Source organism: Haemaphysalis longicornis, unplaced genomic scaffold (genome assembly GCF_048455015.1).
Source record: "Haemaphysalis longicornis isolate Haplotype H1 unplaced genomic scaffold, Haemaphysalis longicornis Haplotype H1 scaffold_8, whole genome shotgun sequence".
NCBI lineage: Eukaryota > Metazoa > Arthropoda > Arachnida > Ixodida > Ixodidae > Haemaphysalis > Haemaphysalis longicornis.
Window position 1 is genome coordinate 185,956,428 of NW_027526445.1, and position 60,948 is coordinate 186,017,375.

Sequence of the window (60,948 nt, forward strand, 5' to 3'; positions counted from 1 at the left end):
TCAGCCATCTGGCATCCATCACAAACATATCTAATCCTTCAGATTGAATCCATTGAAAACCGCTCCGCACGTTTTATCACCTTGCAGTATTCTAACCATATGAATGTCACCACGCTCAAGCTATCCTTCTCCCTCCCGACTCTCCATTCACGTTACGCCATCGCCCGCATATGCCTCATCCACAAATTATTTTACTGGCCACAATCTAGGCATGCTTTACTGAGGCCACCTTACATAATTTAATTCCGTTTAAATCACTGTCATCCAATAGCCCCCATTACCGGCAGTACGTCAGCATTTAGCTCATCTTTTTTTCCTAACGCTGTAACACTACGAAACGCATTGCCCGACAACAGATTGATTGATTGTAGGGTTTAACGCGCCGACGCAACGCTGGCGATGAGGCGCGCCGTAGTGGAGGGCTCCGGATTAATTTTGACCACCTGGGGATCTTTAACGTGCGCCGAAATCTCGAACACACGGGCGTTTTTGCTTTTCGCCTCCATCAGAAAAGCGGCCGCCGCGGCCGGGAATCGAACCCGCGACCTCGTGCTCAGCAGCGCAACGCCTTAGCCACTGAGCCACCGCGGCGGATTGCCCGACGACATCGCCTCATGCACTGACACTAAACGTTTTAGAGACAAAATAGAAAAAACATTCTCACTCAAGATTAAAGATACCCTGTAACAGTTTTTTCAAACGTTTTTGAAATATTGCCGAGTGTAGTCACCCAACACACCCAGTAGGTATATTATGGGGTTGCGAAATACCTCAGCCAAGAATTACTGCTCTATGCCCATCAGATAACTAGGAAACTCGCTCAAAACATTTTTCCCTTCCCGGTCGTGACGTTCGTGGACGGCCCGAATTACGTCACTAAGGCCATGTAGCAGCTCTTGGCCGGTTTTTCTTCGGTTGCAGCAATGAACGCTTTTCGATAGCAACTTTAAAAAAATACCACAAAAACAAAGCAGGAACGGAAGGCGTATCTGGTGCGACGAGCAAATCACGCACTGCCACTCCGTGCTGGCGATAACTATAGCTTTCGCACTGCTTCCAGACGCGAACGAAAGAGTGGAAGCGTTTATCAGGGTTCCTTTAGCCTTCAATTTCTACTGCTGTAAAATACTTTGTGCAAGATGTGTTGTTCAACTTCTCCGGGTGTGCTGCTTCGACCTATTGTTACCTCTGTAAAATTATGTAACACTTATTTTGCGATGTTCCGGCCTTAGTCAATGTCTAGAATTTGGGTCTTGGTGCTTTTGTGCTTTTGCACGTTTTTTTTTTTGTTTTGTTTTCAGTAATATCTACGTTTCATTCGTGTTTTTGTAAACAGTGTTTCATGACCCCCCTTATGTAATGCCTTCGGGCCTTTAAGGGTATAATAAATGAAATGTAACGAAATAAAACGTAAGTGGCGCTATTCCAGGACCTTTACCTACCAGCCCGCCGAACAGCAGTCTTAAGGCCGACCTCAATGCAGCGAAATGCAGGCGAAAAGGCGGCGAACGTCGCCCGGCGGCGGCCGCTCTGCCGCCGGCGTCGAAAATACGGCTGTTCGCCGGCGATCAACACGAGCTAGATGTCGAACGCGCGGCGGCGAACGCGACCGGAAGCGGCAAACTGCATTTTGAGGCCGCAGCCAATCACAGCCTTGTACTTCCTGTCCTGTCTTCCATCGGCGGCGTTCGCCGCATCACGTTGCATGGAGGTAGGGGTGGACGAAAACTGAGCGGCGCGTCAAACCGCAGCGTCCTCCACGCCAAGTTCGCCGAGAAACTTCGCTGCATGGAGGTCGGCCTTTATTCGGCACCCGCTGCGGTGGCTCAGTGGCTAAGGCGTTGCGCTGCTGAGCACGAGGTCGCGGGTTCGATTCCCGGCAGTGGCGGCCGCTTTTCTGATGGAGGCGAAAAGCAAAAACGCCCGTGTGTACGATATTTCGGCGCACGTTAAAGATCCCCAGGTAGTCGAAATTAATCCGGAGCCCTCCAATACGGCGCGCCGCATCGCCTGCGTTGCGTCGGCGCGTTAAAACCCTACAATCAATCAATCAATCAATCAGTCTTATTGGGCTCCCTTCGAACCCTGGGGCCACCGGCGCACACATAATTTCATATATCCGATGCTCATATCCGATACCCGTCACGGTGGCTCAGTGGCTAAGGCGTTGGGCTGCTGTGCCCAAGGACGCCGGTTCGATCCCAGCCGCGGTGGCTGCTTTCCCGATGGACGCGAAAAGCGAAAACGCCGCGCGCGTGTGTCAATATTTCAGCGCACGCTATTAAAGACCCGCACTTGGGCAAAAGCAATCCGAATTAATCCTGGGGAGCCCTCGACTACGTCGCGCATCGTAGCCCATGCGTAGCTTCAGCACGTTAACCCCCCCCCTCCCCCCCCCCCCACACACACACACACACGCGCGCGCACAAACATTTCTAGCTCCGGATCAGCATCCCTGTAAAACTGCGGATAGTCATTACACTTGGGCAGAAAGAAATTATTATAGAAATTATGTTTTTTCTCCCTCTCTGTGGTCATATCATTTATTTCGGGATAGTTTCGGTTAAACAGAAGTCACAGCGATTTTTTTGTGACCCTACTCCCTCAGAACACGGCCATTCACTGACGGCAGGTGGAAAGTCTGTAAAGTTTACAACTTTACTCTGAGCGAATTATGAGTAGTAAATGAAGCTAAGCGTAATTATCGCGTCATCCTAGCGGCCAATTTCATTGTGATTTTTTCGAAGATATTTATTTCAGGATTGAGAGCTACAAATATCGGTTTAAGATACGAAGCTCCGGAGAAAGGTGGAGAGAATAGACTTCATTGAGTTTTCCAACAGGGATGCTTATAGTCGTAGGCCGTGAGCCCTTCGGCTGTGCAGCTGGACGGTCCAGAGTGGATCCTCCGGGATTGATTGATTGATTGATTGATTGATTGATTGATTGATTGATTGATTGATTGATTGATTGATTGATTGATTGATTGATTGATTGATTGATTGATTGATTGATTGATTGATTGATTGATTGATTGATTGTGATGTCTAACGCGCCGACATTAGCCGATGAGGCGCACCGTTTTGGAGAACTTCGGGTTAATTTGGACCACCTGGGGATTTTTAACATGCGCCGAAATCTCGAAAACACGGGCGTTTTTGCTTTTCGCCTTCACCAGGAAATCGCGGCCGCCGCGGACGGGAATCGAACTCCACCTGGGCGGGAGCTGGGCAGCATGGTCTCCCACTGCTCACTGCTAGCAATTGTGCGGTCACTCATGACCGGCTGCGGACATTGCCGTAACATGTGCAACACACCTGCGCGCTCCCGACACCTACGACACTCGGGTGAGTTGTAACTCCGAAAAAAAAAAACTTTTTTTATGGCATCACTGTTTAAACATCACCGTGGTGGCTCAGTGGCTAAGGCATTACGCTGCTGAGCCCGAGGTCGGGGGTTCGATTCCCGGCCGCGGCGGCCGCTTTTCTGATGGAGGCGAAAAGCAAAAACGCCCTTGTGTCCGAGATTTCGGCGCACGTTAAAGATCCCCAGGTGGTCAAAATTAATCAGGAGCCCTTCACTACGGCGCGCCTCATCACCTGCGTTGCGTCGGCGAGTTAAACCCCACAATCAATCAATCAGCATCACTGTCTTGAGTGATTCAATTCTGTGACAAAAAGAGTACGCGGAAGACAAACTCAGATAAAGTTTGAAAGTGTTTATGACTCCCGGACAGCACCAAACAACCCACCAAGCAATCAACCTCACGACACCGAGAGTTCGTCGTTTGTGCACGCGGAGTGTAAGGCCTGGTTCAGACTCAGTGTCGCAACTGCTGCAATATCTTTAAATAATGACGTCATTTGACGTCTCAGCCGGCGTACCTGCGTGACACGCCGTTTTGTTACGTCCCTAGCGCACGATATGGCTGTTCTGAACATAGCCTAAGGAGAACGGCGTCGCGTCTTGAACGTAATTCTTTGGCTTGAGCCCTCCTTCGCACAGAATAGCCCCTTCGACAAAACTATATCGGTCTCTGTTTCCCACCGATCCCATCAATCTTCGCTGCTGACATTTCAAGAAATATAAAAGTGTGAGCCAGCGGGAAACCCTTTCGACCAGCACAGTACAGAAACACTAAATGCTAAATAAGTGTTTTCTGTTCTCTGAAAGATTGCACCTGTCGTAGCTCAATTTACTTGAGTTCAACAAGAAAAATAAAAATGTTAAAAGGTACAATAAAACCCGGACGCGAAGAGAAATCGAACAAGACAGACGAGGCGCCACCACCAAATTAAACTTGTTAATGAAAATTTGCCTATATGTGTTATTCACACATGACGTCACCCATTGCGCTCTGATCCGCTCGTCTTGTGTGTCCAGCATTCGTCCTTGTTTTTTTGTTGCGCTGTCATATTAGGAGGAATAGATGGTTTGCATCGGCAAGCCATTTCCCTTTCAGCAAGATATACTGGATTCCTGAAAAGCGGACCGGAACGCAATGGGTGACGTCATGTGTGAATAACATACGTAGGCAGTTTTTTTCATTAAAAATTTCACTTGGTAGTGGCGCCTCGTCTGTCTTGTTCGGTTTCTCTTCGTATCCGGGTTTTATTGCGACTTTAAACCGGTTCAGTCATGCCGTACCAACTGGCCCACATCAAGCTGCTGCTAGCCAATGACAAACTCTGTTTAAAATGAAGTGGTTACAAGCCGGAATTTCTCGGTCATGTTTTGATCACAGTATTTTCGGGCCGTAAACTAGAGCCTGACAGGATTTGCTGACGAGGGCCAAATGACCGCCGAATAAGCACATATCTATGACGCTTTTAAGCTGTCGCCGCTTTCGATAAATAGCTGGTAAGACTTGCGCAGTTGGTTGCAGTTGTAATCAATAACGTTGACAGCCGGCCTCAACGCGTTTGCGATCGCGCTAATAATCTCCTGAGTTTTTCCGCTGGCTGTGGCGTATAGAAAGAAATATAGCCTTAAAGTTTACCCGCATTAATATTTTGAGTGCGCTTGTCCACCAAGGTGAATTTTCGGTTTGACCGAAATAGAGACTGAAACAAGGCCGACTACGGCATACGGACACGTGTTTGGTGTACCTTTAGAAGCTCAAAACTGTTTTATTTTGTGGCGCTTTTTGCCCGTAGTCGGCTTGGCACCATCAAAAAAAGACAACCCACATCATCACCATCAAGATTGATTTATTTTTAAAAGCTTTACCTCAAGGAACGTTTACAGGCACCTTCACTCATCCCGTGCCCTTACTTCACTGTTTTTCTTTTTTCAGAAAGGCGCTGAAGGAAGCTTTAGTAATCCATTTTACCATTTACCATTCGTGACGTCACAAATAATACTAACGGACAAATGTATGAGGTGGCGATACCTGCTTCCGCTGGGGCTCTTTTTTTTATTTTCCACGTCTTAACACAGCTGCCCTCAGGGCTAGTGATGTATTTATATTCTCACCGTAATATGCCATCGTAGGCTAACTTCTTTTCGCACTCAAGTGTTGCTTTAGCTTCCTCTCATTTAGTGTGTTCCCTTTTTCACACAACCGCGGCTATATTTGTCCAGATACACTCTTTGTGACACTCGCCAGACCCAAAACAAAGTTGACGCCAGTAGAAGCGCTTAGAATTCCTTTACATGGGTAAGAATTCTACATTCCTGGAATTCTCGTCTCAATCCTCGTCATGACAATGTACTCGATGCAAAATATAATGAATAATTCATCTTAGTGGGGATCACCACAGCTGGCACTGCCGCCTGAATGCGAAACGAAGCGTCTAACTGGTGTTGCAACGTTGTCATCCTACCGCTGACAACCCATTGCTGCATACGGGAAGGCGTACCCGAGCCGAGCTCCGTCGCCTCCGACATGCGTGTGGTAGCGCGGTGAAGCGAGCGGCCAGCCAATGTTGCAGTCTCGAAGAAGACCAGCAGCCGAAGGCAAACTTAACTCGTTTACTTCATGGCGAGAGATGGGCCGAAGCCAGACGAGCAATGCCGGGCGGGCGAGGTTACAGTACAGGACTCGAGCAGAGTGATAGCATTGATTCACTGCTCTAACAGGAATGAACTACAGCGTTTGGGGGAGGGGGGGGGGTCTTATTTATGCCCAAAGCGCTAACGGTCTAACAAGTGTTCCCTCTAGATTGTGCACACGACACGAACGGCACAGACACACACAGCACTCTTTCCAGAGTTCGTGAGCGGTGGGTAGTAGCGGCGCACGCTGAGACCGAGAGAGGGGATCCCCGCAGCGGCTTCCGCGCCCTTCGGACAAGTTGAAGCATGCTGCGTCGGCCGCCACCGAAGTTTGATCCCGCCGATAGCGAGGCGCCACCAAATCAGACATGTAGCAGCTTGTTTTAATCCGTCGGCTGCAAGCTTGAGTCACCGACAGGGAGGCCTGCTCGAAAGGCGCACGTGTGGAGGCTTCGCCACACAGCCGAGGAGTGTTGCACAAAGCCCAACGGCGGGCTGATTCGTAACACTGGGTTCTTAATCGTAAATCACTGCTGTACGAACTCATTGTAAGTTCTTTTTGAAGTAGCAGTTCTAACCGTTTAACCAATCAGCTGCGTTATTACAATTTGTGGCGCACCTTTAGTGCAGCGTAAAGGGATTGTGTTGACACTGTTCTGGGTCCTAGTTCTATGCGCTCGCTGCGCATACATTCAACACCTTCAACCTTAAAAAAACATCCGACTTCCGCAAAGATGTCGTGTAACAGTCGCAGGTAAAATAAGCGTCGCGTGGTGGCCGTACTTTGGTGTGGCTTGAGATATAACCGACTGTGTAGCTCAGGCTAAAGAGAACATGGGAACTTCGGGGGCTCCCAAGTAGCTTGATTGCTCACATGGGGCCGGAGGGTGCTCGAAAACAAATTAAAAAAAATAAAGCAAACAAGTGACATCAGCAGGCACCCAAAATTAAAGGGAAAACACTCGATGAACCGCTTAATAAATGTAGCTCACATAAAAATGAAAATTTGGTAGAGTTGGTGGAAAGCAGCGCTGAACAAGTCTCCAATTTACAAAAAAAACGCCTGCAGGTGCCGTCAAAAGTAATTGGAACATGGTCTTGTAAATTTGCAGGAATTTCGTCTTCCGGAAACTGCCTGGCTGCATTGGTGTACGTTTAAAGGAGTCTTCCCTGATATAAAAAGTTTCCTTTAAACCGGTAATGGCTGCCTTAAAGCCAGTGAGACAAACATTTTGGGATATTCCCAAATTCTTGTTCGAATTGCTTATGGCGGCACCTGCACTATTCTAAAGCACCATCTATCTTCCGTTCGGCATTTTTAGGTCGCCGTTTTTTCTTTCTAATATGCATATCTTCAACAAGCGCGCCCCACGTTCCCTTTTAACGCGAGTGTTGTAGCCATTGAGAAGTGTCATGGAAGTTTTGAAAGACCAAATAGGTGGTTCACGGAGCTTGTGCGAAAGCCTCAGAGCATCATTCCGACGTCGCAGTGGCATCCTCGTCGAGCACGGCCGGAGCAGCCGGGCGCCGCCGCCGCGTCCCTCGGATCGGCCGGCGCTCCTCCCCCGCGCGGCCTGGGCGCGGCCGCGTTCCCGGCGCTTCCCGCATCGGCGGCGAAGGGGAGAGCGGCGTCCCCACCGCCGGGATGCGGTCTCCCCTGGCGACGGCCAATGGGAGCGCGGCGCGCCTCCGTGGGCGTGGCGCTGGCCGCCGAAAGCCCGCTGTCTGGTGGCGCGCTTTTATAAGACTCGGTCGGGCGCATTGGGCGCGCTAACTTCGTTAGTCATTGCTCGTTAGTCAGGCCCCAGGGCTGCCGCAGCGCTGGACGGCCGCTTCCAGCTGTGGAGCAGCGCCATGGCGGCGGCTGCCGCCGCCGTGGCCGCCGAAGACCCGAGGCTCCAGGTCGGCGGCGATGAGCGCCTCGGCGGCGGCGTGCCGTCGTCGCACGGCGGCCAGCCCGACTGCGGCGACAAGAGGAAGCCGGCGGACATGGGATCGCCGCTGTACGGACTCCAGGAGCCCAGACACCGAGACGGACAGCTTCAGGCACAGGGTGAGTGTCGTCGCTTCTTTTTGGCTCGCGCGAGCGCCGCGGCGATCGATGGCCGTAGAGGCCTAATGTCATTAGGGCCCCCCATCAATGCCTTAACGAGCTCGCCGAGGGCGGGGTTCCCGCGCGCCGCCTTCGCACGAACGGCGGCGACGACGACGGTGAAATGAAAAAAAGGGAGAAAAAGGTGCGGGGAGGAAAAAAAATGGATGCCGTCGGATTTACGGCGGAGGAGATGTCCGTCCCTTCGATCGCCGCAAATATGGACGATCGTGGCAGGATATCGCCGAGTCCCCTGGATCGAAACTAGGACTGAAGCCTTTGATGAAACCTGGACCCAAAACCCCGAGTTTTCTACCGGACTGTTAAGCGAACCTTCCAGAAATCTTCGGCCAAGAACTTCGGACCAAGCCGTGGAGTGAAGATTGCGGTTAAACTTGGACTAAATCGTGCCTCGGAAGCACCGGACGGTGTGTTAGACCCAACCATGGGCCAATTCTTGGCTCAGTACAAAGCCGCGCAAGATGCGCGCATGAATGAGACGTTATCCGAGCTATACGAAGTGACGTGTGGTGACGCACCGACTCCGTGGATAGCTGGTTACGCAACATTCACACAGCACGGTTCCCGTCTTCCGTCACAGGCGTGCTTGGGGACTTGAAGATGTGTGCGCAATCAATTTTTGGGTTCAGACGTAGCTTAGTTGCGACGGTGAACTGATTGCCTTAAGGAAGGAACGGCTCACCTCTATCCCTTATACACCCTTCAGCTGCAGCAATTATGTGGTCGCTTCATTCAAGTATGTGCGATGTTCCCGTTGCAGTACTGATAATGTAGATTCCGGGAAGCTGTTGAAGATTAAGGACAAATGGATGTGAACGTGCGGAGCTAGATGTTGCAGTTGGGCGTTCGGTATGGCTTAAACTATCGCAAGTACCGCCTTCAACCGTTCGGTGCCGTGAAATCTTGATTTTGGCTCTGACACAAATGTGTGAAAGGTGTTCAAAATCCGTCTCTATAGAAGCGCGCGAAAGGCGCGCGAAATACACCACAATGGCATTAAAGTCACCGCATGTTGCTTGTTAGAAGACTTCACTTTATAGCAATGTGCGTTAAGACGGGGATGGTATTAGGAACAGAGAGAGAGGGGGAGAGAAGGAACTTTATTCGCCTAGAAGTAGCTCTCTCTCTGTGTCTGATCAGCCAGGAGATTTTGGTTTCTGGCGGCTTCTTTGGCCATCCGGACAAGGCGCAGCTACATTAGGTGATCGGAGCTGCGCAGAGTGTTTCCCACTGCATGCTCCATGTGTTTGGGGCTTTCATTGAAAATGTCCGAAGTTTCGGGGTGCGAAATAGCGCGTTGGTCGCACGAACCACAACTGAATATCGTGCAACTTTATCGCTCACGTATGACAACAGCCATGAGTTGGGAATCGAGTCAGGTCTTCTGCGAAAATCTGAAACCTGGTGAAACAAAAACACCGCTTTTCGTAAAACTTGCTCGATATTGTCGCAAATCGAGAAGGAAAACGATAATTTGAAATAGTGACGGGGTGCCGCAAGATTTGGTATAGATCTCCCTATTTGTGTCTTCCTGCTCCGATTGTCATGCATTACAAGCGGCGAAGCAGTGTTCACTACAGTGTTTGTATTTCAGCGCATGCTTAAATTCCCCGCTACAAAGGGGTCACCGGAAGAGACGACGCTTATGTTCTGAAATCATGCCGTAGAAGCTGTAGATTAGTTGAGTAACAATCATATGATTTTTGCACACTGTGTTTTTGGCGTCCTGTGTGCTGTGCAATAAATAATAGCCGAGTTTCCACTGATCCCGTTATGAGGCTGCCTGCTTCGGCAAGATACGAATAACCGCTTTCCAAATGTTGCAATATTACAGTGAAACTTCAGCGGCCTCAGAGAAAACTGTCCACCTTTTTCAAACTTGTCCGCGAGGAGAATTCGCCCATTTATGCGATGTCAGAAGGTGCATTAGATTGCAATATCGGGTTAGCAGATAATGTCGCATAGAGTTTGTCTCGCCCTGGCGGTGCAATCAGTGACGCTCCGGTACTCGGCACCAGAAAACCATACCATTCTCTGTCCTCTTCCCGCCAAGTGATCTCAATTATCTGCCTCAATAAAATAATGGAAAGCATGGCTCAGGTACGCCTTCAGTTGTGGTTAGAGCCACGTGATGAGCTTCCTTAGCAACTGTCTGTTTTTTTGTTTTTTTTTAAGTCATCGTGGTGCATTAATTTCGGTACTTGACCTTCGCTCATTTAGGGGACAGGAATCATTTGAGGAAACAATGGCAGGGGCAGTATTTATAAATATTCATTTCTTGGCGCTCTTTGACCACACCTGATCTTCCTCCATAAAGCACCAATCATCATTTTTCAGTTCCTCTCCGACGTCAATTTTTGATATCTCATTTCCTATAATGAACCTTGACAACCTGGCCCCTTACACCAGTCATCTTCATTTCCTTGTGTTTTACTTCACGTTTGTTCTTACTGAAATGCTTTTCTCTTAACTTTAATCTCATGGAATAGTGACTTCCTTTTGGCGCTCTTTGCACTGAGTAGGCCTTGCGCGATTAAAATGCGCACACATTGTCATCATCATCATTATGTAGGGTGGTTGACGAAGTCAATCACGTGCATCTTTTGTGTGAGCGTTCTCAAATTTCGAGAATCAATGGCCCAGTGATTCGTTGAGTTTTGTATTTCCTGAGTAACCGTAACGTTTTCATAATGATAACTGACGAACCGCGCACACTCATGTCGTTGGGCGTGGCGTTCCCCAAGGGAGCATGTTAAGCCCAATATTATTTTGTGCTTAGGCAAATGTGCCTTCTCTGATGCCGTCATCAGTAAGCATTTCTGTCCATGCAGGGGATATCTGCAGTTGGGTTTTTGATCAGGAGGGCGTCAACATACGCTCCAAGAAGACATTGATATAGCCGCATCTTTTTTGCCAGAAAACGACGTGTACTTATCAGCCGAATCATTTTCAGTTCTTAAATTTACACGTAAGCGGCTTGCGTCCTTCAGGCTTGAACTCTACGTCTTTGTACATTCAAAAGTTATCCACCGGTTTTTTGACATTCATTTGGACTTGACGCTTTCTTCGTGCGCACAGATATGAGAAAGTTAATCGCACAGTTAATTTGCTTTGGTGACCACGTGGGAATAAACGGGAAAGTCCGAACGGATATTTGTTAAAACTGCGTGTGCAATTCTTCTGAAGCCTGTTATTGCCCCAGTGCTTCATTTGCGACGCCAAACAAGCGTAGACGACGCACTTCGGTCGCACTAAGTCTTGGACTATGCGCCTGAGTTTGCTTCCGATTCAACTCTCGCCATCCTTGTAATAGCCGAAGTAAACGAGGCTACCATTCCGGTTTTAAGAATTGGGTTTTAAAGGAGCCATGAAGACAAAATACAAGTTGGGTTTATTAGAAAGACTGCTTAGTCCCGATAACAATGATAACCAATATCATCGCAAATCTTCCAACAAATAACGGAGATATTGAAGAAAACGTGTGAAGCAGTCGCGACCCCCTAGCCAATTTCCCGCAACTTTTTTATGACGTCACAGAACCTTGTTTGTGTGATTGGCGGCCGCCTAACTGACCTGTCGCGACGACACATGACTGGACGTCTGTGATGGGGCCTCTAGTTACATTTGACCGCATCACTTGAATGCTAGCGTGGAGTTAACGCACTGAAAATTATGTTTTATTGTTTGCCCGTATGACGTCATTCTTGCTCATACACGTCACTGTGGTGCAAAATTCGAAAGTTTTTAAATACTTCTTGCTTTTTTTGGTAAAAAAAAAACATCTTTTGTTGCTGTAATGGAGCTGAGTGAGATACTGAATCCTAGTTCTTTCAAATTAAACGAAGTTGTGTTTTCTCTTCATGGCTCCTTTAAGAATTCGGGGAACCTGCAATCACATCTTACGGCACGCTTTCAACTGAGCGTGTTCAGCTCCCGCTCCGTAACGAGTTACTTCGCAGGTTCCACAGGGTGTCTCTTCGTCCGAGCATAGACACATGTGATCGTTCTGGCGGATTGCTTTCTGCGACCAGACCTGGACTATCCTCTGTGGAAGTTGATCTCCCCTCCTGTGAGACTAGAAATTGCAGGCATAGACGATAGTCGTAAATACATCCACTAGAGGCTAAATGCTTGGTCCTCCCCACAATGCATCACCTTAACCACGACTTCGCATCATTTTTCACATATGAGTGTTCCGTAAGTCATATGTTCCACAGCGACCTTCCAATAATCCCCATAGCTAGTTCTTGCCTCACGTAACGTAATCTACATCAGTTCAAGTTCATCGCATTATGAAAGCGGTTAACTTCTTTGCATTGAAGGCATTTACAGTTAAACCTGGATGTAACGAAGGTGACAAAAGTTCGCAATTTTTCGTTACATCCAGGTTTTCGTTACATGCAGGTTTCGAATTAAGGCTCGCGGGAATGAAGCAGAAACGAAGCCGAAATGCGAGAAATCAGTGAAGGTAAACTCACCCTTCATGGATTTATTTCACCGCAAAAAAAACTGCGTGAGTTGTTCCTCCTATTTTGGCACGAGCTCAGGCACTACTACACGGCGCTCCAAAAAAGCAAGGTCACTTAACTCCGTATTAACAAACGTAACTTAAGTATCACTCAAGTCACAAGAACCAAACTTTTGCTGAAAGGGTGCCTCTTTGCGAACTTGATGCTGTTTACCGCCCTAAAGATTGTTGAGAGGGTGTGAGCTGGGATACTGTACCAGGCGGCAACATTCTGATTTCTCGCCAGCGGAGACGCCATTTAAAATCGGGCCCTTTTCTTGAAAAGACACAACTTTTCGGTTTCTAGCAGCAGTACTCATCACCGACGAACCGATACCACAGATAGAAGTTGAGACGAGCGAATACACGCCGACAGGATTGCCCAGCACCTCACAACTTAAGTCTGGAAGCGAAACCGCACTCACACGTGGAAACGCACAGTAGTTAGCGGTGCGGGTAAAAAAACAGTAGCGTGAAGGGTAGTTACTTTTTCTAGCTGGTGTGGTGTCACGCTACACAAGCAAAACCAGAAGTGACTGCTACGTTAGCCACCACCGTTCATTATCATCATCATCATCAGTATCGTCATGACGAATTTCGTGTTAAGGCGATTCCAGACGTTTTCATCGCTGCTGACTCCTTACGGTGGTGCTAGTATTCGCTAAATTAGCTCATTTCTCCAGCCGATTTTTGAGTAAAAGTGCAGAAAACAAGGACTGATCAGCTCGCCGACTTCGTTATATCAAGGTTAACCACCGCGCCGTTTCGTTACGTAGAGATCGCAAACACATGGGCTTCAATGGGGGTAGCAATGGGGAATTGAAAAACTTCGTTAAATCCAGGAATTCGCTACACAGAGGTTCGTTACATCCAGGTTTAACTGTATCTAACTTCAATTCAGCTCTTGAATCAATGCTTAAGTTTTGCTTTGGTGTGCTAGAGATATCCGTCACATACGAAATAGCACGAACCCTCACACTTTCTCTGCGTACTGACCACAAGATTTGTTTTCAGTGAATTTCCAGTCCCATCCGCATTGGTCGAACTAAAACAGCTGATGGGTTAGCAGTTAGTAATGGAAAATAAATTGACATTTGATTTTTAATTTCCCGCAAGAGAACTCCCTAGAGCGGCGCTTTTTCCCTTGATGAAAAACAAAGAAAAAATACGAGTTCCACTACTAAAGCCAAAGAGCATAAAACAAGCAACATTAGGACCTCCTGGTGAGCCGTAAATTGCATCGACACGCACAATATTGCCCAATTAAAGAATGAAACGCGAAATGAGATTCCAGTATGGCGCTTCGCAAGGACACCTCCACCGCACACTTCACTTCACTTCACTTTATTTCCTTAAAGACCCCACAAGGGGTGTTACATAAGGGGTGCGTTGTACAGAGATGTAACAAATGCCACAATTTTTTAACAAGACAGGTACATGGATACGCTTTGAACAAAATGCGGTGGAAACGTGATAGAAACGATAAAAACGATATAAGCACACTTCCTAGCTTGTGAGATGAATGATAATTACAACGTCAAACAAGGGGCAGAAATCCATCGAGGTGTTATATTTGGGGGTGCAGTACACAAAATATTGAGTAAAGAGGATAAAGAGGTGGAGGGGGAGGTCAGGCAAGAGCGAAAGAGGTAACAAGATGCGGTAGAGCTGTTCACAGACTACACTGACGTCTGGTTAAGCGGCGGAGGAAAATGAGACGCTGTTTCCCCTCCCTTGGCGGCTTGGCCTGCAGGACAAGGAGTTGTCTGGCTACCTATCACTCGAACTAACAGTGCACTTGCAGAGCTACGTAAGGATGGAAATTTTTTGACAAGTAGCGTACACAAACGCGGCACGAAAGAAAATGCGGACAGGCGCTCTTGTCCCTCTTTGTGTGCGCTACTTTTCAGCATGCATCAATTCCAACACCGGCTCGCAGTTATGCTGAAGGATGAAAAATGTCTGAAAAATCCTCTATCACAGGATATCTCTATCACAGGTATCTATCACAGGTGGTAGATTCCTCTATCGCAGGAATCGGTACAACAGGAAAGTGAAATGTGCAGCGAAATCTGCAGCGAAATGGGCATGATTTGCCGGTCGGTGGCTGTCTTGTGGGTGTGCTTGGCGAGCGATGTATTGCTGGCGCGTCGCTTTGGCAAAGGTGTAATGGCGTCACTTCCGTGACGGCCGGGATACACTGTGCTGCCCATCGCTACGAAGGGCACCCGAATCCTACAAACGAAACCGAAACCACCTTCCGACTGTCTGCCGCCATCTGGCGTGTTCCCCCCACTGGCACACAACACTGGGGCAAACCCTCGCTCTGCTTCGACTATGACCCGGGTGTGGCAGCCCTCAACAGAGACAATGAGCAAAGGTGTGGCAGCTGGTCGCACACCACTGGCTTTTTACGGCATGGACTGTTGATTTTAACCACCATGTGTATTCTTATTCAGTTTATCATAAAGTTTCGGTTTTAATCGTCAGTACTGTCGTCATCAATCAGGAAAGCAGGCGTTCTTGGCGTGAGTCGAGGGCTGCCTGTGAGGCCTGCATATACACTAATATTTCACTGACGTCACTTCGGTGACGTCAGTGAAATATTAGTGTATCCCGGCATAAAACACTTTCGTGTTAGAATATAAAACCCGAAAACGAACAACCCTGAGTATAACGTACTCTTTTGTACTTAAGGTTGCTTCCCTGCAAGAAGACCCTGTGTGCTGGGGTGCACCCTTTACAGGCCGCTTGCTTCGTTGTACTGGCGTCATTTCCATGATGGATATGACGTCAGCGAAATCTTCGTGTATACGGACATAAAACACTTTCGTGTTAAAAGACGCCATTTGAAAGAGTGTTTACGAAAGAGTCGAAAGCTTTATGACAGTAAACACGGGAGCGCGTGTCGCTCAATACATGCAGAGCGGTCTATCGATGGGATGGCGAACTGTCGTAGTTCGTACATTTGGCGGGCGGATCCACTCCCTGATAACGGTTGATTGCACTGTTGTCTGCTGCAGGAAAGCCAACTCAATACAATGGGAGGGCTGATGACGATGATGGGCTTTCAAAAAGGCACATGAAGCGCCTCAAAATAAAGAAAAACACGCTTCCCGTGGTAGGAATCGAACTTGCGTTCCTCGCGTTATGAATTCGATGTCTATCCGATTGTGCCATCCAGACATTGTCGAAGCAGTTTGTGGTTTTTTGAACCATGAGTTTCCCTGAGCTTGCGTGGGAGAAAGCTTCACGTTTTAACCATTTTCTCTTGAAGGTCGGTTTCAAGCGCACAATCGCTAGATTACGTGTTCACGACAACAGATTCCAGTCATTACGCCTCTGCGTGGTGGAGGGGCCTTACAAACAAGCAAAAAAGGTCGTCCTTTGTTTAGTGTTCGCATGTGAATTCTCGACGTCATTCAATAGCGCTTATAACGTAGCTTTACGGGGATGACGTAGCATCTAAGACTCATCTATGACTCAGCAGCATCTATGCTGCTGCCAATCAGCATTTCCAGCTCTGGGGAAGCCGCCCAGTTTTGGGCGGCCGTTTATGGAAGTGACACTCCGACACGGCGTATTCTTGTAGGGACGAATGTCGATTGTCGCCATCTTTCGCACGAGCTTAGCTGAGTTTGTAGATATAGCGCGTCGTTTACAAGATACGAATAACGCTGAAAAACACGGAGCGCCTGTGCAGGCGGGAACGCCGCTACACGCGCGGCGTTTGCAGGAGGGAGTTCCTTACATAGTATTCCAGTTATTGCACACGTAAAACTGCAAGCCTTATATTCTGTTTAGGGCCCCTTTACGAAAGGGGCTTTGATTTTTACATTAGCGAGCATTTTCCAGGAATCACACCAGTCAGTAACTGATATATCCGCTGAGGGTAGCGTTGTATTCCCTTGATCGAACAGGAATGTACGCAACGCCATCATCAGCAAAAAGCCGACAGCGCACCGATGACAAAGAATACAAATCGTTTAAAAAAAATAAGAAACAGGAGTGGCCCCGAGACCGAATCTTGAGGAACGCCCGCGTAAACGAAGGCTAAACTTGACGCACGATTGGCTATGTGGGCGTACTGATATCTTTCCGATAAATTCGAATCAAGCCACCGAAGAATTTTGTGTTTAGCTAACATTGTTTAATTTTGAAGAAGTGCGAATGGGAGACTTTGTCGAAGGCTTTCTCGAAACCTATAAAGCTGCGTCAATTTTTCCACCTTCGTATCGTGTTTTAAAAAAAAATCATTTGTAGTCTGCACTAACTGCATTACGGTGAAAGGCCACGCCTAAAACCGTGTTGATGTGAAGGGAAAATTTGGGTATGCTCCAGAAATGAGCTAATGTGTTAAAACAGCAAGTTTGCCAACCCTTTACACGCTTTGCATAACAAAAAATGGGCCCGTAATTTTTTTCGTCTTCGGTGGGCTGTCGGCTATTTGCCGATGGTGGCGTTGCGTGCATTCCTGTTTTATCAAGAGAAGATCAGGCTACCTTGAGCGAATATCTAAGCGCAGTTACTGACTGTGGTGAGGTTTGTCACCGGCCTTGAGAACGGGAACGATTATAGCTGTTTTGCAGTTTTCTGCGATTTCGCCCTGCAGGACGCGTTCTCTAGAAATTAAACAAAATTTTTCAGAACCGCTCAGCATGCCTCAAAAGAAAAGCGATTGGCTATTAATGCGATTGGCTATTAATGCATGGTGCTCATCCTGGCTAATGACCCTAAATTACGCTAGAACAAAGTCTATGTCTTTTAGTAAACTAGTACCCCGGATTCCCACCTCCTACGTGTTAAATAATACTACTGTTGATCTCGTCTCCACTTATAAATATCTTGAAATTTATTTGCAGCCTGATCTGTCATGGCACTACCACATAAAACTCACCCTGGCGGCTGCTAACCGCTTTTTCGGATTTTTCAAGCGTAACCTAAAACAGGCTCCTCCTAACATAAGCAAACTTGCCTTTACTACACAAGTACGTCCAAAATTAGAATATGCATCAGCCATTTCGGATCCCGAACATGCTTATATCATAAACGACATTGAATCGCAGCAAAATCGTGCCGCTTGCTTCATATTTTCAGATTATTCACGTGATTTCAGCGTCACAGCATTAAAACGCCGAGCAGAACTACCCGAACTATTGCATCGCCGCAAACTTTCACGCCTATCACTTTTCCATAAACTTTATCACAACGTGTCACTTCACGGCGATTTCTTCGAGCCACCTGCCATTATTTTTCCACGCCGCGATCACCCCTACAAAGTTAAATGCGTAAACTGTAAGTCATCTGCCTTTGCCCGGTCATTCATTCTACGTACCACCATCGATTGGAATAATCTACCATCGCGCATTGCCAGAGAAAAAGACGCCACGAAATTTCAAGAACTAATTCAAAATACTGACACCATCTAACTTTTTCTCTTTTAATTTCTTTGTCCCTCTTTTTCTGAACGTGCAGCGGAAATATGTACTATTTTTTACCTTGATTCAGCTTGTTTGTGGTGTGATGAGTGAGTTTATATTTTTCGTTTTAGTGTATGCTTCATTTGTTTTCTTTTTATTATTATATGTACTGATTATTTTTCTTTGCATTTTCATAGGTTGTTCACTGTGTACTTGTCTGTATTCGAACGATTTGTTCCCTATTCTTTGCTCTAGTTTTGCTGTGATTACCAATTACTTGTTATAATATATACTTCAACCTTAGACTGTATTTGATTTGAAATTTTATCCCTTTTGTTTTTTCTTCGTTTTTGACGTTTATTGTTTGTACTTTTGCTCACGTAACCCCCCCCCCCCATGCAATACCCTCTCATGAGGGCCTTTAGGGGTATTATAAATAAATAAATAAATAAATACATAAATGCTTTCGTTCACGGCAGCTATAATTCAAGATAATTCTGTATTACAGGAGCCGAGAAGGTGCATGGCATGTTGGTGTGGAACAACGTCAGTTCATGATCAGAAATTTCCGGTCCAATTTCTGTGGTGGTGTTCTATCTGGAGATAGCTTCGAAAACAAATATAAGGTCGAGAATTGAGCTTGTGTCCGCTGCTAATCGTGTGGGTGTTTTTACTAAAAGCACAAGGAAATAAACAATAAAATAAAATACAAGGCAATAAACTGCGCACTAACGACTAGTTCTATAAACGAAGCAACACGGACGCTCACGCGCCCTCACACGCACACACAACACTAGACAGTTACGTTCAAGTAACTGTATGTCTGCAAAGGAGGTCCTATCACCGTGCGGCCAAAAGGGGTTTCTGCCAGCTTGGGGCCCATTAATTCGGGAAGAAAAAATGTCTTTCTCAATTATTCACACGTGAACATTCGAACATTCGGGATATAGTGCAAATGGTGTCGAATTCGAAATATAAAGCGAATTCAAGATAAATTCAATTCTGCCTGCAGACTTCTTTAAACGGTATGTCTGCTTCTCTCTCTTTCTTTTGTTTCGTCGTTTTTGGGCTGTGCATTCTTTTGAACACTTCTGTTTCGGTAAAGCATGGCTCCCATGTCCTGTGTGCGCGCCGAATGCTGTATACTGCGGAAGGAGGGAACCTGGCCGGAATTTCGATTTGCGCCTCTTTTAAGTCGATTGATTGATTGATTGATTGATTGATTGATTGATTGATTGATTGATTGATTGATTGATTGATTGATTGATTGATTGATTGATTGATTGATTGATTGATTGATTGATTGATTGATTGATTGTAGGGTCTTTAACGCACCGACGAAACGGTGGCGATGAGGCGCGCCGTAGTAGAGGGCTCCGGATTAATTCTGACCATGGGGGATCCTTAACGCGCGCCGAAATCTCGTACACACGGGCGTTTTTGCTTCTCGCCTCCATCAGAAAAGTGGCCGCCGCAGCCGGGAATCGAGCCCGCGTCCTCGTGCTCAGCAGCGCAACGCCTTAGCCACGGAGGCACCGCGGCGGGTCTTTTATGAAAATTGCTGCCGAACGCGACGGAGAAGGAACGCCACAGCAAGACGTGTGGTTGGGCGAGTTTGTTCATATTACGGAAATAAGATTGAGCGCAGCAAAGACAGAGCCACCACGGCGGGTGCACCTTTTAAGTCTTGACGTGGTTGCGGTTGATTGGGTCGATCGCTGGCGCGTGTCCAGGAACCCACGTATCATCTTGCTTGTTTCTCGTCACATTCATGCCGCCCACCCTCAGCCAATCAGGGTCCGCTCGAAGCGGACCTTTACACGAACACAGCTAGAATTCCCCCTGCGCTTCGTCTTCCCCAAACGGTTGGTGTTCCCTCGAACGGTACCATACGCAGTGGCGCGTCTGGCTGATATATGCGCACCATCCAGGCAAGAACGCTCTATTCAATGCTGAAGAGGATAGATAGCCCCACTAAAGGCAGAGTTTGGTACGTCAGGGCGAATACAGTGAGACAAAAAATTAAAAAAAAACAATAAATAGAATGAATGATAAAGAAAGAACGAGTGAATGGAACATACGCCATGATCTCCGTTGCGCAATTCACAGCCAACGTGGCATATCTCTTTTGGCTTGCTGTGGGCTCAACGCTCCCCTCTATTTACCGAATGGAGAGGTTGGAAGGTGGTGAAGCGGTCCTCGTGCTTAGTCTCCATAACTCCGGGTACCGTTAAAATTGGTTACAGTGCAGGTCAAAAAGAGTAAATGTGCGGCATATACAACTACGTGTCTACCCTTGCACGGGAGGGCGGGAGTGAGCTCATTTTGCAGGTTCCTGTTTTAGGGAACAGCCCTCTGGCGGCCGTCTCTGGGCTGAGCCGGGTGTCGGCGTAACCTTGGGAACCATGGCCTGGAGCAAGGAGTAAAAGAAAAAGCGAACGATGAAAGAAAGCAAAGGAGGAGAGTGTCGCGAAATTGGGAGGGGAGGCGGTTCGCCGTTGCGGCGAGAGCCAGCGCTTTCCGAAAGTGTGGGGTGGGGGAGGGGAGAGGGCAGTATGCTGTATACCCGCACGAGGCGCTCGACGGCGCGACGCTGGGGCGAAAACGTGAGGGGGGCGTGCGCGTGACTATGATGTGCGTTCGCTTAAGACGCAGTTCGCGGTCCCTTCCTCAGACGCGCTTCGCGCCACCACCGCAGGGGCTCACCATGGCTGCCGTCGAGAGAACCCACGAGTGAATGCTGCCTCAGCGCACTGCTGCTGCACCCGAATATCGCATTAGGGAGTATCGTAATCGCCAGCCAATTTTTCCACGCTTTGGACGGCTCCCTATGGGTTTTTATCTCAGTACTTTTGCGGCAAAGGCTTGCTGATTTGTGCTCCAGGTGCGTTATTTGGAACCACACTCGTGCAAACTAAACGCGCAAGTAGTCTCAGTTATTTGTGTTGTTGCGCAATTTTAAACAAATAAAATAAGGCGTTCGATATATAAAAATGCCTTCCTCTTCTTTCTAGCGTCGTTCGAGACATAAATGGCGATATAAAGCGAGCATGCAGGCACTGCAATAACTTAGACGCGAATGCGAGGCGCGTTGCTCCTTTATATTAGGTCATGTGTAGATCGCGATAATGAACTAATGAATGTATGAATAAAAGATACACAAAACGATAGAAGGTTAGAACTTCCAGTCCGCAGTGTCAACGTTATAATGGCATTCTCCTGTACTACTTACTACGTCATGAAAATAAATTATCGCTTAACTATGCCGGCATTGCTAGCTTCACTGCAATAAAACTGTTTGTGAGGCAAAGACGAACTTAAGAGAACCATTGAATTTTTTTCCTGCTCTCCATTCGCAAGCACTTATACTGACAGGCCATCGAGTTATGCAATGCATTACATCTTCAGAGTAAAACAAAGTATGGTGAGCAAACCGGTCTCTTTGCAGCCAATGTTTTTTAGAGCTCATCACTGCAATCACTAAATGGGCCGATAAAGAGAGCTTACATTACAGCATATTTAGAACTTTCTTTTTCTCGTCGTTCACTGTGTTACAAAGTCACAATCATCTTTATTACATTTTATTAAAATATTCTTAATCTGCGCGAACTTCTGCTTGTGCACTTGCAATAAGCTTCCGTTTTAAAGTACCGGGACCATGTCGGCCAGGCATAGTTGTGCAACTGTCTCTGATAACATCATGGTTAACTCCGAATTATAGCACCGAATGATAACTCCGAATTACAGCGAGAGAAAATAGATTCTGGAAGCAGCGTTCCCACTGGGAGCTGGAATATATCACACACTAGAAATATTTACCGTTTGATGAATATTCGCAAATTGATAGGTACATTATGTCACTTGTTATTACCGAAATTCGCATACTTTTCAACTCGCGACGATAGTTATTCTTGCGTCTAAATATTTGTTAAATACAATTTCGTACAAAAAAATGCACCGTCAAAAAAGGAATGAAATTGTGATAGGCTGCATAGAAATGCGGAGTTTTGTGTTTTCATTTGAAGCTTATGTAATGCCATCAGACCTTTAAGGGTCAATAAACGAAATAAATGAATCTCTCCCACCAGATGCTTCCACCTACAAGGCGCAGGGCACCGCGACTGAGCATGGACCGTGCCACCGATTGCTACAATGTGCTCTTGGCGCAACGTCGGGGCGGTTGCGGTATTGCCTGAACTTCAGATGGCACACCTAACTTTGAGTTGGCGTGAAATTTCCACTTTAAGAGAACCAAGGAGCAATTTTTATGTGGTTAACGTGTGGTTGACATCATGTGGCTGCTCCTTACGAATATTTAACTCATTTATTTACAACACTGCCAGCCTCCACCGGGACCATAGCAGGTGGGCCCAGTTCACAGACACAAGGAACGCTTAACACATTACAATGCATACATAAAAAACGGAGTAACATCAACTTCGCTATTTGCACAAACGCAATTTACACTTAATACACATACGCTAAGGCCGAGTTCACGCTTATTTTAATTATAAAATATTTTAAAAATGCAATTTAGAAATTCAACACTACATGCACGAAGTACAAGTATATGTTTGTTTGCATGATAAAATAATACACTGACAATTTAAACAGGCTAGGAATGTTTTCAATGTATGATGCAAAATAAGACCATAACTCGGCGCCATTGGCGAGAGTATAAAAAAAATCGAATAAAGGATGCAAGTGCACTTCTTCTCGTTTAAATGTTCGCCAGAAGTCGAAGTACAAGTACAGAAAAGTCAGCCGGAGTAATATAGCCTTTCTAGGCGCTGCTTGGGCTTCACAAGCGGCGATCCTTATAGTCCGTACATCAGTTATTCATGAACTCCAACAACTAAAACAGAAGAAAGAAACAGCGGTAGTGATCTACTAACGCAGCCAAGTGCTGGTACTACCAGTATATATTTTATTTTGTTGTCATCCTTTTTCATAGAGAGGGCGATCAACAGCGCGCAACCTAATCAAAGGCTCATAGCTCACGCTTCGCGAGACGCGTTAGTTCAGTGCGCAGGTGGCTTGCTTAGCATTTTCCGCCACACAAGAGCGGGCATTATCTCCCAGAACTCGTGCTGTGGCGCCCCCCATCGGCAATTAAGCACGCCTCACGAAGCGGCCCACGCAAGGCGTGCATACACACATGCCCGCCGTAGAACGCACCGCCCCATGAATTCAGTGGAGTGCGTTACTCCAATGCGGGGCGAGGGTAACGCCGAGACGCGGCGGGCGATTCTCCGTCGTGCCTACTCTGCACTAAGCGGACTCTGGCTTGGCCTCCCTGGACGGCGCGCCGCGGGACGTCCGGTGGCCCCGCTGAGACGCGATCGGGGAGCACCTTCTGTCGGGGCGGGTTCGCGCGCACTACACCGGAGCTGATGCACTTACACCCTCCGGGTGCACTTCGAGCGCGGCGCAGATTCGCTTGGTGCCGTGTGGAGTGTATATGCATAACGTCGTCGTACGCTTTTGTAGCCCGGTTTAACATAGCACGCGTTGCTTCTGGCCACCTCTTGCGACGCAATCAAGCACTATAGTGCTTGATTGCGTCTTAGTACTTTAGGAAATATCTCCGTGGGTATTGATCGTCTACATAAAAGTGTATAGGGAGTCGGGAGAGCGATTATATACCCCGCGCGAGCTGTGTGTGAGAGAAATAAATACAAAAATCAAGGAAGATCGCACCAACGCATAAGACTTGCAGGTTGCGAAGCTGTACACAACCTTCACGACCATCACGAAGGCTTAAGTCCGCGATTGCAGCCGATTTGCTTCTTCGCTGCCGACGTTTTCTCCATCATTGTTGCTAAAAGGATGAGCTTCCTTCATTTTTTTGGAAGTGATAATCATTGGACATCACCTTGGAGGGGCGTACGTACGCGTGTCTTTCTCGTTCCGAGTAAGTGTTGCCACGATTACGGCGAACGCTGGAGTTTTTTCTGCCAACCGTGGGCAGTCTCCCTAAGTGGGTATGCCTGGTTTGATAAACGTGCGTTGGGGACGCTGGGCGGTCGCCGCGAGGCTCGCACACACGAGTGCTCTGCATTTTCGTGGGTTTTTTAAGTGCCGGACGGTCACAGCAATCTTGGCCAATCTCCCTAAGTGGGTATGCGTGGCTTGACAAACGTGCGCAGGGGACGCTGGGCGATCGTCGCGAGGCATGTACACACGAGCGCAATTTCTTGATTTTGTTAACTGCCGGGCGGTCACCGCGAGGCCCGCGCTCACGTGTGTGCACTCGGCAATTTGTTACTGTTTTTAACTGCGGTCGCGAAAAATTACGATTTACTACACAACTTCGCTGTTAAAAACAGGAACTGCAATTATTAGGTTCTTTAGTGCATTTTTAATCCCACGCCAGAACCTAATTTTCAAACCGTGTGTTTGCAGTATACCGAACATTGTCGGGGGCAGTTTATAGGCATGGAATGTCTAGCACTAAGCAGACTGTCTTCAACATTTTTCACGCGCATGCTTACGTGCATGCCTAAGCACATTTGATGCTGATGTGAAAACTGAAACGCAGTTCTGGGTCGACCTAAATGCCCGTTTGTTCCCAAGCGTCAGTCACCGCTACAACTTTTTGAAGTATCGTGTAAGAAAAAGTGCGGATTTTTGCACAGATCCTTGATTAGCTGTTGTTAGATCTAGTAGGTCTAAAAGCAATTCGCTGTGGTTTGCAGAATTTGCCTCATTTAAACTAGAAAGTTCGGAAAATCAGGTTATCCCTACTTAGCCTTAGGCTGTCGCCTTGTGTTAATGCAATAATCACGTCCCACGCCGATAGTCCCGTAAGCCGTACACTCGTTCAGGGATCGACGGAGAACACGTGGCTGTCTGCTGTGTGTATACACTGTCTACAAAAGAAAAGGTAAATTGAGCTTGTGAATACGGGGGCAGCAAAAATTTCCGGCAAATTATAAGCCTCGATATATTCCCAGCGTTTAGTGGAAAAACCAAAACAATAATAGTATGGAGCATAGCACACACACAAAAACTCCACCATAATTCTGACAGCAATCTCCGTCCGCATGTGCCGATGAACGGAACAAGCAAAAGGTAGGAAATTTTAATAGGAATTCGACGTTCTGGGAGCCCTGGCGACGTTTAGCCCGCGTTTTCTTCTCGCCGGACGTTACGATTAGGTATATAAAACACTAACCAGCCAAAACTCACACCTCATTCACCTCGAACTTTTCTTCATTTCTCAATGTTTAATTTCGTTAATTTTAATTTTATTGAATCAAATCAATTTTTTTTTCCTTTCTGAATAATTTTTTTGAAGAATGTAAGTAGTCGTATAGGAGCGTTTACAGCAAAACAGGTGTGGTTAAAATGCTAAACAAATTCTGAAAATTGTTTATTAAAGCCTTAGCTTTTTTTTTCTACAAAGCTCGCTTGACGACTATGCGCCAATGCAATGCTCGGAAGGCATTATATCAGGGGGAAATCGAAACAGTCATGTCAAAGTAGACGCCTTTTGTACCCCTACAAAACACTATGCATCGAGTTCTCTGCTCAACAAATGGAATTTCATTCTCCCTCTCTCTCTCTCTCTCGAATAATTTTAAAGCCGACTTCAATGTTATATACAAATGCATTGCTAGCGCACTTCCGGTGTCCAAAGCTTTTAAAGCTGCCGCATACTTTTAAAGCAAAGATTCATATGGCTAAGGTTCCGAGCATTTTTTTATGTGCGCGAGCAATAATGCTTAGTGTTGCGACTGGGCTTCCCACCGCAGTCACCAATGATGTGACTCGCATCCAGCTTGTTACCAAGGTTGGGAATCAGCCAGCCCGACACTGTCACCACTGCTGCGAATGGCCTTCTGAGCACAGTCACCGGTGTAGCGACGTTGCCTTGCACCGTCCGCTATCGACGCGGCGCAGAGCAGAGCGATGACGCTCTCGAGCCGACGAAAAGTTGAAGCAACATTTATATACAGTATTTACAAGGTCAATAAAAGCGTTACATGGCTCGCACAGGGGCGACAGCACCTCTCCATACGGTGCCTCCGAAAAGTGTCGCCGAAGAATGCCGACGATAAGTGCGTCCGGGCGGGTTTTTATGCCCCCGGAAGTCCGTTGTGGCCCCTAGAAGTCTGATTTGCTCCAGTCCCGACTCTCGCTGGGCGAAGTTTGAAATCCGATGAATAGAAGCGAAGCGGTTGCGTCAGCCGAGCCGCCTCGATGGGGAAAGGGAGGGCGACGCCTACGCCGTCTCCGTGAAGCCGCCTCCAGGAGTGTGGCTGCATGTCGGTTGCCGGTCGTTCATTCGATGCATGATTGGGCCGAGCCACCGCAGCGCAGAAGGATGAGGCGACCCTGCAGCTATGCAAGGCTGGGCCTGTCGGCTGCGTGCGGTTCGGTCTGGTTTGGACGAGGCGTGAATCGGCCCCGCTGTCGGCGCGTTGCCCCGTGCAACGAATTTGGGCCGGGCCCTCTGGCACAACCCTAGGCAAAGGCAACTTTATCGGTGATGATCAGTGGAAAGCGGCTGTAACTCTTAATCCGTCAAAACATTCCCAAGAAGAAACATAAGACGATTGGCCCCTAAGACGACTCCATCATTACATTGAGTTTCGCTTACTTCTCGTTGTAAGTTTTCTCACGGTAAAGTTGTAAACGTTACAGAAATCCCGTCTGCTGAAAACACAGGCATTTATCGGAGAAATATGGTTACAGAATACAGCTCTAGCTCTGGTTTTATCGAAACTTTAACAAAAAAATATTCGAAAATTGGCCGCAAAGCCGAGTTTATCATTACGCCGATTTTTCTTTGCTTGTCCTAATTAGTTAGTTCACAATAGATGAGTTCGTTCCTTTGTTCGAAATTCTCTGTCACCTCTGTGCTGTGTGCTAATCAGCTTCAGCGCTCACCCACTTTCACCGAATGGAATGACTTATGATTTTCTATTATTTCATTTGGCCAGGTGACCAGAACTGACTCGGAATGTCAACGAAGTTGCCCTCCTACCCCAGAAATCGCTCTAGCTGCTTAATTTGGGGGGCCATGCAGATAAAATACAAGTTTGTTTTATTCAAAAGATTTCGTGTTTTGTGGGGCCCCCAGCACTTGACCGGCAGAAAACGATGCCGTATTCACTGAAAAATTAATCAATTTATGTTAAAACTTTGATTCTCCCGCCAAACCGCGTGTTTTAGTGACGTCTGCCATGAAGTCACAAGGGCGCGTATTCAAACGAACTTCCAGTGCGTCGCTCGGCTCTGCAGCCTTGCTTACTGTCAGTCCTCCCACATGGCGCTACAAAACTGATTCGCGGACCGTTGTCCACCGTTGCTTTGTTTTTGACCGTATTTGCACATGGCTTGTGTTTGTTACGGAAGAAAGTAATCGTTTTGTGAAACATGAAGTATGCTTGACAAACAGGTTCACGTAAGACAACGTCGCTTACGCCAATGGGCCATTGTCGTGTAAGACAACTCCAAAGCGGTGGACTGGCGTGCAGCTAAAACAAGCATAGTGCACCCCGTGCCAACAGCAGTGCGCATGGGTACGTCTATGTTTACGGGTATTTTGGTAACTTTCATTGTTTACCCCGCCATTATTACTGCTGTAAAACGAATATGCATTACATTTAAGCGCAAATAGCTCGTTCCGCAAGCTTATAAACCCTGCCTAATTTGCGTTTGCTTTTGCCGGCCTCAGCCAATCGCACAGCTGGGCATATGGCATCATAGGTTCTGTTGCGGGAAATGAGCTAGTGGGTTGCATGGACATTCCTTTTTTTTTCTTAATTATATAGCTTTTGTGGGCGAAGTGTGCGTTAAAACTGGTGGCCAGTATAATTCTAACAAGGCAGTCTTTCGAATGAACCAAACGTTTTTTTCTGCATGACCCCTTTAAACCGTAAATTTCCCCGTTCCTTTTAGTAAACGACCTTAGCAGACCATAACTGTTATCTGCCGATAATTATACTTCTATCGTTTTAGTTGACATTTGAGCAGCAACCGCCAGGATGGAACCAGCAACAGTAGCCGACCTTATACGTCACGAAGTCTACTACACTCCTTTAATTAAAATAACTGAAGAAAAACAAGAAAAGAAATTTCAGGCAATGTTTTCCAATGCACTGAGTTCCACGTCACAGCGAGTGAAAAGGCGCAAAAACAGCAGTACGCAAGGTGCATCTGTTCCTCCGACGCAGTCTGTCGCCCCGCCAACGCCGGCACCTCAGCCGGTGCCTCTGCGTGGCGTTGAAAGCGGCGCCGCGCGCTGCGTGAGTCCTCGAAATTCATTCGACGCGCCCGCCTCGCTTCGTTGTCGGTCATTGTCACAACCTGCGGGACACCTCGCCCGCGCCCGCGACAAATTTACACCCCCGAGGGTCCGGTGGCGTGAAACATGAAGAGGAAGGCGGATGCTCCGGCACGATGTGCTGAGAGTGGAAAAAAAAAAAATATGTACTAAGGGACTTGGTATTGTCGATGAAGAGCGTGTCTCTATTAAGGGACCCGTGGTCGCTGAAATGAGTAGAGGGGAGCGTAACAGGGGTGATGTTGCTAAAAAGCCCGCCACCCCAGCTCAGCCCCCTGCTGGGAGCAGCGCCCCCTCGCGACGGCTCCCGGGTAAGACTCTTTGAATTGGGAGTGAACAAGGACGTGCTGTCAAACTCTGCGGACATTTTGTTTCTTTCCTTTTTCGATTGCGGCCGCTGCTACTGCCGGTGTCGGTCGGTACTTGCGTCATCCGGGACGCGGCGTCAGCGGTGATCATCGCGTGAATAGGCCACGTGTTGAGGGGTGTTATATTTCCTCGCGCGTGCGCCTACGTACGCTGCGCAAACTTTCTGATGCTACGGTTGGTGGCATAGTCGCTGCCGAGTGCTCTTCGCGCGCGCGTGTGTGTTGATACGACGTTATGCCACTTTGGCGGCGACGTGATATGGCGGCTTATCGGTCGCGTGCCCCTTAATTTCGCTCAAAGGGTGGCACGTGTCCATTGGTGAGCCTTTTTTCGGGTGTGGGGAAATGAGAGGATGTCCAAGTGGCGTTTGCTGTTTGTCTTTGAATGACTTTGTAAACATCGTTTAATCGCATCTGAGCACTATTTTATAACACGGCTGAACTAGTTGTAGCTCAGCACTATAGGCAGCCGCTGTCCTGGGGACTGCGGACCTTTTACCTGTTAACCTTTCTGTGTAACGGTGCTTACGCGAAGCACACGGGGGAGCATCATGCCAATTCTACTTAGGGTGGTACTCACCGAAGTGCCAACTTGGTTGTTAAAGAGAAGCTTTAGTGCCCTCACTAATGACGTTGTACGCCAATACGCCCTGCAGGAAAGCCAACTTTCTCTGGCGACGAGGATGAATGATCCTGGGTGAAGTGAAAAAAAAAAAAAACGCTTCCCCTGATCGGAATCGAACCTGGGTCTCTCGCATTTTGAAACCGGTGTCTACCGATTGCTCCACGTCGACTTTTTTTTACGTTTTTCTACCACGGCCGAAGAAGCAGCTATTGCCCTCGCAATGACCCAAGCCATGAGTCCCAGCATAACGATACTGTCTGATTCACAAGCTGCCTGCCGTCGTTTTGCACTCGGACGAGTCTCAGCTCTTACCCTGGCCATCCTTTCTCAATGCCCCACCCTCCCTCATGCCCGCATAGTGTGGACACCCAGCCACACTTCCCTCCCTGGGAACGAGGTGGCACACGCCACCGCCCGAGCTCTCCTTCACCGGGCATTCCCAGAAGAGGGCAACAATGCAGCCAGTATTACAAACTCCTTTGCGCCCCTCTCCCAAACATACACCGACATCCTCTACCACTACAGAGCAACCCGACGCACCTATCCCCCTCCCCACCCTTCCCTTTCTACCGCTGACGCATGCATTTGGCGCCGACTTCAAACCAACACTTATTACAATCACCTCCATCTCCACCACATATCCCCTACTAACTACCCACTCAACTGCCCCCAATGCGATGAGCCTAACACCACAGCTCATCTCGTCTGGACGTGCCCCACCAACCCTCCACCTCCCAGATCCCCTACCCTTGAGCAGTGGGAGTGCGCGTTGCAGAGCTGCCAGCTCGAAGACCAGGAGGCCCTGATCTCTCGGGCGAAGATGGCAGCCGCGGCACGCGGCCTACCGGAATAGGATGGCCGCCCACAGCTCCTAACTCTTTTTCTCCCCTATCCCGTCCCTGCTTTTCAATAAACGTTTTCTCTCTCTCTCTCTCTCTTACGTTTTTCAAAAACACACGTCAAGTCAAGGATAGATCAAAAACCGTCTGCCATGCTTTGGCTGACAAAAAACTTACAATAAACATCAAAAGTACACAGCTCTTCCAAAACTGGCAGCCATTCGTGGTCAGGGTCTTGTAACTTGTGAATCTCGTACAGCATGGTTATACTTTGTGCAAAGTACTTGCTCACAGTGAGCGCTTCAGGATCTGCATGGCGTACCGCCATCCTCTACCTCCAAATGGCATGCAGGCCTAGAGCCATGATAAGATCGTACGGCACACAACTATCACATTCCGAGTAGGAGATGAGACACCTCTCTTCGCACAATCCAGTGGTCCCTAGGAAAAATAATGTCCTCCGATGTAGCATGGGGCACTCCAAACTTCTGGAGATCACGAAAAAAGTTCGTCCGCTCAGGGTTGGTTTTGGAGCAGTTCACAATGAAGTGATCAATGTCACCAGTCACACTGCACGAGGGGCCAAAGGGGATTCTTGCAGTCCACAGGACTAAGTGAGGTGTGGTGACATTGTGTGTCTGTTATTTTAGGACTAAGCGAGGTGTGATGACTTTGAGAGTTTTGATACGGTATTGGGGACGATTAGGCGGAGCAATTGCCGGCAGCTAGGTCGCGGGTTCGATTCCCGGTCGCGGCGGCCGCTTTTCTGACGGAGGCGAAAAACAAAAACGCCCTTGCGTACGAGATTTCGGCGCACGTTAAAGATCCCCAGGTGGTCAAAATTAATCCGTAGCCCTCCACTACGGCGCGCCTCATCGCCTGCGTTGCGTCGGCGCGTTAAACCCTACAATCAATCAATCAATTGCCGGCAGCTATGCAAGGCTAAGTCCGCCTTATTAAACAATACTTACTACTACTACTATCACACTGTACAGATAGAAATCTTATGCCATCTGGTGAAACGGGCACGTCTTTCTTTAAAGTCCTTTCGATATGGCCGAAGCGAACGCCAAGCAGCCGGCACCGATTCGCGCCGTACACCCCAAACCATAGCCTCCTTTAGACTTCCCAAACCCAAACGTTACGCCTGCGGAGTGCGCACCTGAGAGTTGCTGTGGGTCACTAGAAAAGTGGGGCGTATACCTTCAGAGTAGGACATACCCGCAGTGCGGGATTGGCCAACCAAAGAATCCATCACGAGGAGGCTTCGCGTTCAGCCATCGTCGTCGTCACACAGAGGAGTGCAATATTTTGCAGTTGCTGCACCGTGATGTGCAGCAACTGCCGGGCCTGGCCCCGGAATCCTTTTGTGGCTTGGGCTGGCCCGCACATGTACCCGGTGCCTTGAGAAAATAAATACTACATTATAAAGAGCTGGTGTCACGGGCTGTGGAAGTGCTGGGGCTCAAACAAAAGCAGTTAGCGACAAAACATGTGATTGTGCCGAGTGGCCGTGTAAACGTTTTTCTTTTCGGATGTGGTATTTAATACACTGCAGCATAGTGCAGGCAGTGATATCTACACATATGGGTGGGTTATCTATCAGAAAAAAGGACAACTATATACGAATATAAAGAAACACTGGAATCATGTTGTCTTAAACAGGGCAGCCATGAAGCGGAAATACCAGTCTTGGCGGGAGTCATTTTGGCCATTCGTCAGACAAGGAGACATAATCTCTCCAATGTTATTCACAGCATGTTTACGAGAAGTATTCAGAACATTCGATTGGGAACAGGTGGGAGTAAGGGTTAATGGAGAATACCTCAGCAACCTCAGATTTGCTGAAGACGTTGCCTTGCTAAGTAACTCGGGGGACGAATTGCAAAGCATGTTTACCTCACTGGACAAACAGAGTAGAACCGTGGGCCTGAAAATTAATATGGGGGAAAACTAAACTAATAATTAATAACCTCGGGACAGCACAGCGGTTTGAGATACGTGGCGAGGCAGTGGAAGTGGTAAGCGAATATATCTACTTAGGCCAAGTTGTGACCCTGGATTCCAACCGTGAGGCAGAGATAATTCGAAGGATAAGAATGGGGCGGTGTGCATTCGGCAGGCATTCTCATATAATGAATGGCAGCCTACCATTGTCCCTGAAGAAGAAAGTCTATGACAGATGCATCTTACCGGTACTCTCCTACGGGACAGAAACTTGGAGGCCTACCAAGAGGGTTCAATTTAATTGAGGACGACTCAGCGAGCAATGGAACGGAAGATGTTTGGTGTAACATTAAGGGACGAGAAGAGAGCGGAGTGGGCCAAAGAGCAAACACGTGTTAAGGACATATTAGTAGAAATTAAGAAAAAATGAACGTGGGCAGGGCATGTAATGTGAAGGCAAGATAAGCGCTGGTCATTAAGGGTAACAGAGTGGATTCCTACAGAAGGCAAGCGTAGCAGGGGGCGGCAGAAAGTGAGATGGGCAGATGAAATCAAGAAATTTGCGGGGATAAATTGTGGGGTTTTGAAGCGCCCGTCGGCTCAGTGGATAGTTCTTCAAAAATGCCTCAGCATCTCATCTCTCTGACTGTCCCTCGCCAACTTGAAGGGCGGCTCAGTGTCCGCTACAGCTACGCCTTTAAAAGACGCAATATTTAGCAATACTTGTGGTTTAACGAGCCATTGGATGCCAGCATACTCAGTTGGTGGGAATGCTCATGAGACGAAATAAGGACCGGAACTCTGCAAAGGGATGAAGCTTGCGCCAGAAACTAACCCGAATTCCCTTTTGAACGAAACAACTTCCTCTATACTCGGTTTATCTTGACAAAAACAGGTCAAGTCGTCAGCATACGCAAGTGTTTTTACTCAGCACCTATCAACTAAAAATGGCGTAGCTGCTGCGCTGAAGTACGTTGAGATGTAAAGGCTCTAAGCAGAGCGGGAAAATCCAAGCCCATTGCGGGAAGCTTAGCTTTGTTGCAAACGAAATCCTGGATACAGGCTTCGAAATCTGTCCATTGATGATTAGCCTGCTCGAATAGCCCCAATGGAGAAAGAGACGTACTCTCTGAAAAACTGCTGAACCAACGGCAGCACGCTCCAACAATAAGAAAAAGTGAAAGAGAGAGAGAAGAAACATTTAATAGAGCAAACGGTGGTGGTTGAGCCGACACTCGGTGGGGTGGGTTCGCCTCAGTCCAGGTACCCTTGGGCGTTGGCTGCAGCCGTGGCACAGGTGACCAGAAAGATCTGGTCAGCGTGACGGGAGATGGTCAGCAGGCCCTCCCACTGATTTATTATTCAGACAACAAGCAGGCTCCTCAAGCCGTGTTGGGCACAAAAGTGGCGTAGAGATGCTATGAAATTCTCCTTACAGCCCATCAGATCCTATAGTCTTCAAAAGTGGGAGCTGGTAGACCTTGATTGATTGATTTATTTATTTATTTATTTATTTATTTATTTATTTATTTATTGATTGATTGATTGATTGATTGATTGATTGATTGATTGATTGATTGATTGATTGATTGATTGATTGATTGATTGATTGATTGATTGATTGATTGATTGATTGATTGATTGATTGATTGATTGATTGATTGATTGATTGATTGATTGTGGGGTTTAACGCGCCGACGCCATGCAGGCGATGAGGCGCGCCATAATGGAGGGCTCGGGATTGATTTAGACCACCTGGGGATCTTTAACTTGCGCCGAAATCTCGTACACACGGGCGTTTTTGCTTTTCGCCTCCATCAGAAAAGCGGCCACCGCGGCCGGGAATCGAACCCGCGACCTCGTGTTCAGCAGCACAACGCCTTAGCCACTCAGCCAGAGCTGGTCGACCTCGGGCCCTGTCTCAGCTAAAGTAATAGGGCCGCTTACAGGGGGACAGTAATAGTCCGTCAAGGGACAAAAAATGCTCCAAAAAAGGTAGCTTTCAATGGAATCACAGCCACCGTTGGGTAATGCTAAATAATAGTTTTCAAATTGCGATATAACAACTACGCTTCTGGTCGCTTCTGGTCTCATTTGAATTTACATTGGGGATGATCTTAATGGTAGCGTGGCGGCGCTTAATGAGTAATAGACTAGCGTGTCGACATTCCCCCGTGCACAGACATTTTGTTACGGGACCGCACACAGCCGCGTCTGTAACGCTCCACATCGAATATTTCAAGCTGATACATTACAACAGCGATTCCGTCATCACACGTGTCAAGCGTTGCGCAAGCTTGTGCGGATTGTGCAGCTTTCAAGCAACGAAGGAAGGATGTAAAAGGAAGGCAGGAAAGTTAGCCTGGCTAGACCCCAGTTTGCTATCCTGCATGTGGGAAATAGAAAATAGGCAAAAAAGGGAAAGGAAAGAATGAAGAAAAGTAGGAGCAGACAGGTATGCCCAGCACTGAAGCACTAAATGTTCAAGTTCAGGGATTGCCACTGAAGGCTTTAAGACTGTAGTCTGGGGTAAGTTCGTCGCCCGTAGAAAGCGTAAGAGTTCCTTAGTCGCCTTCTGAGCGGACCACAGAGAAGGTCAGTGACCCAGAATCTTCTCCTCCGAAAATGGCAGCCGAGAGTCCAGGTTCCTCAGTGCTGACGACAGCTTTTTTCTTTCAGGCGAGTAGCGTGGGCACTCGAATAAAACATGGCATTTTCCTTGTAATGCATGTAGGAAGAATTAGTCAATCCACACTAACTCTATGCTTGAATCACTGCACACAGGAAGCATAGAAAGCCAAGTCTCGGGCGCTGACCGCACACGACCGCACACGACCGCACAAGTTCTCGTCCCATGAAAGATACAAGCTAAACTTTTAAAGAGACCCGGTTGAGGTCTAAATGTACCGGGAACACTTCCACCAAGGCGCACAACGACGATACGATGTTCCCAGAGCGTAACAGGTGGGACTTCGCATGCAGGGAGATCAGAAGTGAGTGTGGGAAATGTGATCCATGGGACCGGCCTTGAAAACGCATGCAAGGCAAGGCCCCCTTCAGGACAGGCTTGTATTCACACGCCCATATGACATGACGGAAGACGAAACTTTAGATATCTTATACTGGAATGCGATAAGATGAACCCGATCACATGGATCGCATACCCAACCATGAGCATTTAGCATTTGCTCAAGAGAATGGCGGGGGTGTACAAAGCGAACTAGTTGATGGCTCGAGGTGGATGCATTAAGGGCCAGGCTTGTACCAATACCTACCTGGGAACGGAATGTGGCACCACGATCAGCTATCAGCTTTACATCTCTTCCGCGTGGTAACATTAGGGGGCCCTTAATTTTTGTACCTTCTTGGTAGGGGATACACCTTCATGGCAAACGAATCGCCTCAAACATGATGGTTAGGCTATATTAAGGAAGTGTTGCTCTTCGTGCTATAAATATCGGGAATGGAGTAGTGTAGATGATTACTGTAAATGACTATTCACGCATTGCATTGAGGGAACTTCATCAAGCGATACTTCTATGTAAGAAAAAAATTCAGTGTCTTTCCACTCCGTGAAGGTGAGTGACTAGTGGTGGTGTTTGTGCGTTGCTGGTTGGCCACAAACTCCAGCTTAAACCGCGTCGTCGCGCCTCAGCTCAGCGGGATTGGGAGTAGGCTACACTGCGCACCACATAATGCGGGAAAGCCAACTTATGAAACCAAGCTTACACTATTTGCATTACAAGGAAAACATTGTTCTAAGGGTAGCACACGCCACCTTATATGAAAATAAGCGCCCAAGGCAAGCAGGTGGCCGAAGGGAGAGGGGGTGTCAAAATGAAAAAGTGCGTAGGATTCCCTGCGGGGAATCCAGCTTGCAAAGACCAAGCTTACACCGATATTCTTTTAGACTGCTTCCCTTTTAAACGCAAATGCATTGCTGAGAAGATCTTTCTCAGGGGTAAATATACGCCATCTTATAACAAATTATGAAGAGCCGAAGGCAAACAGTGGCTTAAAAGAGAGACTGTGTCGATGTAAAGAGGAGCGCAGCGCCTTTTCTTGGTCTACGTACGCAAAGAAACGGGAGAGTTAGCCAGTAACATCTTCGCCGTAGAAAAATTGCGCTTTGTTAGGTTTGTATTTCCGCGTTTGCATGTCAGTTCTCCATGCAATGTGATGTTGAAGTCATGCGCGTCACTCATAAATTCCCCGCGCGCTGGCGACTGCGCACCCCCCAGGCGACGTCGGGGCGTTCAAGAAGCTCAAGCTCGAGCCCGGCGTGTCGGAGCTGGGCCTGTCGTCATGCGGCGGCGGTGGCGCGGGCAGCGCCCTGGCCACCGCGTGCAGTCCCACGACGCCCGCGAGGCGGCGCCACCGGACCACCTTCACCCAGGAGCAGCTGCAGGAGCTCGAGGCGGCCTTCGCCAAGAGCCACTACCCCGACATCTACTGCCGCGAGGAGCTGGCACGCATCACCAAGCTCAATGAAGCGCGCATTCAGGTACACGCTTCAACAGTCCGACTGTAACATGTTTGAATGCAGCAGGGTTTGTAGTTGGCAAGTTGGTACGTCAGTTAACGGAACAGCGCTGCACTCGGGACTAAGGGAAGAAAAGAAGACACAGGTGCTGCCTAACAACTGTATATTTGATTACAAAAAACGGAATATATAGGCAAAATATTTTCGAGAAATGCAGAATCTTAAGCAGTTCGAGAAATGCAGTATCTTACGAAGATACAAGAGCCAACGCACGCGCCAAATCTGTGAAACGTTTGTGATACACGAAATAGGAACCTCGTGTGTAAGCACTTCGTCATTAGCACTCCTGGAAAAAAAAAATTGTACTTGTCGAGATATGGTTGTCCGTTGATAGCAACATTCCCTCTGTTTGTAAATAACTTAACTTTGTTCACTGATCATGCGCACGGCTACTCTTCGAAAATATTTTGCCTATATATTCCGTTCTTTGTAATCAAATAAACAGTTGTTAGTCAGCGCCTGTGTCGTCTTCCCTTCGTGCCATGTGTCGCGCTGTATCGTTGAATATTTGTATGCTCCGGAGGCATTTGAACGGAATTACGTAATAGCGCGTTACGGAAAGAGCATCAAAAGCAAGTGCGAGGAAAAGTTCACGATATACTATCTACAGAAACGCGAAAGGCCTTCTAGGAGTGGTGTGCTCACCAGGTTATATTGCAATAAATTTCGTTGCATTCATAACCCATGGGACGATAATCAACCGTTTGGCCAATTTTAATCGCGAAGAACGGCCTTGACCGCAAGTGTGAACGCAGCTCTCATCCAAACCTCTAGGTCACTCTGCGCAGGTGCGGTTCTCTCCTCGTCATTTTGGCAGGCGTGTCGTCACATCCGTCATTCATTTGGTCATAATTAAGAGTTCAACCAGTTTTATTTCATCCGCGGAGAACATCCGGGAGCGCGTGTTTGGTTTTGCCGCTAAGTCGTGCGGCGGGCCTGCAGCGTTGTGCCGCAAGTGTGAACGCCGCTGTTCTTCCGCGCAGGTGTGGTTCCAGAACCGGCGCGCCAAGTACCGCAAGCAGGAGAAGCAGCTGCAGAAGGCCCTGGCCGCGCCGGCGGCGCTGCCGCCCGCGGCCTGCAACGGCATGATGCGCGGCGTGTACGGCCCCCCGCGCACGAGCTCGTACGCGGCCTACGCCGCCGCGGCAGCGCACCCGCACCCGGCGGCGCGGTACCCGGCCTACGGCGCCGCCGCGCAGCCCTTCGGACACCAGCCGACCGCGGCGGCGGCCGCCACCTCGCCCGAGGAGGACTGGTACCAGCGCGGGTTCTCGGCCCTCAGGGCGCCGCCCGGCGCCGCCACTGTCTCCCAGCACCCCGTCTACCACAGCTAGGCCCCGCCGCCCTGCGCTTGCGCTTGAGAACAACGCCTCGCCCGCATCCGCGACTCGGACCAATTCGCGGGATCTTGTTGTTACTACGATGAAAGTTGGTCAGTCAATGGCCGCGCGCCTCGACCGAGGGCCGCCATGGAGGAGGGCACACACGTATGCGTTTGGGAAAGCTTGAGGAGAAACTGTTCTCTTTGTTTGGAGCTTTTTGGCAGGGCTAAGCGCAACTAATGGCGGCTTAGAAAGAAAAATCGGGTTGCACAGCACTAGGTAAAAGCTATCTCAGCGTAATCTCGTCTTCATTGATCCCATAAAAGTACCAGGGGCGTGAGGCCTGGACGGTTCGCAACTGCTGAACCGTGGAGAATAGATCGGAAATTTAACGGACGGTGGGGAGAGCTACCAGTTCAAGACAACAATGTAGCTGGTCGTTTTCTCACGGTATACAGAGTAGTTGTCGAGTGTACATGCTCGCAATGGCTTCTTTAGGGTTACCTAACACCGGTAACGATAGAGATGAACTTGTTGCCTTCGCGAATCCATTGCACCACCTACTATCACTGTGATCATGGTGAGCTTGTGAGAATAAAAGCATGCTCCAAGCTTGATGAGATTGTGAAGTCAGAAGCCCACCCTACGCTTGGGTACACCTGCCCTCAGAGACAAGGCAGAACCTCGGTCGAGCCGCGCGGGCAGTGCGGACCCAGGGTCCGAGCGCAAGCGCAGAGCCGCCGCCGTTCTCGTGGTGGACGACGACACACGTGACGACGACCGCCGTCCCAGGGACGACGCCTCGCGGGCGACGCCCGCACCGCCGAGACCACGACGAAGAAGAAGCCGTGCCGCCTCCGCCGCCTTCACCTGCCGGTCACCTGCAGCTGCCGTCACCCACAAGCTCGCTCTGCCTCTTCGCCGCTGCCACGCTGCTCGCACGCGGCACCCGCGACATGACGCAGCACCATTCACGTCTTATGGACATCTCATGGACATACCGAGGACATCTCAAGGACATGGAGCGTTTTTGTTCTGGTTTGTTAGGGGTTAGGGGCACTTCGCCTGAGTTAGTTTTGAAACGCGGAGGGAGTGACATGGCTGTGCGACGGTACACAGCTGGCAGTAGGTTTAACATGACGTAAACGAGCAGCGGGGATCCAGCCAGGCACTTTCTCAGTGAGGGACAATCGTATTATCGGCATAGCTGCACCGTGTGCATCCAGAGGTTGTGCAGTGCCTATGTCAGGTCTAATGAACATGGAACGCTTCCAAGTTGGCGCCGAGGGTCTGCAAACTGTTTGGGGGCGCCGTGGACAAATCGTAACCTTGTTGCAGCAGGCGCTCTCGAAGCCACTACTGCAGGCAAGAGGAAACCAATAAGGTTGACCAAGGAACAACAATATATTAAAAATAACATGGGAAATAGCGATTATTTTGGTTTAATCTAATATCAGCCGCTGCGCAAGATAACTTCCAGCCATTATGCACCATGTGTTTTACTTATACTATGTAAACTGTGGAAAAGCCATCGGGATCTCAATGTATTGCTTCCTCTATCTTAATTAAGAGGTATACAAACGCGCAACCATTGCGACATTTGTGGACCGTGCTTGCGTGGGCGTTGTTAATTTTTCGTTTTAGATGAGTGGCTGTGTTCTGTCTTTCCCGCCCCACCACATCTCGCTGTTTGTCGCTTCTCAAGCACGCTAAAAAGAAAATTTTGTTCCGCCCATTTCCAAATGCGCGCAATTAGCGTTGCTCAAAGCGCACAAAACGCGGAGCTTTTCGTTGTAGAACACCTTGCAGTGTTGAACACTTTCATTGCGGACACTTTTCTTTGTGGTCAAACGCTTTCCCAGCAAACGTCGGTGAAGACCTATGCGACACGTGTATCGAAAAAGGTCGTCTAGATCGCGACACCGCGTTTTAAATTAGCCGTTGCAATGCGGGATTGATGATCAAATGTGTTGATTCGAATACCCCTGACCAGATCTCGTTTCCGACTGATAGCTGGCCTGTTTGCTCGAACTGACTTTCGCACAGATAAGTGACATCCCACTTTGCACTACGGATGGTTTCATACAGGGACCCCAGGGTAGCTGTTGACGTCTTCAACCACGTCAGCTGTTTTGGGGTCTAACCGACAATCTGTGAGAGAGTTCGCTCATTAATTTATCTCAACACCGTGGGGCTCAATCAGTCAAGGTGACTAAAAGCGCGTAATCACGGCACTGTTCTTACAATAGGGCCGTGCACTACCTACGCAGTGAAGAGTTCTGTCTTATTAAAATCGGCGTCAACAACTGGACCAGGCTACTTTTTTCCCCCTTGCACAATGCCGATGTGCTCATACAGAAAACCAAGAGTCTAGTGAAGGTTATTTGTAGAACTGGTACTTTGAACTCTTGAATAACACCACTAACCAATGAAAAAGTTAGGAATGAAATGTGAGAATACGGGGAGCTTTTATTAAGGCATTTGTCATGTGTCGCCGCAGCACCCTTTCAAGTGCCACGAAAATTTTGTGGCGTAAAATTACCCGCGTTCTTGCACGGCGCTACGACCTTGACTTGAGATATAGCGGGAAGGGCGCTAGGTTGTTCGAAGTTAAAACGACTTCCACCTAGTTTTATCCGACTACCCTTGGTTGAGGAAAAAAGTGTTTTCTTAAACACAACCAGCTTGGTATTATCGTTGTAAAAAAAAAAACATCAGCATCGCACGCCGATAAGTTACTTACGCCGTGAATTCAAGTTACGTGCGATTTTTCCCAACATCATAACTGTTATGCTTTGCCAGGAACCATGTCCGGTAGACGCATAGAAAATTCAAATGTACACGACTTCCTCTGTGAAGCCATTTTTTTTAGTTCCACGTCAATTTTTTTTTACATATCTTTTGCAACATAGTGTGTAACGTTAAGTCAATACATGTTTTTCAAAAAGCCATGCTGACGTGCCGGTTGACTGTCCAAAAAATTTCGCTTGTGTGCAATATAAACTCAATGTGCATTTAGGTTACCTTTTATTGCAATGATTTTGTTCAATGCAAGCGATCTATGTTAGCGTGTTCTTGCCGCGTAAAAGGTAACTTGAGTTGGAGCATTGTTGAGAAAAAAGGAAGCTGCAGCGCATGTTGAATAGGCAAAATAAAAATGCAGATGCGTTTTGGTACTTACAGAAGGTACTAATTTTGAAGTTACCTGCTTTTAATTACGCTAAACAAAATCGATGCCGTGCGTAAAACTGCTTTTTTCATTCAGCAATTCTAAGTCAGCGCGCACGCGTTTTCACGTTTGGCGTTTTTGTGAGCCCGTCTAGTCTTATTGTATATGCCCTTGATTTCAGTTGGTAGAACAAGAGTATATAATGTTTTATTAGTTTATTTTCAGATTATGTTGAGCTTATTATACTTCGTGGGGCAGGGAGAGATATATTATTTTAGTTTATCTTGTTTAGTGAGCTATATCGCTTCCCCCTTTATCAATTATGCCGTGTTTCTCGAACACATGACCAAAAGGTGAGCATAAATGTGTGAAGCTACTGCTATAAATGCGACAGAGGTATAGCCGGGCCTCAAATATACTACGTCGTTTGTACATCCTTGGTATACAGCGCCGTTATTTTAAATCGAATGAAGGATTTCCGTGTATTTCGACTCCGATGCTGCAGGCGTTTAGTTCTTCAGCCGAGACACTCTGACAACGCGAAATTTTGCGCGTACATCTAGGTCATTTTTCCCTGCATCGGTGGGCTTTGAAATCGGTCTCCCTAAAAGCAGAACGCCGTATACGAGAAGTCAGGGTATGCGTTTCAGTGTATAGACACATTTCCAAGCGATATATCAGAGCGCTGCGTCCAGGAGACCGACAGTCTGCCTTGGCCCTGTACATAATATGTAAACATCCCTACAATCTTCGCGGCTTGAGCGAGAGTCCCACTGAGGCCTCGTTTTTTCGCGCGTCAACATGCACGCTTACCATTGCTGCATCCGAGAAAGTTAGCAAAAAAAAAAAAAAATGGCTGCTTCGACGGCTGCCTGACGACTCTTGTACAAAAAACGATAAAAAAGAACAAAAATAACGCGACTATGGTACGAGTTTCTTCTTCAAACATACGCAACGGCCTTTTCGTAAGATGGCCACGCGTGAAGGCGTCACGCGCGCTCATGTGCGCATCTTTACTGTGCGCGCCTATATTTTACTGGAGAAATTCCCTTACGATGTGACCAAGGATTGACTGTTCTGTTTTTCCCTTGTAAGGTATTATTGAATCAAAAGTGGACTGCAGAGGAAAGTGGAACAGAAAGAACGAAAAAAGAACGCACTTTCTTTTTACATCGTACTCTTTCAAAACTTCGGGGTTTCACTTGAGAAATGAGAGTGCCCATGTTTGATAAGAGCTTCTTTGCACTACCACTACTGTTGCGATTGGTTCTTCTGTGCTTTTTTTTTTTTTTTGTCATCTCACAATTTCAGTTGCAACTAAGAAATGTCTACTCGCAAAACGATGAAGAGTATGAGAGGGATCAATAAAAACTAAAGACGTTTGTACGTGGCCTCTGTCTCTCTGTCCTTCTCTTTCCTTTTTGACCTTAAGCACGAAGGATGTTCCCCATGTCGTTTAAACACAGTGCCCCCTTTCTGCGCTTCCGTTTTCAAAGGGCCCATCATGAACCCGTGTTCAGTGGCAGTAAGAAGGTAAGTAGCGGAACTAGGCTGCTGGCCATTAAAAACGTGAGTTGGGCTCGAGCCTGGGGAATATGCCACCCTTGGCCAACACCAACTACACTAGGTAGTGATTTCCCGCCTCTTAGGTATCGGCAAATGCCGAAATTTGTCTGCGTGGTATGGCATTCACAGGTATACGTACTTCATATTAGATGCGAAGGCATCTCAATCACCCGCCTTGTCCCAGCATCCGGCGTCGTCGTCGTTGGCGTCCGCCCCTCCCCCATTCTCCTCTCCGCCGCTGCACTCTCCGCCGCTGCACTCTCCGCCGCTGACCCCCTCTCCTCTCCGATAGCGAACACTCTCTCGCTAGAGTGTACTAGAAGGAGTTCTTCTAGTACACTCTACTCTCGCGAATGGCATTGGATTGGATTCGATTGGATTGGCTTGGCTTGGCTTGGCTTGGCTCTGATTGGATTTGGATTGGATTGGATTAAAGTGGATTGTGTTGCGTCATAGCCGCGGCAGGCGCACTGGCGCCGGCGCGTCCCCTCACCGTTATGCGCGCTATAAAACGCGGTGCCTGCGCCGCTCCGCTCCATCGTTCCAGCGCCGCTCCTGAACCCCCTATGCGTCGCATCTAGACGGGTTCCCGCGAGGGGAGGTGGGAATTTTTTTCTATAAAATTCAAAACGTACAAAAATACCACTACGGTGGGATTCGAATTCACGCGGGCAGAGCCAATGGATTAGCAGTCCATCGCCTTAACCACTCGGCCACGTTTTTTTCCTTATTGCATAGAAGACTACACCTTTAAAGCCACTTTTTGCTTCTTTCAGAAAACTTAGAGGTAATTTTTTTTCGCTATATGAAATCTTGTACTGTAATTATTGTTTGTTTATGAAAACTGAGGGCTGTTTTTTTCTTCTTGCTGCGAATTCTTCAATTCTACTTATTGTTTCCTGAAATCTGAGAGATAATGTGTATGTGTTTTTTTTTCTAGCGGAATTTTCATTGTAATTATTGTGTCTTTCTGAAAACTGAAAGCTGACTTTCTATGTGTTAATTGTGTGCATTCTTCTGTTATTTTTATTGTCACAAAGGACGCGCCATTTCCCGCAGAGTCGTGCCAAAACGAGAGGGAGGGAGGAAGACGTCACCTTGTCAGGCTTTTTTTTTTTTCTGTAGCCTTTTTGACCGTCCCCCTCGACAAGTCATTCCTGTACATGTTGTCGCAATAAACTTTCAAACAAACAAACACTCTAACAACATTAATAGTGCGTTCACTGGCATATATTTTAAAAGTCCGGTAGGCACACAGACGCCTCAAGAAGATGCAACCAGTCCCCCGGCTGCGATTGCGCCGCATAGGCACTGTACAGGAGCGCACATCGTTTGCGAAAAATTGCCTTAGTTACACGAGGTTCCTCCGCATTATGTTCAATCATGCGACACTTCCATAGGCTAAACAAACCAATCAGCACGAAAAGGTCATATGGCACGGAACAGTTCTTCATCACTGGCAGGAATCGTATGCTGTAAGGGGTCATGTCTATGCCCTTTTTAAGAGTCCGCTGCAGAACATTCCAAAAAAACACAGCATCCCGACATAAAACAAAGCAGTGATCAATTGTCTCAGGCTGGTTACACAAGCGACAGTTAACAGACCAGGACACATATACACCTTTACTATTGAGCCATGTTTTAAAGGGACACTGAAGTGATTTGTAAACGTTGCGGGATTACTAGCGCAAATCGTCCGGAGTCCATTGGCCATGTTTCGACCACTCTGAGTGGGTTTACGCGAATTTATTTAGTAGAAAAATCAATTCGGAAATGCTGTCCTCCTCTCTGAATGATCGCCCTTTATGTGGCGTTTTCGTGTGACGTCACAAGGAGATGACTTCGCTTGACTGCGCTACTGCACGGCTCGCCGACCTTCCGACAGAGTCAGTCGGTCCAGCGTTTAGTCCGCCAGCCGCCGACGGGTCGTCGCAGTTCGTTTGCTCACTTGAAACTAAGCCCCGACACGTTTGTGAATGGATGAATGTGCCTTTCTTTAGTTTGTTAGTTTGTACAGTGTATCAAGCTCCAAGTCCAGGTCGCTGCACAAGCGCACATGCGACGCTTCGCTGACTGGTACGTAGGAAAATATAAGGCCTCTTGAAGGCGGGAGAAGAGTCAGAGAAGTCAATATAGGTACTAAGAAAATAAAATCAACTGAAACTTTTACCGTACAGCGTAGAACTAGAGAGCAGGAAGCACTTCTTTGCTAAACAAGCACAGCGGTCAGCAGCACGACTACGCATCTGCGAACGCGTTTCCGTCTAAGAAAAGCAAATGCTAGACGAGAGATACAGTGGAAATTTGGGGGGCGCTTACTGCACGAGCGCTGTACAACGAATAGTCACCTAAGCTGCTTGAAATGCTAAAACTAAATAAAAGTATAAACTGGTCATACATTATATACCTCATATTTCCAGCGCCGGCAGCGCTAGCACGTGGCAGAGTGGTTTGCAGCGCTAGGCAAATTATTTTGGAAGTTGCAAGTTCAAATCTCCGATGATACATTCTTTTTTTTTTGTAAGCTGATTTTTTTCGTTTTCGGCCGATGTTTTCTATACTGAGTTCACCATTTTTGGGCCGCAACGTTCACTGCTCCACGAGCGAGTTCGCAGAACACGCGCAGACTGACACTGACGCGCTAGCGAGTTCTCGTTGGCGTGCTGTTGCCATAAGTACCGACTGCTTGCGTTCAGTGGGCACAGACCAGAATCAACAGACTCTTGGCCTGGTGCGAACACGCTTTTTACTATACATGCATGAGTGAGGCAAGCTCCAAATATGGGGGAAAAGCGCATGGCATTTGAGCGTCTGCGGTGACGCGGAGGGCGTTCATCCACTGCGCCTCGGCTAGTGATTGCTACGATTCCAAGCCGATCAGTTTCGACCTTTCTCTGTGGTTTCGACAACAATCAGCAATTCAATCCAACCTGCCGTACTTGACGATTCCATGTTTTTTTTTATGTTTTTACTTTCTGCGATCAGTTCCTTCGTTTTTTTAGTTAGTTTTCCAGTTTGCTCTCTCCATGTTGCTCCTCCCACAGATCGCTGCTGATTCACTGGGCGCCGATGTTAGGTTGTCATTTAGCCTGCCTCACCGACTTCCTCCTGCTCGTTCAAAAGCGAGAATTTGTTTTGAAGAGTTATTTTAAACTCCTGCGATCTCTCTATGACTGGTTCCATGCGGGGTTTCTCAGTCTCAGTTTTGACGAGTTTTGTTCTTTCTCTTCTAAAATTCGGCCTTATCTTGCATCCAATCATCCTGTGATTGCTATACTTCGAATCTTACTTAGCACCTCTACGTCCTGTCACCTAGAGTGAAGTCAATTTCGTTTTTCGGTGTACCATCGGGACTTTTCCAAGTCCATTTCCTATTCTTTCGTTTGTAGAAGAATGGGCTCAGAAACATAAGTTTATTTCTTTCTGAAAATCCAACACATGTATCTCCTCGACTATTGCGATTGTCTATACCGAAGTTTTCCAATGACCTTTTTCCCATTAGCTTCTTACCGACCGTTGCGTTATAGTCTCCCATCACGATCGCGAACTGTGTTGTGGGCTTCATCATTGCTGATTCCACATCCTAGTAGAAGCTATCTAACGGCTTAATCATCACAGCTGGTTGTTGACGCATAGGTCTGCCTTATCTTTAACCTGTATCGCTTGTTTAGCTTGATCACGACAGCCGCGACTCTCGCTAATGCTGAAAAACTCTTCCACGTTTCCTGCTATTCCTCTGTGGATTAAAAATCCCATTCCGTGTTCTTTCTTCTCTTGGGGTCCTCTGTAGCATATATAGCGAATCACAATAGGAAATGAGGGGCTCGTTGAAAGTAAGACAGAAATAAGGGTTGGCAGTCAAGAAAACCTCGGAAAGCAAAGGGGAGGATGTGGTAGGTAATTGAAACAGATAAAGATTTTGGAAAGAAGGAAAGAAAGTGGAGAAGAAATGCCCGCCAGGTGGGATCCGAACCCACGACCTCCAGAATACCGGTCTGGTGTGATAACCACTACGCTACCGGCGGGGCTATATTTCCCCTCCACTTTCTGGGTATTTATGTTAGGCATTTTTGTTTCCTGCGCTTGGGGGTGGTAGCCAGGTGGTAGCCAGGGTAGTAGACAGAAAATAAGGGTTGGCAGTCAAGAAAACCTCGGAAAGCAAACCCCCAAAGCAAACCCCGACAGCAAACCTTTTGGCAGTCTTAGTGCCAAGGGTAGCTTAAGAGAATTCAACGCTGGTCGACCACTCTCGACATGTCGTAGACACTCGAGTCACGGCCCGGCGGTTAAAATGAAGGTCCCATACTCCCATTCACCCCGAGTAGCCCGAGTGGCGCTGGCTACCACCCCAAGTGCATGAATAAAAAAAAAACCTTAACATAAATAAAGTGGTGGGGAAACAACCCCGCCGGTAGCGTAGTGGTTATCGCACCAGACCAGTATTCTGAAGGTCGTGGGTTCGGATCCCACCCGGCGGGCATTTTTTCACCACTTTCTTTCTGACTCAAAAATTTCTTCATCTGTTTCTATGACCCACCACAACCTCCCCTTTACTTTCCGAGGTTTTCTTGACTGCCAACCTTTATTTTCTGCCTTATTTCACGGAGCCCCTCATTTAGCATTTCTGATTCGCTATATATATATATATATATATATATATATATATATATATATATATATATATATATATATATATATATATATATATATATATATGTGTGTGTGTGTGTGTGTGTGTGTGTGTGTGTGTGTGTGTGTGTGTGTGTGTGTGTGTGTGTGTGTGCAGCGAATAAGAATGGGGAATGAGGAGCTCGTTGAAATAAGACAGAAATAAGAGTTGGCAGTCAAGAAAACCTAGGAAAGCAAAGGGGAGGATGTGGTAGGTCATTGAAACATAAAGAATTTTGAAAGAAGGAAAAAATGCCCGCCAGGTGGGATCCGGACCCACGACCTTCAGAAAACCGGTCTGGTGTGATATATATATATATATATATATATATATATATATATATATATATATATATATATATATATATATATATATATATATATATATATATATATATATATATATATATATATATATATATATATATATATATATATATATATATATATATATATATATATATATATATATATATATATATATATATATATATATATATATATATATATATATATATATATATATATATATATATATATATATATATATATATATATATATATATATATATATATATATATATGTAGATAGATAGATAGATAGATGCCCGCTAGTGAGCTCCATGAAGCCTTCTTCTGTCCTTCTAACTTCGCTTAACCCTGAATATCCCACTTGATGTATGAGAGATCCTCTAGTAGTAAAGCCAAGCTTTCCTCGCTAGACAGAGTGTGTGCTTTGAACGTTCCCAGGGTGTCAATTTCCAAAGGCGGCCTGTCCGAACCCAGGGATTCTTAGCACCCTCTGCTGTATGGCTGTTCCGACGGCCGGCGTGGGCAGGTTCTCTACAGCTACTGGGGACTGAGGGCCGAGAGTTGAGTCGGTCGGTCATAGGAGGTGGCGGCCATTTGCTACACCACATGTGGTCAGGTCCTTCACTGGTGAGGTAGTGCTGCTTGTGTCCCTGAGAGCCTTCCTAGCATGGCTGAACCTATCTAGTGTAGCGTTCTTAGGTATCCGGGACGATGATTACTTCAGGAGCAGGCAGCACTTCACATCTGCATGGGTACGGCGCAGAGCTAGACGAAGAAGGGAGAGAAAGTGAGAAAAGCTTCCCGTGGACGACGTTACCGCGCAAGCCGGCAGTGATATCGGGCCAGCGTGTCCTGTTTTGCTTTTTTTACGCGCGGCTCTGAAGGAATAAGCTGGGGCGCTACCTTACTGATGAGATCCACTGACGTCTAACCGTTGGAAAAGCGAGCTGGTGCGGTGCTCAAGTGTATAGCTACGATGAATGGCTAGTTTGAAGTTCAGCTGACCAAAAGAGCCGCTTAAGGTATATTAGCGTTCTTCCTCGTCATTTGAACACTATTCTAGCCCGAAAAACTGTATTTCGGAACAACGGTGGCCTTTTCGCAGGGCTGCGCGAAGATTAGGCAACCCTGTGCTCTCATAAAACTGGAAGCCTTGGGACCGCAATGGGGGTTCAAAAACTCTATTTCCGTAATTTTGTTCATACAATCCGATCACATATCTCGGTAGCCCTTGCTCTGGCGGTCACAGCATGTATTGTAATCATTTGTTCACCTAGGGGTTGTCGAGTTATTCAAATTTTAGCGATTTTCCCTGCGTCACCCCGCCTCCTGGGTATGCTCACGGCATTTTCGACATAGCGCTGAACCTAATTTGGTGTTTTAATTCCTCTTCGTAGCTGAGTGTCCGGTGTTGCGGGAGGTCTTCTGTAGCTTTCCGAACAATCTTTTGACCCTACCTAACAAATAGTGTCCTTACTTCCGAATTCAATCCCGCGGCTGGTCCGGCTAGGCTTGCGGGGGTACTACGGTTTATATACACAGCGTATCGACGAGTGCTGTTATTATTTCGGCCATTCGTGGTTTCTAAGTGCCTGTCTTATGCAGTGGAAGGGTTTTTTAACCTATTTCAACTGTTTAAAAGCAACGCCAGGTGAAATACTTGGTTATTATGGGATTTTGCACAGGCTGCTTCGAGAAATATAGGGCTACGGTTAGTTTTGTTTACACTTGATATTTTGGCGGTAACTTTCCTAAAAGTGCGCCTAGCGAGCTGATTTAACTTGTCAAACTATCGAAATAGTACCGCCATAACGCGAGTACAGCCTTAAAAGACCACTCTGTCTCGAAAGTTAGTTACGTTTGTTTTACCTACCGTGACACCATGGTGTGTCGCAACGCGTACACCCCCGCGCCGAAAAAAAAAAAAGAAAACGTTTATATCTGTAAACTATTGGCGCTAGGATCTTTAAATTTGGTGCAGAGGTGCCCTAGAACTATATGATAGAGGAAAGCGAAGGTATTAGAGCTTACATGGCAGATCCTGACGAAAATGTGAAAATTCGCACATCTCCGTTCAACCGCGTCCTCCAGGAATGGAAGCTTCTCGAAGCTATAGATTACGGTGGCAGTTTGTTTACATTTCGGCTTTGGGCTATAACTTTACCGAAAATAAGCCTAGCGAGCTGATTTAACTTGTCAAACTATCGGAACTGCATGCGATAACGCGAGTATGGCCTTTAATGTGTCACCTTTTCGCGGGAGGCATATAGCCATGTGCGTTTTGCTTGTGTGTGACTCAACGCGCGAGATCGTCCCCCGCACCGAAAAAAGAAAACGTTTCTAACTGTAAAATTGATTAGGAGGTTCCAATTTAGTGCAGAGGTGATCTAGAACTTTATGAAAGAGGAGTGCGAAAGGATTGGCGAATGCCAAGCAGCAGGTACCGATTCGCGCCCTACGCCCCGAACCCAAACGTTAAGCCCACAGAGTGCCCACCCGAGTGTCGCTGTGCGTGTTGCAGAAAAGTGTTACGTACTTCCAGAGCAGCCCATTCTCGCACTGTGGGAGTAGGCAACCAAAGAATCCATCCCGAGAAAGCTTCGCTTTCGACCACGTCGTCGTTAGATTGCGGATTACAAGATTTTGGTTTTTTTTTCTTCCTGGCTCTATTTTTACATTCTGAATATTTTCTCATCTCTGTTACCTTTTCTAATCTTGGCATCTTAAACTGTGCATCTCACACCCTGATTAGGTAAACAGCGCCTTGGACAATCTTCCGCATGGGTATGTTCATGCTGTGAGGCAATCAACCAACCAATTCCCATCAACACGGCACGTGAGCCGTCTCGAAAATAAACAAGTGGCGTACATCATTAGGGCAGTAGCCCAGCTCTGTGCCTCCCTAAGGGTTAATGGCACAGGAGGAGTTAGTGGCAGTCACAGGCGTCACAAGGGATTATCAAGAAGCCTCCTTCGTGTATCTATGTGTGGGTAATAATTGTTCATGGATCGCACTTTCAACCTTTTTATCGTCATCATCATCATCTCCGTTTTCCACGTTGCCACAGCGAGCGAGGCTCGCGCCGTTGCGAGCCCGAGCTGGCTGGATCTAAGATGCGCGTTCCCTGCCCGCGGGCTCCGACGTCCTGGGAGACAAAAGCCATATCGCCCAAGGATGGCTTCACTGCGTGCTTACCCAACTCTGCCGTTAAGCCGCCTTGCGTTCAACCGGAAGACGACCTCACTTCAATGGCCGCGCAGAGCGACGTACAACTGGGCCCGTCCCAAGAAAGATTCCTCCGGAAAGCTCCAGAAAGGCTTAGCACGCGCCCTATGTCCGGGTCGGTTCAGAACAGCGCATCTGGAGCCCCCTCAGCCTCAAGTGCCTCGACGCAGAGATCGCGGAAGGCACCGGGATGACCTGCTAAGAAGATTCCGCGACATGGACGGTTGAAGAGATGGAAATCTTGACAGGCTGCTTTTAAAGAAGTCGACCAGACCAGCTCGAACCTCACCGGCGACTCGCAAACTCCGTGAGATACTCTTGCTTTGTTGTTTTTCCCGGAACCGAATTGAACCAGTTTTAAATTTTAACGCTTCAAACAGCTCAGGACCGCTGGAGTTTTTTTTCTGTTGTTGTTGTTGTTGTTGTTGTCGTTGTTGTTGAATGCATGTTAGCATGCGTTATCGCAGCTTCTTTCAAACGTTCCTCTTGTCTTGGGTGTGTGGGAGCAGCTTGTTGTCTCATTCATTATGCTTTACTGGTTCTGGCAGTTGTATTTCTGGTGAGCCGCCCCAAAGAATATTTGAGGTGGGAGTCCTTTTTTGTTCGAACACTTCTACTATTGACTTGTGTTGTGGAAGGCTGTTTTTTATGTGTGTGCGTGTGTGCGCGCGTGAGCTTGCTGTTGCCTCATTCGTTGCGCTTCACTGGTTCTGACAGTTGCGTTTTTTTGACGATGTAACCCGAAATTCTTAACTATCAGACGGTTCTTTTTTTAAGCCAAATTTTACCGTTGACCTGTGTTGTAGAGTCGTTGAACACTGTTTTTTTGCCACGGAATTCTCTTGGCGTATTTCAAACCTGTTGTGGAAGTTGTGTTTTTCGTGACCTGCGCCAAATATTTTTACCTCTCGCGATAGTCCTTTTTTTTTCTTAGTACCAGTTTTGCCGTTGCTTTGTGTTACTGTAAAATAGCGTAACACTGTTCGTTTTGCTGCCACTAGATCCTGTTGACTTATTTCGCATTTGTCGTGTTAGGAACGGTTTTTCGAGACCTGATGCAATTTTTTACCATTTTTTATAGTCGTGGTTTTGTTGTTGTTGTTGTTGTTGTCGTTGGGATTCATTTCACCGTTCATGTGTGTTGTAAAATAGTTGTACACTGTTTTCTGCTATGATATTCTGTTGAGTTATTTTAGAACTTCGGTTGCTTTCGCGACCTACCCCAATTTTCTTGCCACGATACTAATTACTTTTGTTGTTCTAGCCTGTTTTGTCGTTACTTTGTGTTATTGTAAAATACTTGAACCCTGTTTGCAGCAGCAGGACACTGTTGTTTCAAACCAGTTTTAGCAGTTTTTGCTATTTTACTGGTCAGCCATACATTTTTTACCCTTCACGCTAGTTCTGTTCATATCCGTTTTACCGTTGCTTTGTGTTATTGTAGAGCAGCTGAAAACTGCTCCTTTATTTCCACGGGATTGTTTTATGATATTTGAAACTTGTTATGGCTATTTTTAATTGTTGATAGATACTGTTTATGCTCGCGCAATTTTTCTAGTTAAAGTCCATTGTACCTTCTTGGTTTTGTTCCATGCGCCGTTCGTGCTTCTAGACCACTAATCTCCTTCTGTTGCCCCGAGCCACTCTTTTTTTTAAGTGTTGTTAGTTTTCTTTGAAAGTATTGCGAATTTTTGTTGATTGCATGTTGTTTTAAGCTTATTACGCTGCTTCGCTCTTAACTACAGTCAGTTGTGAGGCCATTTTTGATGTTTTTTGCACCGCTTTGACGCGCAGCTTATGGGGTTCAGACCCGAATGAAGCTTTGTTCTTTTTGCGCGCTCGTTTCAGTTTTCCGTGTTAGTTTCGTGCCCTTATCCTGTTTTTTCTTGTGTTTTTTTGTTGGTTAAACTGTGTTCGGCCTCTATGTTGTACTTACGAAACCTGTTAGCCTTTTTCTGTTGCTTGCCGCCCGTCTGATCACGCTGCTTCCACAGCTGTTCTTTATTTGTTCGTGAGCTTCGGGCTCGCGCGCTGGAGGTTTCTTTTTTTAACCAATGCTGCTATTGCTTTCATGTTAATCCTGGTCAAATGCATAACAAGTTCACTTTTTGGTGGGACCTTGTATGTATATGTTTAATTTTTTGTGATTTCGGAGCAGCCGATGGACTTTTTTTGTAGTAGCGCAACGTTCACATCGGCTTTTCTGTTACGCGATCACTGATTTGGGGGGCTATTACATCCCTTTCTTAGTTGTATTTTTCTGCGTTATGGGTGGTCCGCGACTTTTGTTTCGGAAGTTGGAAGCTTCAGTTGACGTTTTTGACCAGTTGGTGCTTTTGCGCATACTTGAGGGGCCGCACTGACCTTGTCTTGCTGCTGTGCTAACAAATAGGTTTTTTGTTGTGCTGACTCGCGGACACGGTGTAGGAAGGAGAGGTGACTGATCGCCTCGGAGGCGCAGCAGAGCAGCTCCGTGGAGAACTTGTTCGGGTTCGCCTTCTTTCTACTAGAGGGCGCTGGGAGTATCAGGGCCATGCGAGCCGCGGACGGTGCGTGCTAGGGCGGCTCCGGTCTTTTCGGTACAGGACGTTTCGGTACGGGGCTTTTCGGTGCACGGACTTTTCGGGACACGGTCGTTTCGGGACACGGGCGTTTCGGGACACGGACTTTTCGGGATACGGGTGTTTCGGCACAAAGACGAATTTCGGCAAGCGCTTAGGCGGAGCGCGTTGTTTACGGGGTGGTTGCAAGCACACAATTCCTACCTATTTATTACAGATGTTCTTGTTCGAGATTCTGCGTTATTTTTGGCAAGGCGATGGTTTTGTAGCCTTGCTAGAAAAACAAAACATTGTTTATGTATTAAATATTGGCTGAGATATTTGTAGCACTTATTATCACCAATATCTTATGTAACAAATCAGTGACAGTATCATTGTGTTTTTCACTCGTTTTTGACGACTTCTCATCCCCTGTTTTTTCTTCCAAAATCAGTGAGATCAGAATTTTTTTTGATCACTTTGCGGAGTCCCTGCGATAACGGCTGCGCAAATGAGTGCCACCGCACGGGGAAAGGAACCTGTGATTTTATAAATGACGAAGACGTTGCAATTTCTAGGTATTCTGTGTTTGTGTGCGTTGCTTTCTTCTGATAACGCAAGTACTTATGCATTATTAGCAATGCATTATGGAAGGCAAGTATTGTATCTTGCTGCACGCTTCCGTCCCGATTTATTCGTATAGTTAGCAAAGACTGCGGCGGGTTTATTGTGTTTATGAATCAAAAGTTGGAAAATTTGGAACCGCCCTAAACGGAGTTAGGTGTTTGATGGGCACAAGCGTCCTAAATAGAGTTTGCTGTTTGATGGTGTGTGATTTCTTCAATATTTCTTGTTGGGGACATTTTTGTGTAAAACAGTGCAATAGACATGTATATGTTCGAAAAAGCTTATTAAGCTTGTAAAAACACGTTGCAAAAAGTAACAACGCAAAGCTAAAATAGATAGTTGATTCATGTGTGCCCGAGTTCAGCGAAATTCAAATTGCCTTCGTATGCCGTAGTCACCGGGACCATAGTGGATAGCACTGGTGCACCGCAACATTTTTTTGCCCATAGTGCTGTTTAAATTACTCGCAGAGGTGGCTGCGTCTTCGCAAAAAATTGTTGAAGCTACGGTCGCTGTCGCGCCCCAAATAGCGTGCATGCGCTTCAGCCTTAAAATTCACATACTAACCCGAGACGTCCCTAAGAACCTCTGTTCTTCCGAAAGGGTATTTTCGTTTGAAGCGACCATAAATTCATGCCACTAAAATCCAAGCGCGCGTTCTATACGGCGCAGTACGAGGCGCGTTTCCATGCCCGTGGCTACCGAAAACCCGCAGTGCATGGCCCTCGTTCAAGTAGCGCCACCTACGAGCGCATCCGTCCGCGCCGAACCAAGTTTCGCCGCGCTCGCCCGCCGCGTTGAGTCACCTCTCCTTCCTACACCGTGCTCGCGGAGTTTCCTGCAGTTGTTTTGAGTGTTCCTGTTTTTTGACACGTTCAGATTTTTGATCTGTTGCTTCAAACTGGCGCAACACGTTATATTAACGTTGGACAGTAATCGCTTTTTTTTCGGAAGTTTTAGTGCTCTGTTTTTTCTCCTTTGAACTTTTGCCATAGGACTGGGACTGCTGACTTTTAATTGCTTTCGAGCGGAGCGGGGAAACTTTTTATTGTTTTTTTCGCCATTTTATCTTAGTTTCGCTTTCTTGTTTCTTTTCGCTTTTTCACTTTTGCTCTCGCAGCTGGGACTGCTAAAATTTTGAATTACTTCTGGATGGACCTTTTTGGCACTTGTCTTACTTTGTCTTTCCTGCCTTTTTTCGCCTTCTCTCATTGCTGATTTTCTTGTGTTTTTCAAGAGTGAAGCACTTTCTGTCACGGAACTCCGAGTCATACATTCGTCGACCATGCCAAGAACCAATCTATAGTACCCCAGACGCTTCTGCAAGCCAAATCATGGCATACAATTTCGCCAAACTATAGCTTTACTTGTGGCTCTGTTTTAACATCGCAATATTTTGTTCCTCACAAATAAAAGTCTCGAACATTTCTGAAGATTAAAATTTCTCATGTTTGCACGGTGCCATGAGAGAGCTCTGTGAAACCTCATATGAATTCTAAGAGTAATGGGTGTGTGTATACACGTGTGGCGAAACATGTGGCGACTCAACCGGGGCTGTGAAGGGCCAAGGGTTTCTTTTCTTTTTGCAACACGTAGGGTTCTTGTAAAACGTGTCAGGCAATAACGGGAAAAAATTCAGCAGAGGCACTTCAGAAAAGGAAGGCACTGCTGTTCCCGCAGAGGGTGAAATTTCTTCCTCGGCGGCTGTACGGAAACGCCACCTAGAGCTATGGCGGGTTTTAACATGGGAGTTTTCAAGGACGATTTCTATGAGACTTTAATGACTGACGGAAGGCCTTTGGGCCATGGTAAAAGAAGGCAAAAAGGGGGGGGGGGGGGGGGGGTTGAGAGAACGGCGGTTAGTCAGCTCGGGTGAGCAGACGACATGACGGAGCTGGCTGTGGTAACGCAGCGGGCGGAATTAGCGTTACCACAGGAAGTAGTGCAGGATCTTCAAAAAGACTTTACGGAAAATAACCACGGAAAGGCAGGGGACTGCCCGAAGCAAGTTTTCGCGACCTGACAATGTTGTAATAAATGATGCGAGTTGGATGAAATCTTGTGGCAAAACAGACATGACACCTTAGGAAACACCTCGGAAAACTCAGACAGAAGGCAAACAGGCACGAGCGCTGACGAACAACCGGTGAAATTTTATTAAAGTTGGCAATAAATAGCCGACGCCGACGCCGCCTTTTGTAGCCAACGCCGCACTTTGTTTGTCTCGTTTTTTTTTATTTCTCGCACCGGCGTATGGTTACGTTGATCCATTTATTTATTAGCCGCCACGGTGGCTAAGGCGTTGCCTGCTGAGCACGAGGTCGTGGGTTCGATTCCCGGCCGCGGCGGCCGCTTTTCTGATAAAGACAAAAAGCACAAACGCCCGTGCGTACGAGATTTCGGCGCACGATAAAGATCCCCTGGTGGTCAAAATTAATAGGGAGCCCTCCACTACGGCCCGCCTCATAGCCTGCGTTGCGTCGGCGCGTTAAACCCTACAATGAATGACTCAATGAATGAATCAATGATTGAATCAATGAATCAGTCAATGAATCAATGAATCAATGAATCAATCAATGAATCAATGGATCAATCAATAAACCAATCAATGAATCAATGAATCAATCAATGAATGAATCAATCAATCAATCAATCAATCAATCTTTTATTTATTGCCAACTCTAATAAAATTTCACCAGTTGTTCGTCAGCGCTCATGTCTGTTTGCCCTCTCTCTATCCGAGTTTTCCGCGCTGTTTCCAAAGGTGTCATGTGTACCCAACTAGCCCAACGTCAAGCTTTAGTACAAAACATACAAAGTAAGGGTTGCTGGCTGAGCAGGGCGGTGCCGTTTTTTAATTATGCGAGCAGTTAGGTCAGTGTTTGCCATGGCTTCTTTTATCCCCAGCTTTCTCGCTCAAAATTCCGACCTCTCAGGAACCTACAAAATCACTTCAAGAAAGTGATATTTGGCATAAAGCAAGAAGTCAACGTGAAGATGAAAACAGTGAAATAATTTTCCAGTATTCTGAATATGTTTTGTGTAATTCGCTGTCAAATCTTATCCCTCATACATTTGTATGGGATAGTTTCCATGACTCTGGAGCTTAGTCGCGCAACTTGCTATGCTTGAAACTGCGCAAAAGCAAGTTTTCCCCCCAAATATTAGCTGCGCGAAAATATTTTACATTTCACTAAATAACTACAGAGTAATCACTGTTGGAAGGACTACCGTGAGCGGGAAAGCTGCACATGATGAAAATTGCTGCGGAACGCGACGGAGAAGGAATGCCACAACAAGACGTATTTTTGGACCAGTTTGTTCAAATAAGATTTAGCGCAGCCAACTCAAGGACGGCGAAAGAGCAGGGCGGGTCCATCCTGTCCGTTTAGCGCCCGTCGTGCCCCTTCGCCGACCTTGTCTTTGCTGCGCTCAATATTATTTAGCGACACAAAGGTACACCACAGAAAGGAACGCCACAAAGGTACAGCAGCGGCGTTGTTATTGCAATGCGGCGTTTACGGGTGTGCCCAGCATGAATAGCGACGTAGCCGACGGGAGATTGAGAAGCAGGGGCAACCAGCGGAGGCGTGCATACTGCGACGTGAGCAGACGGGTTGATGTCCCCGCAGTTCATGTGTCCCGGGATGGATTCAGACAATGCGTGTGTGAGTGCTCTTCCCGGATAAAATGTCATCCTTTTATTGGATCTTATAAACTTGCAAGGTAAAAATTTGTGCTGGTTGGTACGAATTCAAGAATAGCAAAAACAGCGCAAAGTACGGGACAAGGAATAACAACAGGACGAAGCGCTAACAACCAAATGCTTTATTTCCACGAGCGGTTTCATAAAGGCACGAAGAAAGGGGGAAGTGGGAACACAAACAAAAGCTTACAAAGTTTGCAAGGCGAGGGTATCGGACAGATATCTCATTTCTTTTGATAGTAGGTAGGGTCAATGGCGGAGCGTTCACACACGTGTCACCGCGTTCATAAATGCGGTGAGCCTCACAAATTTCGCGAGTACATTGGTCCCTGTATCTTTTGAAAATCTGACACTTCTTGAACCGAGGTTTGCATCCGCATTTTTTTACAGTGAGCGAAAAGCTGACTGTAAGGGACGCCCTTTGGTGTGTTCGCATGTTCGCGCAAGCGGTCATAAATACGTCGCCCTGTTTGTCCCACATACCATCGTTTACAGGAAAAAGGAATTTCGTAGACAACATTTTTGCAGCAAGAATGTCCGTTTCGCGTCATTGTGTCTGAGCGTGGAACATGGCAACGCCTTTTCGGAGGTTATCTTCAAAAATCCTTAAGCTGTTCTGCAAATAGGCGACCCTTACCTCATTTAAAGACCGCTTGAAGTCTCGTCGTTCTTCCTGAGTAAGTGCCCAAGCAATGTAAATGCCTTTTCCGTTCGACGTCAAGAACTTGTATTACTCGCTACCAAAGAACCTCCTTTGTGATGAAGTGTCTCAGTGCATTGACCGTCATGGCACCGTCAAATTTCAAAACTCGTGTTGGGTAAACGTGAGCCAGTTTTTAGAATTATTAAGCTTTTACCTGTTGTCTACCTTTACCTCTCACGACAACTGGTTAATGGTTCAGAAAGAGGGGATTTGCATAGGTTCATGTGTCGCACCAGTTCTTGGCGATCTTTTAATGGCCCGCTTTGACAGAGGTTTAATAGCTTCCCTAGGTCTTGACATTGTTCTTGATATTGTGGGAGAAGGTAAGGTCGGGCGCCGTGTCACGGGAAACGCTGTTGCCGATGCGAGTGGGCAGTGTGGGGTCGGTAGGGTAAGCTGGTATTGCTGTGCAGAGTTACGTACAGCCTCGCAAATTTTTAATAATATAGCGGGAGCGACGACCGATCGGCATGTCAGCGCCTTATCACGGTGTTCACCGGCTAAATAGGCGAGGGTACGCGCACGCGCATGGAACTATCTGTTGTGGGAGCGTCGTCTGCACTGCTGTTCTTCTCAGGGCAACACACCCCCTGTTTTTCTTATCTTGCAAGGCCGTTTCGCTACCGCCAAAGGTAGCTAAGCAGCCTGAGGCACAAAGTCATTCAGATGCAGTGGCTGGGGGCGTGCCACTATCAAGGAAACAGCGTAGCAAACGACATTCGTACAGCAGATCACGGCCGGGCTGGAGGAGCGACGGGCGCGCACTTTCGAAAGTGCGCGCTCGCCGCTCCTCCAGTCCGACCGTGAGCAGATGGACCTTTGCGCGTGCGCGTACTCTCGCCTATTTCGCTGCTGAACACCGCGTGATAAGACGCTGACATGCCAGTCGGTCGTCGCTCCCGCTATATTATTAAAAATTTGGGAGGCTGTACATCCGCGACTTTCTTAGTTGTAATCGTATATCCCCATGCGGTGTGCGGACCGTTAAAATCGTCAAGGACGAGCAGCTTGTGTCCGTGGGTGAGTTGTTTGGTCGTTCGGAGGAGTTTGTCCAGGCCCACAAGGGATTTCGATGGTAGTCTGTAGATATTAGTGATAAACAAGCTTTGGTGAATCTTGTTGCATGGTAGTATTTCGACAGGGGTGCGTTCGATAGGGGTATCAACGGAGTGCTGTTGAGAGGTGTGCTGCTTCTTCTTAAGAATGGCAGAACGGAAACAACCGAGAGCGATGTGCGTATCATACCCACTCAATTTAACGTGACCTGTTTCAGTTTCTTGTAGGGCAATAACATCCGGACTGTGTTGCTGGCTGAAGTGGCGGAGGGAGAGAGAGAGAGAGAGAGATAGCCCTTATTACATCAGGAAGACGCTATGTCAAGCGGGGAAAGCGGGAGTAGAAGGGGTGATTTTCGTAGCTTCAGACATCTTGAAAATGGACAGTTCAAGTTGAAGCTGGTTGGCTCCCTACGAAGGCGGAGGAGGCCACGTGGGATGAGGTGAGCAGGCTCACGGCTCTAAACTGCTCGCGCTAGACCGCTTTCTTGAGGGTAGTGCGCAATTAAAGTCAGCGTGGAGGGTTTCAGTGTACGAGGGTCGATGTATGAGGAGGAGGCGTTTGGAGGAGAGTTGAAGTTTCTGTAACGCGTAAATTTCGGACAGTGCCAAATTAAGCGCAGGAAATTAGCACAGTCGCTTGCGATTGAGTGATCTACAGTTCCACTGCTACACGGTGAGGGTAGGGGAGGTATCTAACATAAAATTAAAATAAAATAAAAACAAACCTGACCAGAATATGTCTACGTCTTCAATAGCCCGCACATTCTGGTCATTTATTCCTCATCAGCTTCGTGTGGTTAGGCGAGTGTGAGTTCCAGGAAATTCAAAGACCTCATACAATGAAGTGGCTGATCAATTAGCCAGTATCTCTTGGTGGCCCAGTGGTCGTGCGATGTCCAGTTGGCAGCTTTCTATTGGGGGTGATATGGAGGCGTGTCCAACTACTACAGACTCATCGGCAAGACGCCATTTTCTCTTCTGGCGAATTTAGCCACCTTCGTCATTCATGGAAGCCGGTTTTTGTGAATCCAGGATCTGCGGGATAGCAATCATTTAACTCCGATGCAAAATTCTCCGATTAATTTTTACCTTCATAAATCTCCCGTCGCTTCATTCCCTCAATGCCATTTCTATGATGAACCGGAAGATATAGAACGTTATTTTTAATCGTTGCAGCTTCTCCCCATTGCAACACACGCTTCAAGAGTCAACATTTAACCGGAACCACCTTCCGCTCTCTAATTCCGCTGTTCTATCACTAGGCGCTTCCGCCCTAGGAGTTTGCCACAGGGATGTTTTGTCTGCCCTCCACTCGAATGTTGCGGTGACAGGTCGGTTTCTCTGCTAGTTAGCTAAGTGTTAACATCTACTTGTTTTTTTCTTCCTTGCTGTATACTT

At 47.2% G+C, this 60,948-nt stretch overlaps 1 protein-coding gene and 1 non-coding gene across 2 annotated transcripts; both read left to right on the plus strand.

The window, feature by feature from the left end:
- Positions 1-7,632: 7,632 nt before the first annotated feature.
- On the plus strand, positions 7,633-39,491 carry LOC144148748 (uncharacterized). The gene is made up of 3 exons (XM_077680264.1): positions 7,633-8,050; positions 36,352-36,614; positions 37,637-39,491. Exons 1-3 carry the CDS (start codon positions 7,852-7,854, stop codon positions 37,985-37,987), a joined length of 813 nt encoding a protein of 270 aa, XP_077536390.1. The 5' UTR covers positions 7,633-7,851; the 3' UTR covers positions 37,988-39,491.
- Positions 39,492-47,115: 7,624 nt separating this feature from the next.
- Positions 47,116-47,188, plus strand: Trnat-agu (transfer RNA threonine (anticodon AGU)). The gene has a single exon. It is a non-coding gene; the product is annotated as a tRNA-Thr (tRNA).
- Positions 47,189-60,948: the final 13,760 nt, after the last annotated feature.

What these genes read in the sequence shown, in the direction of transcription:
- LOC144148748 (XM_077680264.1), top strand. Translation starts at nt 7,852, where the DNA reads ATGGCGGCGGCTGCCGCCGCCGTGGCCGCCGAAGACCCGAGGCTCCAG. An exon ending in CGGACAGCTTCAGGCACAGG is followed by an intron (nt 8,051 to 36,351) that starts GTGAGTGTCGTC and finishes CGCACCCCCCAG; the next exon opens with GCGACGTCGGGGCGTTCAAG. An exon ending in TCAATGAAGCGCGCATTCAG is followed by an intron (nt 36,615 to 37,636) that starts GTACACGCTTCA and finishes TCTTCCGCGCAG; the next exon opens with GTGTGGTTCCAGAACCGGCG.